Genomic DNA, 72,089 nt, shown 5'->3' with positions numbered 1-72,089 from the left:
GCATTACGTAAGGTCTGTTTGCATTCTGGCAGGTAGTATACAGATTAAGTAGGGAGAGCACTGAAAATTTTTTGTGGCCATACTAAGGCTTAAACTCAGGGCCCGATGCGTTTCTCAGCTGTTTTTCCAAGGCTGAGGCTTTAACACTGCCACAGCTCCACTTCCAGCCATCTGGTCGTTAATTGGACATAAGCGCCTCCCAGGCTTTCCTTCCTGGTCAGGCCTGTGAATCCTGCTTGGCTTTCTCTCTTACAGCTGGAGCTCTACTCTCTGGAACACTGTACCACTTCTGGTTTACTGGTGGTTTATTGGAGATAAGAGTCTCACAAAATTCCTGCTCAGGCTGAATTTGAACGGCAATCTCGCAAACAGGATTCAATCGGCTTTCCTCAGGAAGACATCAAGGAGCCCCTTCATACAAAACCTTAGTCTAAATCTCGAGAGGCACTAGAGAAAAAGAGATACATGAAGACGAGCCTAGTGTGTTCTACATACTTAAGGTTGGAGACACACAACTCTCATAATTATTAGATCATTTTATAGACAAAAGGAGCAATGAAGACAGTATAAGGATCGCTCCAGCTTTTGGTCCTCTCATCTTGAGACAGCAAATTCACTGCAGCTCAATGCTAAGTGACAGAACGTGCGTGTCCTGTGGACATTTGCTCCCAAATCCTGTGACACTCTTTTCTCACTTTTGGCTTCAAACCTGTGACCGAGAGGAGAAGATGAGGAGAGAAAATCCTTCTCAGAGATAACAGCTATAAAGAACATTGGGTAGATAATTTATAAATTCAAACCTTTGGAATGACCCTGTTAAGAAGTCAGATTGTCCAGATGAAAAAATGAAGAAGAAAAGAAAGAAGGTGCCAGTCGCTTCTCACTGTAATCCCAGCTTCTCAGGAGGCTGAGGTATAGAGAATCTGAGTTTGAACCAAGCAAGTATAGCAAAATCCATGACACTGTTATTTCTAAGAGATCACAGGAAAACCCAGAAGTGGGGCTGTGATTCAAAGTTAATGCACTACCCTTGAGCAAAAGGAGTTCAGGGACAATGCCTAGGCTCATAGTTCAACCCCAGGACCTGCCCCCTCAAAAAGAGCCTGTACCTCCATGTCTTTGGGTATGTATGGATATATTCCTAGAGGTGAAGCTCCAGAGTAGTTATGATGAATGGCATCAAGCTAGGAAATTTGTATTCAATAAAATGTTTTCATAACAGAGACTGCTTTCATGACAGTGCATAATACAGAGCTCCCCTCACTGTTCCCAGTGTAGCCTGAGGGTTTCACTGTATCCCAGGCCTGCTGGAAGAAATCTCTCTTTGTCTGGACAGGCAGGCAAAAGCCCTCACTCCTGTAGAGCTGTGTAACAAACAACTCCATCTGGGTAAGATAGTGAGGATGATTTTGGGCGGGCTCTGAACGTCAGGAGAAAAAGGTGTCTTTGTAGCCCAAACTATCTCTCTCCCCAGTGCTCTGGTTTGACAGGAAGCCTTCATATGTGCCACCTCCTGTGGCAGGCCAAGTCCTGTGCACTTATCCTGCCTTTGTGAGACTATATTCCGATGTTCAGATACAGTGCTCAATATAATTCAAGAGTCCTTCTGGCAGGCAACTAGGGCACTGAAGTTAATTGTTTCATTGCCAGTGATGATGGGCCTATGATGCCTCTCCTAGGTTTCTGGAAGCTTGGGAAATCCAAGCACATGTCTGATATCACAAAGGTTCCTGTCATCTACGGATGGTGAATCTCATCAGGTTTTGAAACATTTGACCTCTCCTAGTTGGGCCCTGGGTGGCTAGGTTTGGGGGTTGAACACAGGGCCAGGGTGCTGACTATGAGCTCAGTGCAGAAGCCCGGTGCTTTACCATTTTGTGTAACAGCATCAATTCTAGTCTGTGTGTCTGTGTGTGTGTGGTGTGTTTGTGTGTGTGTGTGTTTGTGTGTGTGTGTGTACGCAAGCGGGTGCACAGGGGCACGGGCACATGTACCATTCTTGGAGGTTGAACTCAGGACCTGAGCACTGTACCTAGTTTCTCTTGTACAATCATAGCCTTCTCCCACTTGAACCACAGAGCTACTTGAGTATTTTTTTTACTGTTGTGGTCCTGAGAAATGAAACCCAGGGTTTCATATTTGCAAAGCACTCTACCCCTAAGGCATATTCCAAGCCCTCTACTTCAGGTATGTTAGTTTGTTTCTCTATATTTTAATTATTGTAGGAGTTGATGTCTGAGCCTGGATGCTGTCCTTGAGCTCTTCAGCTCAAGTCTTGTGCTGTACCACTTGAGCCAAACACCATTTCAGCTTTTCTGGTGGCCCATTGGAGCTAAGTGTCTCAAGGACTTTCCTGCCCAGGCTGGCTTTGAACTACGATCCTCAGATCTCATCCTCCTGAGTAGGTAGGATGACAGGCATGAGTGACAAGCACCTAGCTTCCACTTCAGTTTTCTTAGTGGTGAACTGGAGATAATAGGCTAATGGGACCTTTTGTGTCTAGGATAATTTGGAACCCAGATCCTCAGATCTCAGCTACCTGGGAAGGCAGGATGAGAGACCTCAGGTATAGACCCCTAGGCTGTGGCATCTGCTGCAAGGAATCCATGGCTCCAAGCGGTGGAGTGCTAAACATGAGCCCAAGAGGTAAGGGTCAGAGCTTAGACACCTATTTCAAGGTTTATGACTGAGAAAAAACAAAACAAAACAATTGTCTGAAGTAGACAACTCACTAGTCTACAGTAATACATAACTTTGTCCCTGCCATGGATACATATATGAGCCTCAATATTCTTGTCTGCATAATCATCTCAGTGGGGAGATCTTACAAGGACCCAATGAAAGAGTGCACCTGGTGAAGGACACAGCACATGGCACTCTTTGCATGATTCAGCACACAGCATCCTGTGAAAGACTCAGCGCCCAGCACCCAATGCAGGACTCAGCACACTGCAACCTGTGAAGGACTCAGCACATAGCACCATGTGCAGCACTCAACACAGAGTACCCTATGGATGACTCACACATAGCTCTGTTCCACAAGCTGTCATTAGACTTAGGGCGCTCTAATCAATATCACCATTCTTTGAGGAACATTTCACAAACCACACAAGTTCACACCTAACAGTTTAGTAGGATTTTTTGTAGAGGGGGGGTTAGTCATGGAGCTTGAGCTTAAAGCTTGGGGATATTATTGTTCCAATAACATTTGCAAAAGGCTAGAACTCTACCACTTAGAGCCATATTTCAGAGTCTAGCAGACTTCCTGTCAAGTTTTAAAGCCCCAGAGATGCCAGTATATCGGGGGTAAGCTAGGGTAAGCAAGGATGATGGGGGTAACTCATGGAGCTAGGTTGCAGCAGTTTATATCTAACTAAGTCAGGTTAGGTGGTAGCTGTCAGTACCAGACTCCTAGCTTGCTTTTTCATGTGGTATTTGAAGTCCTGCCCTTCTATAGTTGCCGTTAGAACATTGTACCTCTTTTTGGCGGCAGTCCTGGGGCTTGAATAAAGGTTTTGACACTGTCCCTAAGCATTTATGCTCAAGGGTAGAACTCAATTGATTAAAAGATAGCAGAACTTCTGGGTTTTCTGTTTATGTGGCACTGAGGAAACGAGCCCAGGGCTTCATGCTCACTAGGTGAGCACTCAACAACCAAGCCCCAGGAGTGAACTGGTATAAATAGAGATTTATGTATATAAGCATTATATACACAGAAAGATGTCTGTATATTATTAATTTACAGATATTACTACCATTTATTACTTATTAAATTATTCTTTTTTTAAATTTAATTTTATTTTACTTGTGAACATACTGTACAGAGGAGTTACAATTATGTGGGCAGGATAATGCGTACATTTCTTACCAAGAATTGCAGCCTCCTCCTTTGTTTACCCTTCACATCTCTTCCCAGCCTCCCCCCCCCCAATCCCAATCCTTCTCCTTCCCTCCAACCCCCACACACCGACGTTGTAAAGTTAGTTTTGGACATGACAACTTGTACTTCTCATTGTTGCAACAGGTCCACCTGTATCCTTAAATAACTGGTTTTTACCCATCTCCTCCACAAGTTATACTGACATCAAATATAGTGAAAGCAGGGGTTATACTGTGGGGGAGGGATATACAAAGCAACAAAGAGATAATCTTATAAATGCGTTAGAAACACATGCATGAAAGAAAAAAAACATTAAAATACACATCTAAGGGTTCATTTTCCTGACATCACATTATCTGACCTTTTCTGCTTGACTCATACATATACTAGATATTACAAATAAGGGAAACCATGGGACCTATGTTTCTTTGGGCCTGGCTTACTTCACTTAATATAATTTTTTCCAAGTTTTTCCATTTCCTAACAAATGGGGCAATGTCATTCTTTCTGATGGAGGCATAGAATTCCATTAAATTATTAATGATGAGTCCCAGTTAACAATTAATAAAGCATTAAAATAAATTACTCAATATCCTGTTATTGTTTATCACATATGTACATACATCCATACACATAATTTCATATTTAATAGAATGAGACAGATATATATATATATATATATATATATATATTGTTAACTTATGCATCATGTGGTACTACCAATTATTAGGTATTTAGGTTTCCATGCAATTTTTATTCTGGTAATACTTAATAAAATATTAAACTTAATCCACATCCTATAATTTTAGTGTCTAATTTTATCCTAGAATGATTTACTACTAATTCAATCTGCTTTTCATTAATTGTACTAACAATTCTTCCACCAATGACATTTTTTACATTTATGACATCCTATTACATATAGATTTGCATATATTACATATAGATTTTCATCTGAATTATACATCCTACCTGTCACCAAGCACTTTCAAAGAAAAAGAAAACATGTGTCACGCTCGGCTTCTCACTTCAAGATTACATTTTTTGGCAGGGCCTAGAAGGGTCAATTCATGAATGGCTGACTGTCAGCACAGCAGCTTCTAGGCAATTCAGCTGCCAGGCACTTCCCAGGTCCTGAAATCGAACCCCGTATGCTGACCCCATATTGTGCTTAGTGTACTTATTCATTTTATTTATTTTTTATTCATTTACTTACCATTTATTTTATTGACTGTTATTACACATGAAATATTTATTACATTTATTACATAGGATATAGATTTGCCTATGTAAGAAACTTCACACGTGATATCCAGGTCTTTCACAGAAAAGGAAAACATGTGTCACCATTGGCTTCTTACTCCACGATTCAATTTTTGTGTGTGCTGGCATCTAAAGTCACAGCCTACAAGGTCCAATTCATGAATGGATGAGTGTCAGTATGCCAGCCTGAGGCATATTGAGCTGACAAGCATTTCCAGAACTTGAGATGCAGCTCCAGGAGTTGACAAAATTAGAACAGATAGACAGGCAGATGGTAGTACACAAATAAATATTGATTTTTATAGATTGCCAGAGATGTCTATACATTATTCGGTTACATAGGCTACATTCCTATCAATTCTTGGGTATTTCGTATACCTCCATGTAATCAATATTATTGTTGTCATCCTTAATTATCAATTAAATCAACCACTGCCCTGGAATTATTGTGTCCATGTAATTTATAGTATTCTTTGAATGTTTCAAAAATATTCATTAAAATCCATTGGCCTACTAAAATCACTCTATTTATATAGTAGTATTCAGAAACAACTAATTCAACCTTGCCATTCATAATCTTCCATCGGTATTCCTGTGAATAGGAAGGAGACTCTTAGGATCGCCATCCATTGGTAGGGGTCAGGACCTGGCTTCAAACACAGGGCCTATATTGCCATGTTGGCCTATGGCTTCCCTAGTAGCCCGCCAGCCTTCAGCAATACCAAGTTACCAACATTCTTCAACCGTGTCATTCAGAAGCAGGATGGTCACCTTTCAAAGAAAACAAATGTAAAACTGGTAGCCATCTGCAAGTTGCTAGGTTTTTTTTATTATTTTTTTTTCTTGTCATCCTTTGGGTCCCAGGAACCCAGGTTTGGCTGTGGGTCCAGTGGCTGCACCCTAGCCTAGAGTGATCAAAGAAGTGGCAGAATTGCCATGACCTGAGTTCAAGCCCTGTGCTTGACAAAAGAAAAATACATACATACATACATACATACATACATACATACATACATACATACATACATACATACATACATATATACATATGTACATACATTAAAAATATATTAAAAAAATTATGAGGCTCCTTGGCTTGGAATTCATGCCATTTTTTTCTGCCAGGCCTCGATTTGAACTCAGGGTCTGGATCAGGGTCTGGGTAAATCCTCAGCACTGTGGAGGATGGTGAAGATCACCATTCCGGAAGACAAGAAAGTCAGGCCTGTTTCTAGGGCCTGAATTCAAGTCTTAGCACTTGAAAAAATAATATTCGTATATATTTTAAGTACATGAGTTTTATTGACCTACACATTTTTACTGCATATTGCAGTTAGTGTATTCATTTTATTTTGTGTTTTATTTGTTTCTTATATATTTTAGTGAATATGATTACCATATAATACTTTTTGCATCTTATTACATAAGACATAGATTTGCATATGTATTCTACATCATTCCTGAGTCCCAGGAATTTCATCGATAAAGAAACCAAGTAGGACAATTGGTTTTCCACCAGGATTAAGTTTTTGGCAGTTCTGTGACTTGTACTCAGGGCCTAGCTGGCCCACTTCGTGAGTGGGTAAATGTTAGCACACCTGTCTGATGCAAGAGAAGTTGGCGGGCAAATTTGAGGACCTGAGATCAACCCCTAGGAATGGCCAATATATAAACAGATAGATGATTAGACTGCATGCTGTGATTGTGTGTGTGTGTGTGTGTGTGTGTGTGTGTGTGTGTGTGTGTGTGTGTGTGTGTGTGTGTGTGTGTGTGTTGTTAGCTGTTTTTGACCAGGGCTAGCCCTCTACCACTGGAGCTACACGGCTCTACTTCTGGCTTTGTTGGCACTGAAGTTGGACAAGGATCTCAAGGACTTTCCTGCCTAGTGTGAATTTGACCATGATCCTCCTATCACAGCCTTGTAAACATTAATGAGGACTGCTGAGAGCGACTGGTGCCTGCCTAATCATTGGTCTTGCTGTTCTTGGACAGACCATTGAGTTCCGTATACTTGAGTTAAAATGGTGGGAGCTGGAGCCCACAGTTGTAATCCTGGTCCTGCCAACTCCAAATGGAAGGAGATCCTTAGATACTCATTCCTTTCTATATGAATATCAATGGAACGTGATGTATGTTATGATTGAATGGGCAGCTCTTAAATAATTCTAATTATACACAATTATATTATAGGACACTGATCGATTTTAATCAATACCTCATGAAGCATTTAAACAATCACGTTCATTAAATGGGGCATAATGAAATACCTAAGAATTGGGCATCACATAGTATAAAGGTGCCATTATTTCTGCTACGACTGGGATTGGAACTCATGGTCTGGCTAACACTGTTGCACTGTGTGGAAAGGGGAAGCTAGGCTTCTTGAAGTCAAGAAATTCATATGTGTTCCTTAGGTATGAAATTGATCCCCAGCACTAGAATACATCTTATTTGTGTACATTTTAAATACATGATTTATATTTACATACATAGGTTGACTCCATATTGCATTCACTGTAGTTATTCATTTTATTTTTTGTTTTATTCATGTGTTTGTGGGGCACATGGGCAGCAAAGATGAGACTGAGAGGAAGTTGAGTGGGCACAGCTCAATTGTTTACCTTAAAATCTGATTGGATAAAGCTTAGGCGCATAACAGGGTGTGACCTTTACAGTGATTGGTAGGTTCCTTTCCCTCCCCTTCCATTGCTCGCAGTTTTTCCCTTTAAAAGGTACTTGCTGTCTGGTAATTAACGAGTTCTTGCTTGACTTGACTCCCCACTGTGTCTGAATGTCTCCTGGGCTAAGGGAAAGGACCAGTGGTACCCTTAACATTCCTGGGCCCCATCCATCTTTCCGGGGCAAACAAAGACCCAACATGTATTGACTGTTTATTTTATTGACTAATATGGCAAAAAGAACATTGGTTACATTGATTAAATAGGATATAGCTCTGCATATGTATTCCACTTATACCTGATACCCAGGACTTCCACAGAAAAGGAAAACATGTGTCACCATCAGTTTTTTACTCCATGATTCATTGTTTGGGCGTGATGGTATCTGAACTCAAGGCCTACAGGGCCAAATTCATGAATGTGTTTGTGTCAGCATGCCATCCTGGAACAAATTGAGCTGATAGGCAGTTCCCAGGATCTGAGGTCAAGCACCAAGGGTTGACAAAATAAGAACAGATTGAAATGCAGATCGTAGTACACTAATATATATATATATATATATATATATATATATATATATATATATATATATATATATATATATTTACAGAGTGCCAGAAATGTCTATCCATTGTTCAGTTATATAGACTACATTCCTACCAATTCTTGGGTATTTAGTATGCCTCCATGTAATTAATGTTATTATGTTTATCTTTAATAAACTATTAAGTAAATCAGTGTCCTGAAATTATTGCATCCCTGTGAGAAATAGTATTCTTTTAATGTTTCATAAGATATTAAATAAAATCAATCAGCAGACTGAAATCATGAAGTCTAATTGTGTACAATTACCATTCATGAGCATGTCATTCAACTGTGACATTGATAACATTCCATCATTATTCCTGTTGATGGGAACGAATTTTTTAGGATCTCCCAACATCTGGAAGTGGCATGACTGTATTCGAACTGTAGGCCTATGTTGCCGTGTGGGACTATGGCTTCTCCAATAGCCCTCAATTAAAAAAATATTTAGCTCCCTGGTTTGCAATTCATGACATTTTTTCCTGCCAGGACTCGGATCTGAACTGAACTCAAGGTCTGGGTATATATGCAGCACCGTGATGGAAGGGAATCTGAACATGCTTGAAGACGAGAAAGTCAGGCCTGTTCTCTAGGCCTGAATGCAAGCCTAAGAGCTGGAAAACATACTCCTTATATCCAGTTTAAAGATAGCATTTATACTTCCATACACACAGTCAGACCGTATTTGGTTGGGTGTGGTTATTCATATTATTTCTTGTTTTATTCATTTATTTACCATTTATTTCATTGACGCTGATGAACCCTCTACCATTTATTACATTGTTTACATCCTATCACAGCATCCAGATTTGTAAATATGTTCTCTATCATGCCTGACACCCAGGACTCTCACAGAAAAGAAAAACATGTGTCACACTTGGCTTCTTACTCCAACATTAAATTTTTGGCAGTGCTGGGATGTGAACTCAGGGTTTAGCAAGCCCGATTCCTGAATGGATGAGTGTGAGCATTGCAGCCTCTAGCCAATGAAGCTGTCAGGTGGTTCCCAGGTGCTGAGATCCAGCTCCAGGTTTGGCCAAAACAGTGATATAGGCAGAGAGTGGTATACAAATAAACATATATTAGTAAGGAGTGCCAGAGTCATCTATCTATGATTGAATGACACCTAAGACATTCCTACCAACTCTTAGGCATTTATTATACCGCCATTGAAGGAATATTATTCTTGTCATGCCTAATAACCTATTAATTAAGATCAATCAGTGCCCTAGGATTATTGCATACAATTTTAGACTAGACCGAAACATGAACTACTCTTTCAATTGGTATTCCTATGCATAGGAACGAGTCTCTTGTGATCTCCTGCCATTGGTAGGTGTCAGTACTGGGATTTGTACCTGGGGCTTATGTTCTCAGGTTGGCCTATGGATTCCCTGATAGCACGCCAGCCTTCAGATATGGCAGGTCAGGTCCACTTTGCAGCCATGTTATTCAGACACAGGATGGCCACTGTGCAAAGAAAAAAATAGAAAACCCTCAGCCTTCTGCAGGTTGCCACTTTTTCTGCTATGCTACTTTTTTTTTCTTCCTGAAAGCCCTTTGGGCCAAGGATCCCTAGATTGGCTATGGGTCCGAAGGTGCCCCACCCTAGGGCGATTGAAGCTGTGGCAGAGTTGCCATGACCTGAGTTGAAGCCCCATGTTGGCAAAATACAGAATAAGTAAAAATATTAATTAATTATTTAAATAAATTAAAAAAGAAATAAAGCTCCCTTGTTTTGAATTTCTACCAGTTTTCTTTCCTAGCTTGGGATTTGAACTCAGGGTCTTGGTAAATATGTACCAATGTCAGGGAAAGTGCAGATTTTCCACTACTTGAGTTCAAACCCCATGCAAATCCAAAAATAAAAATTAAGTCACTGAACTAGGGAGGGGGAGTAGTTGTGGAGATGGGAGGGAAGGAATGGTAGGGGGAAAACAAAGGAAGAGGCAGCAATGCTCAATAGGAAATGTACTCATTGCCATGCTCATTTAAAACTGTAACCCCTCTGTACAACATTTTTACAATGAAAAATGAAAAAAGTAACGCTCAGACAAGCATTTTGGGGTTAAGAGAAAGGTGTCTGATAGATGTACAAAATTCTACACTGCTTTTATTTAATGTTCAATATGTAACTGAATAAACAAAACTACTTCCATGAAAAAATTAAGTCACTGTCTTGGAACTGGGGCCAGTATTTCCATCATTGCTGAGATTTGATCTCACCATCCAGGTAACTCTTTTGCATCATGGGAGAGAAGGCAAAGCTCACTGTCCTTGAGGAAAAGAAATTCAGGATAGAGTTGCCAGCTTCTGAATGAAGGCCCTGCAATGGAAAAATATTTCTATATATGTGTAATATATGATATATATTTACATATGTCTGTTTATTACATATTATAATTTTTATTATTGATTTTGTATTTATTTTATTATAATTTTTATTATTGATTTTGTATTTAGTTTATTTCTTACATTTCATTTACTTATTGTTTATTGTATTTAGTATTATACACATAATATTTAGTACATGTTGTACATTTATTACAAATTTATACACAATAATTTAGGACATTGACTCGTTTTTCATTAATATTTTATTAAATGTTGAAACATGATACATGATTAAATGGAAGCATTTGTCACAGTCTTCACATGTTTAGGGTCTCTCCCAAGTATGAACTTTGTGTTCTTTATCTTTAGAACCTTTCTATAGGAATTTCTTTAGATAATTTTTACTCAGAAGCCTTTTCTTGGGGATAGGCAAGTTGAGGGATAAAATTGTAAGGGTGGGGCTAGAAATGTGGCTTAGTGATAGAGAGCTGGCTCAGCATGCACGAATGGCAAGGTTTGAATCCTTAGTGCCACATACTCAGAAATAGCCAGAAGCTGTGGAGTGGCTCAAGTGGTATAGCGTTAGGCTTGAGAAAAAGGAGCTCAGAGACAGTACCCAGTCCCTTAGTTCAAGCCTCAGGTCTGGCAGAAACAGCAGGCCAGATGCCTGTGTCTCACAACAGTAACTTTATATTCTCAGGAGGCTGAGATCTGAAGATAACAGTTCAAAGACAGCCTAGGCAAGGAAAACCTGTTAGACTCTTATCTCCAATGAACCACAAAAAGACCACATGTGGTGCTGTGGGTCAAGTGGTAGAGTGTTCACTTTGAGCTGAAGGGCTCAGTGACAGAAACCAGGTTTCAGTTTGAGACGCAAAACTGGAAAAAAAAGTGAAGGTTAAGCAAATTACTTTTCCTATTTGTTAATTAGGAGAACATTCTCTGGCAAAATGAATGTTCATGTACACCAGAATTGGAGTTAGAGCTCAAGGTTCAAGTGTAGTCCATCCATATACATAGCCTCTCAGACTCTAGCATTATAACCTTGTGTCTGCAAGGTCCAGTGTTGAAAGGCCTAATATGCTGCCCAAGCCCTTTGTGATAAGCAGTTGACTTGTAATGCCAATGTTATTACAGTTCTGAACCTAGCAGAACACCAGTAGCTCATGCCCATCACCTTAGCTCAGGAGGCTGAAGTCTGAAGATCACAGGATGAAGCCAGCCAGGGCTGGAACATCTATGACACTCTGACTTCTATTGCTGACAGGTCAGATATTCAAGAGCTTCCTGTGTTTCCCTTGGTAATGGGAAGTTACTTGCACTCTAAATCTTCTTAGAGTTCTTGACTTATAAAAGCAGGCAAGAAACATCATTGACCAATCCTGGGTTCACATGAAGTTCTCAGCTTCTAAGCCCTAGCCCGGTTAGCAGGAAGAACTCCAGTGTAACAATATTTGAAGGCAGAAAACAGTTTCAAAAGCCAGACTAGGCGAGGAGACCTAGGCCTACAGTATTAGGAGGCAGAATTTACAGACTCAAAAGGTAAGTGAGCTGCAAAACCACTTCATTCATTCCAGACACCGCCACCAATGAGGGTTAGCCTGAAACATTTGTCAGAGTTACAAAAGGATCAGGCTTTTCTCAGCCTCTTCAAACAATGACTAATTAAACTTCCTCCCTTAGGTGAAGGGAACCCCAGGCTATCTTTAGGTTAACAATAGAAAGCCTTGCTCTTTGGTCTTGAGGAGTGGGTTTTTTTTTTTATTGTGAAAATACTGTAAGAGGAGTTACAATTACATGGGCAAGATAGTGAGAACATTTCTTATCAAGCATTGTAGCCTCCTCCTTTGTTTACCCTTCCCATTCCTTCCCATCCTCCCTCCCCCCACCCAACTCTCCCACCCCAAGTTGTAAAAGTTCGTTTTGGACATGACAACTTGTATTTCTCATTGTTGCAACAGGTCCACCTGTACCTTATTTAAACGACTTGTTTTTCCCCTTCCCCTCCACAAATTATACCGACATCAAATACAGTGAAAGCAGGGGTTATACTGTGGGGGAGGGACATACAAAGCAACAAAAATAGTCTTATAATTGCATTAGAAACAAATGTATGAAAGAAAAATAACATTTAAAATACATATCTTAGGGTTCATTTTCCTAACATCACCTTATCTGACCTTTTCTGCTTGTCTCATACATATACTAGATATTGCAAATAAGGGAAATCATGGGACTATGTTTTTTTGGGCTTGGCTTACTTCACTTAATATATTTTTTTCCAAGTCTTTCCATTTCCTAACAAATGGGGCAATGCCATTCTTTCTGATGAAGGAATAGAATTCCATTGTGTAAAATGTACCATATTTTCTTGATCCATTCATCTACTGAGGGGCATCTGGGTTGGATCCAGATCTTAGTTATGGTAAATAATGCTGCAATATGCTGACATAAAGGAGATACAAATAGGGAAAGAATAAATATAACTCTCCTTTTTTGCAGATGACATGATCTTGTATTTAAAGAATCCCACGGACTCCCCTCCCAAATTACTCAAGCTGATTCAAAACTTTGGCAAAGTAGCAGGGTATAAAATTAACCCCCCAAAATCAATGGCTTTTCTGTTTGCCAACAATGAGAAAAGTGTGGCTGAAATTAGGAAAGTAACTCCATTTGTAATAGCCACACAAAAAATAAAATACCTAGGAATTAACTTAACCAAAGAAGTGAAGGACATCTATGATGAAAACTTTAAAAACTTGAAACAGGAAATCAAAACAGAACTTAGAAAATAGGAAAACCTCCCATGCTCCTGGAATGGAAAGATCAACATCGTGAAAATGGCAATACTTCCCAAGGCTATCTACAAATTCAATGCGATACCTATCAAAATTCCAACCTCATTCTTCAAGGAAATAGAAGAGGCAATCCAAAAATTCATATGGAACAATTAAAGACCCCGAATAGCAAAAACGCTCCTCAACGGAATGAACACTGCTGGAGGAATATCAATACCAAATTTCAAACTCAACTATAAAGCCATAGTAATCAAAACAGCTTGGTACTGGCATAAGAACAGACCTCAGGACCAATGGAATAGAATTGAAAACCCAGAAATGAACCTACAGACCTATAGCCATCTAAGCTTTGATAAGGGAGCTAAAAAAATAGAATGGAAGAAAGACAGCCTCTTCAGTAAATGGTGCTTGCAAAATTGATTCACTACTTGTAGAAAACTAAAGCTAGATCCTTATGTATCACCCTGCACCAGAATCAACTCCAAATAGATCCAAGACCTCGTGGTCAAAGCAGACACTTGGAAAACATTACAGGATGGAATAGTAGAATCCCTAGGTCTCCTTGGCGCAGGCTGAAATTTTCTTAATAGAGACCCAGAAACACAACAAATCAAAGAAAGGTTGGACAAATGGGATTGCATGAAGTTTCAGAGCTTCTGCATGACAAAGGACATAGCTAGCAAGATCAAGAGAAAGCCCACGGTTTGGGAGGAGATCTTCACTAGCCATACAATGGACAAGGGTCTCATATCTAAAATATACTTGGAACTCAAAAAATTAAATCCCCCAACAACAAATGCTCAAAGAAACAACTGCCCAATAAATAAGTGGGCTAATGACTTAAAGAGCAACTTCTCTGAAGAAGAAAAAAGGATGGCCAATAAACACATGAAGAAATGCTCAAACTCCGTAGCCATAAAAGAAATGCAAATCAAAACAATATTGAGATACCACCTCATCCCAATTAGAGTGGCAAAAATCAAGAACTCTAACAGCAACAGATGCTGGAGGAGATGTGGACAGAAGGGAACATTGCTTCATTGCTGTTTGGACTGTAAACTTGTTCAACCACTTTGGAAAGTAGTATGGAGGTTCCTCAAAATACTCCACATACAGCTCCCCTATGACCCACCAATCCCACTTTTGGTCATTTATCCAAATGTTTCCAAACCAGACCACACTAAAGCTACCAGCACAAGTACATTTATTGCAGCATTATTTACCATAGCTAAGATCTGGAGTGGGTTTTTGACTCTCCATCTGTCAGATTTGAAGGTCCTTCTTCGACCTTTGCCAGTCCATTCTCCTTCCTTCATTCTCCACATCATTAATGAAAATCCCCAGTCCAAGGAAAGGAAGAGCCCTTTCTCTTCTGGCTCCAAGCACCTGAGTTTGAACCTGGCTCTGCTCTCTTGACTCTGGGGCCCTCGGCTGCCTGAGAAGTGTGAAAGATACAGTCTTCCTGTTCTGTGGTTGTGTGAAGACCATGTTGGTGTCCTGGCACACTGCAGAAGACCTCATGACTGGGAAGTCTTCCCCTCTTTCCTCCTGAAATCCAAGTCCAATTCTGGCTTTTTCTTGAATGTGCTACTGAGGAATCAAACTCATCCTAGACAAGCACTCTCTCACTAATCCACATTCCCAGCCCCCTCATCTTTTTCCTAATGGTAGTTTTTACATAATTATTCTACCATTTTATGTCCCCAATTTTAATTTTCTGAATACTGGTTACTTCTAAGAAACCTGATTTTCTCTTCCCCTGCCTGGTTTGTGACTGTTCTTGCATTGGCCTCATAATAAAATGTAAATAAAGGCTACTGAGGGTGACCTGCTTTAGGCAGATGGCTGCACAGATCGTTGTGTATGTCTGTCTGTTTCCACTCCTGGACCTTGAACTCAGGATCTGGGCACAGTCCATGAGCTGCTTTACTTAAGGCTAGCCCTCCAACACTGGAGTCATATGCCTATACTTCTGGATTTGTTGGCCCTGAAGTTGGACAGGCCGCTCAAGGACTTTTCTGCCTAGGGTGACTTTGACCATGATCCTCCTATCACGACCTTGTAAGTATCAAGGAGGACTTCTGAGGGTCACTGGTGCCTGCCTAATCATTGTTCTTGTTATTCTTGAACACACCAGTGAGTTCCCTATCCTCGGGTGGGAGCTGGAGCCCACAGTTTGAATCCTGGTCCTGCCACCTCCAAATGGCAGGAGATTCCAAGAAACTCATTCCTATCCATATGAATACCAATGGAATGTGATGTATGTCATGTTTGAATGGGAAGTTCTTAAATGATTCTAGGATAAAATTGTAAACAATTAGGTTATAATACACTGATCAATTTTAATTATTACTTTATGAAACATTTAAACAATCACATTCATTAAATGGAGGCATAATGAAATACCTCAGATTTGGGTGTCACATAATATAGAGGTGCCATTTTTTCCGCCAGGACTTTCTTTAGTTAATTGTTATATCCCATTTTCTGAATGTAATTTGGTATGTGAAACGAGGATGTATTATAAATCAATTATTCAAACAGTTTTATCAGAAATATTTGTAGCGAAACATAGAGATAAATCCAAGTTATATATATTTTGAAGACAGTGCTTGGTTAGTTCTCTTCTCATATTCCACATTCCATTCATGAGAATAATACACATTGTAAGGTAATGCTTAGAATGTTTTGGTGAAATAGGTTGACTTTAAACCAGTGAGTTACTCTATGATGCATTTTGTTTACTTTATATCCATAAAAGCTAAATTCTCACTTTATCGTTTTCCTTAGGCTTTATACTCAGATTTAATCTCTGATGGGTGACAAATAAAGATATAAACATTTTTTAACAGTGGCTAAATTTAGACTGAGGAATCTGGGTACAATGTAACTCATGCAGATAGACCTTATAAGTCATGAGACCCTGGTATTAAAATGTTAACCAATGCTTACTGGTGTCATGCTTATGAGATTTTGTGTTTTATAAACAGTGGTTATAAGAATGTTTTTGGAATCAAAATCATTTAATGGGTTAGGAACAGAAGAGAGACATTATACACAGAATAAAATTTAAGGAGGCATTCAAAATTAGTTACCAAGATATACATCACGTAACACAATATTTTGAAAATGCAAACTAAAGGAAATAATTTATGAAAAACATCAACATTTACAATAAATACAGAATCACTATGACTGATTTTTCTCTTATCCCAGTTGCAATATGGATTACATAATGACTTTTCTCGTGATATGTTTAGTTAAGTCTTGATATTTTGTTGGAGAAGATATGTTCTTTCATATATTCATTTGTCAGATCAAAAAGGAAATGAATTCCATGCCAGAGTCAACATCCATTATAATCTTACAGATGTATCCTGCTACTTTGCCAAAGTTTCAAATCAGCTTGAGTAACTGGGGTCTTTTTTTGCGTCTAAATAAATACGTATGCAATTTTGTCAGTACTAGAAAGCCATTTGTTAAGCTATTATTTTCCAGAAACTACTTCTCTCTTTTCATGAGATTTTAAATTTCATTTATATCATGTGTTGATGTTCTCCTTTAGATAACCCACATTCAATCTTCTACAAAGTGTAATTTGGAATAGTTTAAAGTATATACACTCTTGTACACTGCTCAGATTCTATTAGTTCCATATTTTTTCTTGTTAAATCAGTAGGAATTAGTTCTCAACATGGATAATATTAGACTTATTCATTGCTTGTCTGAATTTTTTAAGTATGTCTTGATTTTGTTATTTTATTCTTTTAAATATGTGCAGATCTCACTACACATAAAGTCACATTAGTTTTAAACAATTTGATCCATTCAAGGTGTTTGCTACATTAGGTTCATCTAGATGAATTTAATTACAAATTAACACAACCTTACTTCTGAGATACAATTTTCTTTATGGCTCTACTCCAAGTTAACATGTATTTGAGGTTTTTGTGCTTAAAAAATCTGGGCAAAACATGTTTTTGTTCCTGGGGGAGTTCTACTTTGTTGGTTGTTTTTCCAGTTGTGGTGACTTCAACATATGTGTGTGTGTTATTTAAATTGTTTTGTGTCAATATTTTGTTTCACATAACAGAAATTACAAAAATAGTCAGTGATTTAGAACTTTTCCAAATAGATTCTAAGAGAAACACTTGAAATTTTGTGACAACTGGGAATGGGCAGGTCTTCATAGTGGAGGGGATAGCAGAATAACAGACATTGTTTGACATGATTTTAATTCTTCCTCCTCTTGTCTCATTATTTACAATGGTATTACTTCAAATACTTTAGTGGAAAGAAAATGTTTTGTCTGTATGAACTCAGAATTTTTGATTCAGTTCGGACACATTACATATTTACATTTCATTATAATGCTAAAATAGCATCTACTAATTTATACGAACTGTCCAAACTATATTCACTTCACACTATATGTAATATAGAGTGTAATAATAATGATGAGTAATATAGTATGTAATAATTGCCTTTGGGGAAAGTCAATTACATTGGTTTTGTCAGATAGTGAGTAATATTAACAGTTATATTTGATTCTGTTAAAAAAATACAAGTTACACCTAAAAATTACTTACAGTTATAAATTAATGCTGAAAAATAACATTGTTTATTAGAAAAAGACAGAAGGTTCAATTAGCTTGCTTTTTTTAAACTTGTCTTGAATCTGGGCTTCGGTGGCTCATGCTGAAATAATAGCTAACCAAAAGTCTGAGATCTGAGGATAGTGGTTCAAAGCCAGCCTGGGTAGAAAAGTTTTAGCACCAAAGACTCTTAGCACCAATATATCTCTTGCAAACTAGAAACGGCACTGTGTCTCAAGTGGTACAGTGTTATTCTTGAGCTAAAGGGCACAGGGAGAGTGCCCAGGCCCAATGTTAAAGCCCCACGATATGCAAAAAAAATTGGCATGGATTTTTATTTATTATTTCATGAATTTTAATGTGAAAATACGTACTGAGGGTTTACAATTGCATGAATAAAGTAATGAGTACATTTCTTATCAAGCATTGTTGCCTCCTCCCTTGTTTCCCCATCCCTTCCCATCTCCCTTTCTGCCCCCCCCCCGTCCCCCTGGGCCTAAGTTGTAAAGTTCGATTTTCAACATAACGTCTTGTATATGTCATTGTTGCAATGGGTTCACATGAATCCCAATTTGTTTTTTCCTTCCCCTCCCCAAATTATATCAACATCAAATACAGTGAAAATAGAGGTTATTTCGTGGGGGAGAGACATAAAAAGCAACAAAGAAATCATCTTGTAATATGGTAGAAACAACAGCAAGAAAGAAAAAGCATTTGAGTCCTTATCTTGGTGTTCATTTCACCTAACATCAACTTGTCTGACAGTTTGTGTTTATCTCCGACATATACTAGCTATTGCAAATAAGGGAAACCATGGAAGCTATGTTTCTTTTGGGCTTGATCACTTTACTTAATATAATTTTTTCCAAGTATTTCCATTTCCTAACAAATGGGGCAATGCCATTTTTTCTGATGGAGGAATAGAATTCAATTATGTATATATAACAGATTTTTTTTACTGTAAGAGTACCGTACAGAGGAGTTACAATTACATGGACAAGATAACAAGTACATTTCTTATCAAGCATTGTTGCCATATTTTATTCATCTACTGAGGGGCATCTGGTTTGGTTCCATATCTTAGGTATGGTAAATAATACTGCAATAACATAGTGGTGCTGGTAGCTATAGTGTGGGTTTGTTTTTGATCATTTGGGTAAATGTCCAAAAGTGGTTTTGCTGTGTCATAGGGGAGCTCTATATGGAGTCTTTTGAGGAACCTCCATACTACGTTCCAGCATGGTTGAACAAGATTACAGTCCCACCGACATCCTGTCCAGCTTTTCTTGTTATTATAGCTCTGCATTATAGCCATTCTAACTGGGGTAAGGTGGTATCTCAGTGTAATTTAGATTTGCATTTCTTTTATACCTAGAAAGGTTGAGCATTTCTTCATGTATCTATTGGCTATCCTTCTTTCCTCCAGAGAAGATTCTCTTTAGTCTTTACCACTTATTTATTGGGCAGTTGCTTCTTTGAGGATTTGTTGTTGGGGGATTCAATTTTTCGTGTTCCAGGTATATTTTAGATATGAGACCCTTGTCCGTTGTATGGCTAGTGAAGATCTTCTCCCAATCCATAGGCTTTCTATTGATCTTGCTAGCTATGTGCTTTGCCATGCAGAAGCTCTGCAATTTCATGCAATTCCATTTGTCCAACCTTTCTTTGATCTGTTGTGTTTCTGGGTCTCTATTAAGAAAATTTCAGCCTGTGCCAAGGACACATAGGTTATCACCTAGTTTGTCCTACAATGTTTTCAGCGTGTCTGCTTTGACTCTGAGGTCTTTCATTAATTTGGAGTTGATTCTTTTTTTAATTTTTATTGATTTTATTGTGAAAATACTGTACAGAGTGGTTTCAATTACATGGGCAAAATAATGAGTACATTTCTTATCAAGCATTGTAGCCTCCTCCTTTGTTTCCCCCTCAGGGTTATATATATGGATCTAGCTTTAGTTTTCTACAAGTGATTATCCAGTTTTGTCAGCACCATTTAGAGAAGAAGCTTTTTTTCCATTCTATTTCTTAGTTCCCTTATCGAAGATTAGGTGGCTATAGGTCTGTGGGTTCATTTCTTGGTTTTCGATTCTATTCCATTGGTCCTGAAATCTGTTCTTGTGCCAGTACCAAGCTGTTTTGATTACTATGGCTTTATAGTAGAGTTTGAAATTTGGTATTGATATTCCTCTAGCACTATTCTTTCTGTTGAACATTTTTGCTCTTCAGAGTCTTTTATTGTACCTTATGAATTTTTGGAATTCCTCTTCTATTTTCTTGAGGAATGAGTTTGTAATATTGATAAGCATCACATTGAATTTTTAGATAGCCTAGGGAAGTATTGCCATTTTCACTATTTGATTCTTCAAATCCAGGAGCAAGGGAGTTTTTTCCATTTTCTACGTTCCGTTTTTATTTCCTTTTTCAGGTTTTTAAAGTTTGCATCGTAAAGATCCCTCACTTCTTTGATTAAGTTAATACCTAGGTATTTTATTTTTTATGGGCTATTATGAATGGAGTTGCTTTCCTGATTTCAGCCATGCTTTCTCATTGTTGGCACACAAAAAATCCATTGATTTTTGAGAGTTACTTTTTCCCTTGTTACTTTGCCAACGTTTTGAATCAGCATGAATAATTTCGGAGTGGAGTCGGTGGGATTATTTAAATACAACATCATGTCATCTGCATATAGGGAGAGTTTTATATCATCTTTCCCTATTTGGATCCCTTTTATGTTTGCATCTTGTCTTTTGCTGTAGCTAGCCATTCTAATACTAAACTGAAGAGAAGTGGAGAGAGTGAAAATCCTTGTCTCGTTCCTGAGTTAAGAAGAAATGGCTTTCGTTTTTCACCATTAAGTGCAATGCTGGCTGTAGGTTTGTCATATACAGCCTTTATTGTATTGAGGAATTTTGCCTAGATTCATAGTTTTTACAGAGCTTTTATCACAAATGGTGTTGAGTTCTAATTTTATTCCCTTGGATACTGTTTCTTGGCTCTTATTGTGGTCTTGTTGGTTTTCTATGTGTAGGATATTTTTGTCTTTTGTAGGGCTGATTTGGTGGAGATACATTGTTTCAATGTTTCTTTGCTATGGAAAGTTTTTATTCGACCTTCGGTTATGAAGGATAGTTTAGCTGGGTACAGTATTCTTGGTTGATAGTTGTTTGTCTTTAGTGCATGGCATACACCATTCCAGGATCTCCTTGCTTTAATCGGCCCTGCTGAGAAATCGGATGATTCTAATTGGTTTCTGTTTATAGGTGATTATTCTTTTCTCCTTGAGATCTTTAAGGCTCCATTCCTTCGTCTGAATTGATCCTGTGCAGATTATAATTTGACAGTGGGATATCTTGTTCTGGTCTGGTCTCTTTGGGGTTCTATAAGCTTCTTATGTCTGAATAGGCCTATCTTTTTGTATGTTTGGGAAATTCTCTGCTAGGTTTCTGTTAAATAAATTTTCTGGACCATTAACTTCTTTTTCTAGGTGCTCCTCTACACCCATTATCCTCAGATTAGGCCTTCGGATGGTGTCTTCCAAGTGTTGAATAGATCTATCATATTTTTTGGATTTGTCTTGCATAGTTTTATGTTTTTTTCTCTATAATATATAGGCTGTCTTCAATCCCCGAGATTCGATCTTCAGCATGGTCTAACCTACTGTCAAGACTTTCTACTTTGTTTTATTTCTTTTTCTTCTAATTGGTCTGCTTTATGGCTTCAAAATCTTTGTTAGAGCTTTGTTTTAGATCTTGTATGAAATCTTTACTTCCTTAATTTTGTGTTCAGTTTCTCAAATCACTTAGTTGATTGGTTATGGTTTCCCTGGACACCCATTCTTTCTGTAGGGCTCCATTCAGCATTCCATTTGTGGTGTCCCTGACTTCCTTCAGCATTCTGACTATGGATTCCATGAATGCCTCTATTGATCTTTGTCTAGTCTCATACTGTTCTCATAATTCCTGTATTACTCTTTGATTAGTTTCATCACGTTCACACAATTCCAGTAATTCTCTATGTCTCTGCTCCCCCTGCTCATGCATTTCCTGTATTTATCTTTGACTCTTCTCAACCTGCTTATGCAATTATGCATTAACCTTTAAGTAGCTTCATAATGCTTACAAGATTCCTGAATTAATCTTTGGTTTGCCTTCTCTCGCTACCTAGTTAGCACTAATTGACACTTAGTAAGTCTTATCCTTAATAGTCCATCTTGCAGCCTTCTCTGTATATTTGTCCACTACCTATTCCACTTGAGACTGATGGATCCAATGCTGTTTTCCTGCTAATTCAATGGGCGACCGTGAAGTTAGCACCACCAATTAAGGTACTTGCCACTTCGGTTCCAATTTAGGAGCATGATGAATTTTTACCCACACCAGCTGTCAAGGCAAGAAAAAGTGGGTGGAGTTTCTTATTTTCTTTTTTCAACTCCATATCTTAGTTTATTTCACTTACCTGGGGTCTAGTTTTTAATTTATTTCTGAAGTGAGATTTGCTATAGAATAAACTAAACTACTCTCCTCAAAGAAATTTTCCTTCCAACTGGATTTAATTTCTTATTTTATAATTGAATTTTTTATTTTCATCCTAATGTTTATTTTTAAACACTTATTATTATTATCTTTAAATAGTTGTACAAAGAAGTTCCCAATCTACAAAACAGTACACAAATACAAGGTGTCTTACAACATTGTCACCCATTCCTCTTAACCCTTCCATTCTCACACTTTTTTGTAAACATTGAGATAGGTGATTACATATATTTCACATATTTCACAGTATTTTGGAATTGTGATACTTAGTTAAAGTCACAAACACATTTTAACCTTGACAAGGAAATTATTGTTATCATATTCCAAAGTTTGTTAATTCTATGAGCTTTAACAATCCAAATTATTTTTCCTACCTCAGGTGATATTTACATTTTTTTTCCTTTTGCTTAATGTAGGCTATTCCCTCTTGCCCTCTTTCCCTCTCATTCATCTCTTCTCATCACTGTGTTTGGGTTGCTTAGTTATTTTTCTTCTATGTCCAGCGCAGCTGATGGACCCCTTTGTTGTATGTTGTTCCATTTTCCACTTATTGTGTTCCTCCTCCTGGCTTCCCTGCATTGCGTGCATATTTCTGAAGTCTACATAGTCAAGAATATGGAGTCATTAATGATGATACAACAAAATGAGTGGCTGTCCATTGTTTCTCGAGTCCTGTTTATTTTGTCATACCTTCCTGCATTTTGGCTTTAGCATCCACATATCAGGTAGACCCTTTGCCGTTTGTCCCATTGTTCTTGGCTTACCTCACTCAAATAATTTGGTCTAGTTCCATCCATTTCCCTGCAAATACCTTCATTTTGTCCTTTCTAATGTCTACATGGTATTCCATTGTACATAGGTTCCACACTTTTAGGATCCACTTATCAGTTGTGGCTTATCTGAGTTGTTTCCAAATCTTGGCTATTGTAAACAGTGCTGCAATAATCATAGAGGTGTGTATGTCTCTGTAGACTGGTTCCTGTTGTTCAGAGTAGATGCCTAGGAGTGGTATGGCCAGTTCATAGGATAGGTCGATATTTAGCTTTCGTAAGTACCTCCAGACTGCTTTCCAAAGTGGTGGGATTAGTATACATTCCCACTTGCACTGCAGTAATGTTTCTTTCTTTGTATTCCTTCCAGCATTTGTCATTGGCTTAATTTAGGATGTGGGTCATTCTGATTGGGGTAAGGTGGTATCTCAGAGTTGTGTTTATTTGCATTTCCCTTACAGCCAGGGTGATGAACATTTCTTCATGTATTTCTTTGCCGTTTTTATCTCTTCTTCTAATAAGTCTGTCTTTAGCTTCCTTGACCATTTCAAGATTGGTTTGTTAGGTTTGTGAAAGGTTAGTTTCTTGACTTCACCATATATAATATATTGGATATTATAATATAATGGATATTAGATGCTTGTCTGTTTTATTGCTGGTAAATATTTTTTCCCATTATATACCAATTCCTGGTTATCTCTATGATTCTTCTTTTTTAGGCTTTTATAGTTTTCATGAAACAGACCTTCTATATCTTTAGTTAGGTTAATTCCTAGACTCTTTTTATTTTGAGGTTATTGTGAATGGTGTTGTTTCTTTGATTTCCCTTTCTATTTGTACATTGTTACTATACAGAAAGGCGATTGATTTCTGTGGGTTAATTTTGTATCCTGCTACTTTGCCAAATTGGTTTATAAGTTCTAAGAGTTTGGGGATGGATCTTTAGGGAACGGTTATTTATAAAATAATGCCATCTGCAAAAAGAGATAATTTATCTTCTTTTCCTATGTGGATCCGTTTAATGTCTTTCTCTTGCTTTATTGCTCTGTCTAAGAATTTCAGAACTATAATGAAGAAGCGTAGATAGAGTGGGCATCCTTGCCTTGTTCCTGTTTTAGGGGAATTAGTTGTAGTTTTTTCCCTATTAAAGTATAATATTGGCCTTTGATGTGCCATGTAAGGCTTTTTATTATGTTATGAAATGTTCATTCTATTCCTATGTTTTCCATCGAGTTTAACATAAATGAGTGCTGAATTTTATCAAAAGCCTTTTCTGCATCAATGGAAATAATCATGTGGTTCTTGACCTTGGATCTGTTGATGTGATGGATTAGATTTATTGACTTACATATGTTAAACCATCCCTGCATCTCTGGAATGAAACCCAGTTGGTCATAATGTATGATTTTTTTGAAATGTTTCTGGATTCTGTTGGCCGCAATTTTATTGAGGAGCTTTGTATCTGTCTTAATCAAACAGATTGGTGTGTAGTTCTTTTTTTGTTGGGTCTTTGCCTTGTTTGGAGATGAATGTGATATTGGCTTCATAGAATGAGTTTGGGATTACACCCTCTGTTTCTATTTCCCTGAAGAGCTTGAGGTCTTATAGAATTCTGTAGTGAATCCATCAGTTCCTGGGCTTTTCATTTTGGAAGATTTTGTAGGTAATTAACATGTTGAATTGATTTCTTTCTTCTTGCTTCTGTTTGGGCAATTTGTATGTCTTATTTTTCAGTCAGAAAAAAAGTTTATTTACTGAACTGCTGCCCACACCATGTATGGTGGAGAAGCATGGCTTAAAACGAAGGGGGCGACCCACCTCTGGGCCAGAACTTATCTAGGCTAGGGAAAGGAAGAAGTTGGCCAGTTGGGGAAAAGTGTGGCCACACTGGATCTCAATGTGACCTCAGGGTCTGGGACCCTCCTAAGGTGAGATGGGAGGCTTGTGACCAGAGGTGGCCCAGGTTGTGATCTAGCAGGAGGAGAAGTTGACTGCTTCCCGGTCTGGTAGTTACCTATGTAACAGATATTGGGGGGAAACTTAGCCAAGAAGGAGGGAGGTGTTCCTGTTCAGACCTTACATTCCAGCCTTTTGATAATTATGAAAAAAATTCTTTCTGGCTATTTCGTGTTTGCAAGGGGTATCAACAGTAGGGGTAAAAGGTTGAAATGATATGCCCTCTGAGAGAAGGCAGCAGGCAACAACTGTCACTTGGGCAATGAGTCCTTTGATGAAGTCTGGAGGAGGCAAGTCTCTTGGACGAAGTATGGAGAAGTCTCACGAGGCATTAAGGGACTGAAAAAATACTAGAGAACAAATAAATGGCAAGAGGAAGGACTTGGGGCTGAAAATGTTGGTAGAAATATCCCTAGCTACTTCTGACATCTGGCTACTAGGTAGAGAAGAAGTCAAGTGACAAAGGCAAGAATATAAATTCCTGTCCAATTGAAAGGTAGACAGGTATGGACATTAGATGGGCAGTCTTCTTACTTCTATTGACTTCCCTGCTCTGGTTAATTTTGAAAGGGCAGGCACAAAGTGGCTGATGTGGTATCATTTCCTCTTACTCTTTTCCATGTTCCTTTGTTCTGCAGAATGGCTGATTCTATGTGTCATTGGTGGGATGGTTTGTCCCAGGTGGTATTCAAGGAGGTTTGAACTCAATTCTTGGGCACTATCCCTGAGCACTTCTGCTCAAGGATAGCACTCTACCACTTTGAGTTATAGAAACTCTTGCCGTGTTTTCTGGTTGAAGGTAAGAGGCTCAGTCCAAGCTTCCAGCCTGGCTCTTTGCAGGTTAGTTGGGAGATGAAGTCTTAGGGATTTTTCAGCCCGTACTGGATTTTAATTGCAATTTTGTCACGAAAATCCTTTGTTATTTCCAATTAAAGCAACAAGGAGATCAAATAGAATAAGTAGAGCTTACCTGGTCCTTATCAAGAATTGACCAAATATTTTTGCAATGACAAAACTTGTTAGATGGGAGAATCTGAACACAGATATGCCCAATATTTTAGAATCACAAAGTCAGTACTAGCCTAAACAACACAAAACAAAACAGGCAAAACTCAAATCCTAAAATTTTAGACAAGTTTCAGACATCTTTGCTAACAAAGCACATCAGATGGTTGGGCCTCCGTTACCAGAGTCTGTGAAAAGAGCAACTTTTTAGCAAGGCACATTTGAATAGATGGATGGAGGAGAAGAAAACTTGGTGGAAGTGTAAGGATTGGAGGGGGCAAATCCTTCAACCACCATTTGGCCAAAATGGCGAACTCAAGATGCCAAATTTCTAAAAAAAAAATGCAAAGAAAGCCTGAACAAAAATCAAGCCTAGTTTGGCTAGCCTTTTAGAGAGAACCTAGAATGGGTCTCCTGGATCCATCCCATGTCACGAGCTTCATGGCACAATACAAATAGTTGTAGAAAAGAAAGGGAGAGATAGAGTATGTTGGACATGATTAGCAGAGAGCAAAGAGATCCTGAAAGTGAACAGAGATCGGACCATTTACTATTGCAGAGGCAAGAATTGTCTAAATCTGAGAAAAGCATAAAAAATTACATGGTCTGGCTATCCAGGGAGTGCAAGAGTCATTTCAGAGGGGTTTCATGGCTCAGGCATGACTCGTAGCACCCCGTTAAATGTGTAGGAGAATCAGTCTTGTGAGTGAAGGAGAGTGACCAGGCTGAAGCAATGTCCCTACTTCCCCTAGAGCAGTCTACAGACAAATGGCCAAGATCCCATAACCAATCAATCTCGGGTTCGGAGGAGACCAGTCTTTCTGATAAAGGCTATAGGAACTCTCTAGCATGGTGTCACATCTGAACAGAGATTGAGCAACAGAGAGCCGTAGAAAGTAGTTTCACTCACCAGAGAAGAGAAGTGGTGTGGACGTGGATGTGAAGGCCAGCAATGGTATTGGTGAAAAGTCTTGTGTGGTGTCTCAAGGCAGTTTAGTTCACAGAAAAGGAGTGGTTAGGAATTTCTAACATTTCCAGCTCTATAACCCCATCTGAGTTATAGCATCATATGTAAGGAATATTAAATAGGTAGGTTTCATTCAGTAGCCTATGAATACGACACACTATTAAGGCAGGAAAAAGAAGTTTATTTACCGAACTGCTGCTCCAACCATATATGGTGGAGAAGCAGGGCCAAAAAGGAAAGGGGAGATAGCAATTTGTATTTCTGTAGAAATTCATCCATGTCTACTAGGTTTTCCTTCCTTTGTAAGTAGAGTCTGGAATTATTTGTTTATGATTGTTTGGATGTCTTGGATGTTTGTTGTAATTTTTCCTGTGGAATCTCTGATAATATTGATTTGGGTCTCCTCTCTTATTTTGTTAGTTTCTCTTGCCAGTGGTCTGTCACTCTTATTGATTTTTTTTATTAAAAACAGTTTTTTGTTTTATTAATTTTATTTATAATTTTCTCAGTCTCTATCTCATTAAATTTCAGCTCTTATTTCGGTTATCTCTTTCTGTCTAGCAACTTTAAGTTCAATTTTTTTCTTGTTTCTCTAGCAGTTTTAGTTGTGTCATAAGATTGTTTACTTGGTCTCAGTTTTCTTGATATGTGCACTGAGAGCAATACATTTGCCCCACAGGACTGCTTTTGCTGGGTCCCATAGGTTTCTTTGTGATGTTTCTTTATTTTCACTAAATTGTAGGAACTTTTTAATTTCTTCTTTAACTTCTTCTGTGACCCATGTATTGATCAACTTAGTGCAGTTTAATTTCCATGTGTTTAAGTTTTTTCTACTTTATGCCTTGTTATTGAGAACCAGTTTGATTCCACTATGGTCAGATATAATACAGGGTATAATGTCGATCCTCTTCTATTTGCTTAAGTTCCTTGTATGAACTATGAAATGATCTATTGTAGAAAAAGTGAAGGGGTCGGCAAGAGTTAGACCCTGCTGGTGTAAATGCCTGTAATTGTAGCTACTCAGGAGGCTCAGATCTGTGTATTCAGGTTCAAAGCCTGAAGAGGCAGGAAAATTCATGAGGCTTTTTCTGGGGTTTTTCAGCACCACACCCTGCGTCATGTCCGGGGTTGTTCACCACCTTTGCCAACATGGGCTGGGCTGGGATGCTTATGCAAGCCAGTATGGAGAGGCCCTCTACCCCACCAGGAGTGAGGTGTTAACCAGTGCTGTTGCCTCAAGCTGGGCTGGGCTGCTTATGTGGACCGGTATGGAGAGTCACAAACCGCCATGGGTCTGGAGTTGTTTACTGCAGCTGTCCCCATCCCAGTTATCACTGCCAACCCAGGCTGGTGTAGGCTGGTCCTGTGGGCTAGTGCCAAGATGCATTGTGCCCAGAGTCTGGGTGGTTTGCCACTACTGCCAGCTGCTGCTGCTGTTCCAGGTTAGGCTAGGCTGTTTACACCAGCAGAACAGAGGTGCCACACTGCGAGTCTAGGGTCATTTGCCACTGCTGACAGCTGCTGCTGCTACTGACTGGGTTGGAGTGCTTGCACCAGCCAGGCAGAGGCGCCCTGCCAGGGAGGGTGAGGGGAATCTTCATGCCGGCTCTTCTGAGATGTCAGTTTGTATTCTCTGGGTTGGCACTGGACCTGCGGCATCTTCTATGAGCCTTGGGATGTTTGTGGGTGTGTGGTCCTCGGAGGGTCCAGAGCCAGGCCACTTAAGCAACCGGGTACAAAGCTCCACCACTTAAGCTGCTCAGCGAGGAGCCCCATCACCAAAAAGGGTTGGGGAAAGGGTTTTCCCACTTTACTGTCTGTGTAGGGTTTTCCCTTTTCTTTTTTCACTTCCTGTATCTCTCTGAGTAATCGCCTTTTTTTTGTGGGTCACTTGCAGAAATGGAGCTTTGAAAACAAAACTCTGTATTTCGTTGGGGAGAGCTGTGGTGTTTCCCTGCTGTTCAATCGCCGTCTTGGCCCCTCCCATTCAGGTGGAGTTTTTCTTAGGTGGCCGGTGGGCCTTGGTTAACAAAGGATAGGTCCATAAAAGAATATGTTGTAAAGCCTGCAGATTGTAACTAGACATTTCTGTTAATATAGCCTTCCCAAATTTAGGAACCAAAGAGGGTGGTCCACCCTAAAGTATTTCAAAGGGATTAAATATTTTAACATAAGGGCTACATCTTGGTCAAAGGAGAGCAATGTGGAGGAGGCTCACCTGGCCATAGACAGACTCTGTATTTAATGTAGTTAGTTTCCTTTGAGGGCATATTCATTCTTTCTAATGCCTTGAACTCTGAGTTCTATAAATGGATTGTAACTTCCAATTTATTCCTAGAGTGTTAGTTAATAATTGAGAACTTGGGCCATGAATGCAGGGCCATTTTTGGACCCCACAGCTAAGGGTAAGCCAAATCAAGGGATTATTACATGCCTCAGCTCAGCCTGAAAATGTGTCCGCTATTACTAATAGATACCAATACCCATACTTTCCAGGCTTTACCTCTGTTAAGTCCACTTTCCCAAATTCATCATCTGAGGTTACTCACATATGAGTTCTTTCCATAGGTTCCAGCTTTTCAGCATTTGCCCATTGGAAATTACCTACATACCTTACAAAGTCAGGCTAAGGCCCCAATGGTTTTCAGAACATTTTTAGGTAGTGGCCTCGGGAAATTTACCAAGGTGCAAATATCTACACGTAAACTGTCTGAAAGCTTAATCACGTATGCATTTTTCACAAGTTCAGTGTCAACATTTGCACACTTATTACAACTGTTTTTGCTTCTTCCTTTAATTTTAACGACTAGTAGCTCTAGAGATCCCACTGGTTTTATAGAGTGATCTCAAAAGCTACCTGATCAGCTCAAATGTTTCCCTGTATCTTAGGGTCTCTAGTTTCTTTAACTCTTATACAGTACTCTGAACCTTGGAGACTTCTTCCATTTTATTCTCCTCCTCTTCTCTCAAACTTGTTTTCAAGATCCCACTCTCCTTCTCAATGTGCTCCTTAACCTGTAACTGTTTTGGCAGGGTCACAGGAGAGTTCCTTTGACTGGACAACTGTTGCTCCTTCTCACAACAACTTTGCTTCCTCTTCAGTTCCTCCCTTAAGTTCACAAAGGTGCTATTGCGAGGTAATTTTTCCCACCTCCACCTGTTCCATTGGGACACGATGCTTATGTATTACTTTTATGGTGAAGATCTCAGCAGTCTTCTGAGGCTTTTACTGTAGTAATTTCTCTTTCTGATTTTCCACTTCAGTGTATTTTTGTGACAGATCTTTCAACTGTTTGTTTAGCTCTTCTATTTTTCTTCTTAATGCTCTTTCCCTTTCCCCAGCATTCCCTATCAGAGCATGTAGTCCTTTAACTCTTTCTGAAGAGTAATAATCTCTTTCTTGAGCCTGATATTTTCCTGTTTACTTTACTTTGCCTCATCTTCTATGACACAGCACTTCCCTGTCTTCTCTGCTAACTACTTGTTCCTTCTTCCTCTAATGGTTTGAATTTCTGGTGACACTCTTCAAAGCTTATAATCGACATGTACTTCAGCCTAATACTTTCTTATATCAGGTCCAGCTCATTTTTCATGGTCATGATTTCTTAATGCTGCGTCAGAATCTCTTCTTGACCTCATTTGTGTTTAGCAAGGATGGCAGCATTGCTGACCTGTGCTTCTGTCAGCCTCTGATCTGTGATTCCCTAATTTGCCTCATGCTCACCGAGGCTACTGTACTTGAATTTCATTTGATTCTGAGTGTTTTCTAGGTTCCTTTTGAGGATTTTCTTATCATTTTTGACTCTCACAAGTTCCTAATTTATATCTTCAAATCTTTTCTTCACATCAAATAATTCTCTCTGTTTTCTCCAGTGTGCTCTTCTATGTGCTTTTAATCTCTTGATGGGTTTTGACTGGCACATATTGGTGATTCAGTCTTTTATAAGCCTGTCTTTTGAGATAGAAGTGTGTGAATATTTTCTTTGTCACATTTCTTCTTAAGTTCAGAGGCTGCTTTTAAATTGAACACAGTTGGAATTCAGAGCCCCATGCTCCTTTGCATATTTCTCAGAGATATGAACACATTTTCCAGATGGTTAATGTGATTACTTAACCTGTTATTTTCTGTCTTTCTCCTCCTTGGACATTCCTTTTCCCAATGGTCATTTTGCTTGCAATAAGCACACTGATCTAGTCCTAGAGGTTCCCTACTGCCAGTTGCAACTGAATTGTACTGTCTTTGCCAAGGATTTCTTCATCCTTATTCTGGTACTCCTACCAAAACTCAAACCCCGTTCTTAAACTCTTTTTTTCCAGGGTATCTCTGTTGTCAGACACCCAATGGGCAACCACTTCCAACTTAAAATACACCTTTTCCTCAAATCCTTCTAACTTTTGAAGGTTTCTTCTAATATCTGCGGCTGACTGGGTAACAAAGGTCATATTTAGGGCTCTTTGATTCTCCAGGGCTTCAAGATCTATAGGCTTATAGATCCTATAAGCTCTGGGAAAAGTTCCAGAAAAGCATTAAGGTGCTCACTCACTTTAGATTGATGACTTGGCTTTCTAGCTACTGCGGTATTCCTGCTAATCTAACCTGGCAATAATTGGTAAGCATTTCTATGCCTCGATCACTGTTAGTCTCAGCTTGGGTAAGTCTGGGGAACGACTTGCTCCAGTTGGTCTGCTTTAATAGTGGGCCTACTGTCTGGTCCTAGGACCAACTTCAAGTCACCGAGCAGGATTCAGTCACTTTTCTACCAGGTGAAAAGCACCTGTAAAATTTGCTGACACTTATTCCAGATGTGCTTGTTTATGAGAATTGTTGTCTCTAATGAGGTAATGAGCCCCTGGTTTTTTTTTTTTTTTTTCTGAAAAGGATGGATTTTTCGGTTTCCAGTTATACAGGTCACTAGTGGTAAAGGGACCATATATTAGAAAGGGAGCCTGCTCACCATGTCCTCCATATTCCTGTCTCAAGGGTAATAAGGCTAACATACCACATTGTACCACCTCAGGCTGGTACAAGTAACCACTTTTGGTATGGAATGACTTAATATTAGAGGTGCTGATGGCAAAGAATAGTTGAGAGAGTACATCAGTGCATCTTCCTCTGAGGGACTCTATAACACTGGGGGAGAATTTTTTGGATATGACAACTTTAGGCTTTGATCTCCCATCCTGAGAAAAGGACTAAACAGAAGTGCATACAGGACACTGAGAGAAGTATCAGCACACACACAGAGACCAATAGCCACGAAAACTTAACCCACATGTCCCACACTTTTCAATGTTGAACGCTACAGAAAGTCCCAGATGACAGACAGAACATCCCAGATTGCCTCTTGAGGAGGTCACAGATGACCTGGAGGGCGTCACATATGTCCTTCCTAGGAGGCCTTAGATGACCTCTCATGGAGGTTCCAAATGGCTTCCCAAAAAGTGTCAGATGACCTCCAAAGGAGGTCCCAGATGTCCTCTCAATGAGGCTGAGATTACCTCTCAAGTATCTCAGATGGCCACTCAAGTAGTCCACATATGAACTCCACAGGAGGTTCCAGATAACCCTGTTGAGAAAGCCACAGATGACTGCCAGAGAAGGTCATATATGGTTTCTCAAGGAAGTCCCAGATGATGTCCAAGATGCTCATATTTTTCTCATCAGAGTAACCCGAGATGACCTCCCAAAGAAGCTCCAGATGACCTCATAAGCGGTCCTAGATTACCTTTTAAGGAAGCCCCAATGACTACTTTTGAAGAGTTCTCAGGTGGCCTCCTGAATAAGCCCCAGATGACCTCTGGAGAAAGTCTACGATGGCCCCTGAAGGCCCCACATGACCTCCAGGGTAGGTCTCAGATGGCTTCTCAAGGAAGTCGCAGATGTACTCAAGATGAGGTTCCAGATAGCTTCCCAAGGAAGACCTACAATACCTCTCAAGAAGGTTCCAGGTGGCTTCACAAGGAAGCCCTACATGACCTATCAAGGAGTTCCCAGATGGCTTTACAAGGAAGCCACAGATGACCTCCAGATTGAGTCCCCGAAACAGGCTGGCAAGCTTGCCCAGACATACCCCTAGAGGTACCTAAATGACTTTTTTCCATGTTGGTCCTCCGGAGACAAACACTTGAGGTAGACTCTCAACCCTGAAGGCTGACACTCTCACCTATGGGGATTTTTCCCTGGGGCCAAGGCCTGATGCCATCCAAATGTATTATATCGATGAGGGTCTCCAAATATTAGGACCTCTATTGTTCAGGAGAATCCATCGAGACACAAAGGGCAAGCATTTTATCCCCCTTCCCTTAGTCTATTCTTCCCTGCAGACCTATAATTCCTTCAAGGTCTTTCCCTTTTTCCCTTCTACCAGTTCTTTCTTCTCTTCAGGCCTCTCCACTCTCCACAGGCCTGAACTACTTTGCCTGGGTCCGTTGCCATCCTTTACCTCCTGTTCTCCCTCAACTTCCTCTCCTCTCAGGTCTTTCCCCTTCTGCTTTCATGCAACTTCCTTCCTTACAAGACGTTTCCCTTTTTCTCTTCTCTTCTATTGCTCTAAATAAGCAGCCTATATAAAGTCTGTAACCCTTCTCCACACCAACTGCTTGACAGTTTTCAACTGTCACATCCCAAACTGCCCACAGCCCAATCACTTCTTTACAGCTCAAAACTTCGTGATTACTGCCCCAGGCCCTCCCACAGAATGCCCCATCTTCTTTGGTGGCATATTTTGTCCTCTCCAGCTGGCCAAGAGATGGGGCCACGCTGATTATCAGATCCTATAAATTATCAGGGTCATGCTGATTATTACAGTATTATCCTTGTGAACTAATAGCAATTGAAATTGGAAATTTGATTGTGATATTACAAACTCATTGTGACATCACAAACCCATTTTGACATCACCACCACCATGACATCACACACCCAATCTGATAAGATTGTCATTGTGACATCATGATTCCATTGTGACATCTCAAATCTATTATGATCTCTTAGCTCCTTTGGAAAATCACATGCCCTTTTCAACATCACAGTCCCTTTGTGTACCCATATCCTTGTTGTTAACTAATGACAATTGAGATCAGACATGCCATTATAAAATCAAAAAGTTTTTGTGACATCCTCAATAGTGTGACATCACTTTTTATAAGATCATCAGCTCATTGTGACATCACCAAAGTTAATGACCTAATCGCATTATGACAATTCTCATTGTGACATCATAGACAAATTGTGAATGCTTATTCTGTATTTCATTGATTCCAAATATGGCATGAGAATTGCTATCAGAAATGAATTTTTGTGCCTACATAACAATTTTGAGCTGGGCGCTTTTGGCTCATGCCTAGCTACTCAGGAGGCTGAGCTCTGAGGATCACGGTTTAAAGCCAGCCTGGGCAAGAAAGTCAGAGAAACTCTTATCTCCAGTAAACCACTCGAAAAACGGAAGTGGCTTTGTAGCTCAAGTGGTAGAGTGCTACCCTTGAGCTGAAGAACTGAGGGACAGTGCCCAAGCCCAGAGTTCAAGCCCCACAACCGACAAAAAAATTGACATCATAATCACTTTGTGCCATCACAGTGCCATTGTGATATCACTAACACAATGAGACATCACAAACCTCTCATGTCCTCATAACTTTTGTGACATGCTTACATTTTGATATCTTAGTGATTTTTCGCCTCATAATTTGTTTTCAACCTCATATTTCATGTATGACATCAGATACCAGGAATCCACTGTGACATCATGACCATTGTGACATCACACTGACAGATGCCATGATCATCATGTCACATTGTGACATCACAAAAGGTTTTGATCTCACAATTAGTTGGTGATGCCATACAGGTAAGAGATCACAGTAGGTCTATGATTTCACAATTGGTTGGTGGTATTAAAATGGCATAAAGTATTTCATTCATTATGAAATCACAGAGAATATGAGTTCACAAATGAACTGTGGTTTCTCCAAAGGCATGTGTTGTCACAAATGTGATGAAGTCCTAGGAGGATTATGATGTCACAGTGTGACACAATGTTCATGATGACAGGATGGGTTTGTAATGTCATGGTGGGTTGGTGATATCACAATGGCAATGTTTTGTACAAAGGGATTGTAATGTCACAAAAGTTATGATTCACAGTTTGTTTATGATATCAAACTACAAGCCACATTTGAAATAGAATGAAATCACAATAAAAGTTTTTCATGTCTATGATGTCACGATGACAATGTGAAATTCTAATTCATATCATTTTAGTTTTGTGATTTCACAATTATCAGATGGTGTCACAATGACAATGTGATGTCACAATTGTGATGATCTCAAAAATGTTTCTGATGTTAAAATGTCATGTCTGATTCTCAATTGTCAATAATACACAGTGGAAATTTGGGTACACAAAGGGATTGTAATGTCACAAATCTATGTATTTTTTCAAAGGTTATAAGAGGTCATAATAGATTTGGGATGTCACAAAGTGATCCTGGTGTCAAAACAGTAATGTCACAATGGGTTTGTGATGTCACAGTGGTGATGAGGTCACAATGGGTTAGTTATGTCATGAGTTCATAATATCACAATTATTTGTCCAATTTCAATTGCTCCTAGTTCAACATGAGGACACTGTAATAACCAGCAGTGCCCCTATAATCCACGGGAACAGATAGTCATCATAACCTCCTTGTCTGGACCAACAGAGAAGGGGGTGCATGCCACTGGAGAGGGGAGGACATGCTGCTGAAAGAGATAAAGTGTCAAGTCCCACATGGTGATCTGCCAAGAAGTAATTGGCCATGGACATTAGGGAAGTGATGATTGAAAATTGTTATGCAGGAAAGATATTGCAGTGGGGGAAGGGTACAGCCTATATATAGGCTGCATGTTCAGAGCAACAGAAGGATAGAGAAAAAGGGGAAAGGCCTGGAAGGAAATACGTGATGAGACTGCAGGAGTGTAAGACCTTGGAGGAGAGGAAATTGAGGGAGAGAAAGAGGTGAAGGACAGCAACTGGCCACCTGGTCAGGGCAGAACAAGCCTTTCAAGAGTAGAGCAGCCTGAAGAGAAGAAGGGAATGGTGGAAGGAAAAAATGAAAAAAAAACCCTGAAAGGTAGGACAGGTCTTTAGAGAAGGAGGATGAAGAGAAAGGAAAAAGCCTTGTACTTTGAAATGTGGAGCTTCGGAGATCATTATTTTGGAGATTGGTTGTTTGCAGACCAGTTAACAAATGGCTGTGCTGCTCTTTGAAGTTCTGAGGGCCCATGGTTGAGGCAGAATTTAGCTCTGGGCATCCAGCCCAGGTCAAGTTAGTCGCCTGTTATAAAATGTAAGACAAGACAGGTTTGTGATGTTACATTCCATTAATGATTTCACAATGTCATAGGGATTGTAATGTCATAATGGTGATGTGGTCACAATGGGTTTCTAAAATCAACCTATATGCCACATTTGAGATAGAATGAAATCACAGAATAGGCAATCACATTGTCTCTATGACCTCACAATGAAAATGTGATGTCATAATGCTATGATGTCATTGTCATTTTGGGATGTCACAAGGGGCCCTTGGTATCATAACAATGTGATCTCACTCTGGAGATGATGTCACAAAGCGTTTGTAATGGTAAAATGGCATGCATATGGTTACCCAAAGGGACTGTTATGTCATAAACACCATGTGCTTTTTCAAAGATGCTAAGAGGTCACAACAGGTTTGGGATGTCACAAGGTGATTGTGATATCACTGTGGCAATGTGATGTCACAATGGGTTTGTGATGTCACAGTAGTGACAAGGTCACACTTGGATAGTGATATCAAAATGAATTTGTAATATCACCATTATATGTCCAATTTCATTCTATTTGATCACAATGAAGATACGAGTTCACATAAGGAGCTAGAAGTCAGAAAGGCCATGAATTTTCTAAAATATTATGAGAACATAATAGGTTGGTGAAAATGCAATGCGACAGAGATATCTCATTGGCAATGTAATGTTACCATTACATGAGATAGTATTGTTTTGAAGTCACAAATAGTTTCTGATGCCATACAGGTGATGAGGTCACATAGGTTTGTGATTTCACAATGGTATGGTGATGTTACAATCTCATGCCAGATCTCTAATTGACAATTATATAAGTTCACAGGGATAATTATGTATCCTAAGGCATATTTTGACACAAGTGTAATGAGTCTTAACAGGTTTGTGATGCCACAATGTGTCTCAGTGGTCATGACATTTGGCAGTGTGATGTCACAGTGGTCGTGATGTCCCAGTGGATTTATGAAATCACGTTATACCTTAAGTATTCTGATTTAAACAATGTATGAACTCAGAGAGGCCAAAGAGATGACACTGGCAGCATGTCAAAAAATTATGAGGATAGGACAGTTTTGTGATGTCACAGTGGGTTAGTGATATCATAATGGCAATAGGTGTCATCAAGGTATTGTGATGTCATAATATTTATGTGGTCAGAATGTATTTCTGATAACAACCCACCTGCCACATTCAAAATAGAAAAAAAAATCAAAGAATAGGCATTCCAATGTATCTGTGACATCACAATGACAATGTGATGTCATAATACTATGATGTCATTTCTGTTTTATGATGTCACTGTGGGCTGATGTTGTCATAATGACAATGCGAAGTTACCCTGGTTTTGCGATGTTAAAATGGTATGTCTGATCTCAATTGTGATTAGCTCAAAATGAGGATATGGGTACACAAAGGGCCTGTGATGTCACAAAGGCCATGCTTTCTTTCAAAGCTTTTGAAGTCATAATAGGTTTGGGATGTCACAATGTGATCATGGTGGCCCAATGGCAATGTGATATCACAATGGATTTGTGATGTCAACACACTGATGAAGTCACAATGGGTTAGTGATGTCTCATCAAGTTTGTAATATAACAATGATGTATACAATTTCAATTTCTTCTAATTAATGATGAGGATACTGTAATAACCAGTGGGGCCAGAATTATCTGTGGGAGCTGATAATCATTGTAAATTATTGGCCTGGCCCACCAGAAAGAGTTGGGAATGCCGCCAAAGGTGGAGGTGCCAAGCCTCACATAGTGAGCTGTCAAGAAGTGATTGAGCATTGGAAAGATTGGGAAGTGATGATTGAAAACTGTTAGGCAGGAGACCCGTTGGAGTGAGGAGGTGTACACCGTATATATAGGTTGCATTTTCAGAACATTGGAAGGGGAAATAAAAAGGGAACTACCCGGATGGAAGAAAGTGGTGAGCCAGGGAAAAACCTGACAAGAGAGGAAGATGAGGGAGACCAGAAGGTTGGCATGTGGTCACTGGGGCAGAGTAGGGCAGGCCTGTGGAGAGTGGAGAGGACTAAAAAAAGAAGGAAAGGGTGGAAGGGAAAAAGGGAAAGACAAGAAAAGAAGGACATGTCTGTAGCGAAGGAGGGAGGAATGGAAAAGTAAAAAGCCTTGCCCATGGAGGTTTGGAGCTTTGGAGATTATAATTTTTTGGTTGTTTCTTTGCAGACCGGTGGGGCTGCCCATTGGAGGTCTGAGGTTTGGTGGTCAAGGCTACTCTTGGACCTGGGTATCCAGTCCAGGATAAGGTAATCACAGTCCCCTTTCTAGTGTAAATTAGTTTATTATATTAAATGTGACTCTATGATTTGTCTCCTTGGTGATGAAGTCATAAGAACAGGAGTTCACAGAAAACGCCTGAAGTCTCAAAGGCCATAGATTTTCTAACACGTGATGTGGCCATAAGAGGTTTGTAAAAACACAATGGGACAGTGATATCACAATGGCAATACCACAATATCATGTTAAAATAATGCTTTGATACCACAATTAGTTGTTGATGCCATTCTCGTGATGAGGTCACAATAAGTTTGTGATGTCACAATGGGTTCATGTCAGTGTGGCATGGCAGATCTCAATTGTCATTAATTGGCAATGAATATATGAGTTCGAAAAGGGACTGGAATGTCTCCAAAGGCATATGTAGTCACAAATGTGATGCCATTCAAACAGTTTTGTCATGTCACAATGTGACATAATGATCATGATATCTGGCAGAATAATGTCACAGGGGATTTATGATATCACCTGTCATGCCAGAAATATGAGATTGAAAACAGATTATGGGCTCACAAAGGACCTAATATATGAAAATGGCAGCATGTCACAAAACTGATAAGGACAGGACTGGTTTGTGTTGGCACAGCAGGTTAATGATATAAGATGGCAATGTGATGTCAGAAAGGATTGTGATATCACAATGGTTATATGGTCAAAATGGGTTTCTGAAATAGAATGAATTTACAGAATAGGCCATAACACTCTTACGTGTATGAAGTAACAATGTCACTGTGATTAATAATGATATGATGCCATTGTCGTTTGGTGATATCACAATGAGCTGATGGTGTCATAAGACAATTTGATGTCACTGCTGATTTATGGTTTGGCAATGGTTATGAGGTCACATTATGTTTCTGATATCAACATACAGGTCAAAATGAAATAGAATGAAAAAGCCGGGCATGGGTGACTCATGCCTGTAATCCTAGATAATCAGGGCCCTGAGATCTGATGATAACAGTTCAAATCCATCTCAGGCAGGAAAGTCCATGTGATTTATCTCCAATAAAACCACTAGAAAACCAGATGTGGCACTGTGGCTCAAGTGATAGAGAGTTCATCTAGAGCTGAAGAGCAAGGACAGCACCCAAGCCCAGAGTTTAAGCCCCATGATAGACAAAAAAAAGAGATTTAAACAGGCATTCACAATCTGTCTATAACATCACAATGACAACGTGATCTCATAATGTTATCTTGTCATTGTAGTTTTGTGATGTCAAAAGTAGTTGATGCTGTCATAATGACAATGTTAGGTCACACTGGTGATGTCACAAATGGCATGTTTGAAATCAATTGCCAGTTCATAATGAGGGTATAGTTACACAAAGGGGCTGTGGTGTCACAAAGGCCATGTGTTTTTTCAAAGGTGCTGAGGTCCCAATAGGTTTGGGATGTCGCAATGTGATAGTGATGTCAAATGGCAATGAAAGCTCACAATGGGTTTGTGATGTCACATTGGTGATGAAATCAAATAGTTTTGTGAAGTCACATCTCCTAATCACATGACCAATTTTAGTTGCTACTATATCACGATGAGGATATGAGTTCACAGAAGACAAGTAAAAAAGGTCATGAATTTTCTAAAATGCTATGTAGACATCCTAGGTTTTTGAAAACACAATGGAACAGTGATATAACAATGGCAATGTAATGTTGCAATATGACGACTTAATAATGTTTTGATATCACAATTGGTGATGCCACACTAGTGACAAGTTTACAAGAGGTGTATGATGTTACAATGGGTTGGTGATATCAAGATGTGACATGTGATCTCAATCGTCATTAACTCACAATGAGTATATGAGGTCACAAAGGGACTGTGATGTCTCCAAAAGCATGCGTTGTCACAATAGTGAAGTCCTAACAGGTGTGTGTTGTCAGAATGTGACAAAATACTCATAATATCTATCAGTGTGATGTCACCATGATGTAGATGTCACACTGGATTCGGGTATCACATTTCATACCTGAATTGAGTATGAGAGGATTATCATTTCACAGTGGTTTAGTGATATCACTATGGAAATGTGGAGTCACAAAGGGATTGTGCTGACCTTTTCTGCTTGACTCATACATGTACTAGATGTTGCAAATAATGGAAACCATGGGACCTATGTTTCTTTGGGCTTGGCTTTCTTCATTTAATATAATTTTAGGTCAGATAAGTGTGATGTTAGGAAAATGAACCCTTAGATATGTATTTAAATGTTTATTTCTTTCATGCATTTGTTTCTAATGCATATATAAGATTATTTCTTTGTTGCTTTGTATGTCCCTCCCCCACTGTATAACCCCTGCTTTCGCTGTATTTGATGTCGGTATAATACGTGGAGGAGATGGGGAAAAACAAGTCGTTTAAGGATACAGGTGGACCCGTTGCAACTATGAGAAGTACAAGTTGTCTTGTCGAAAACGAATTTTACAACTTTGGTGTGTGGGGGGGGATTGGGGTGGGTGGAGGGCAGGCTGGGAAGGGATGTGAAGGGTTAACAAAGGAGGAGGCTGCAATGCTTGATAAGAAATGTACTCATTATCTTGCCCATGTAATTGTAACCCCTCTGTACAGTATGTTCACAAAAAATAAAAATTAAAATAAAAAAAGGAAAATGTTGATGGAGTGTTTATATGCAGAAAACCTGAGAAGATAGCTCAGTGGTAGAGCACTTACATTGCTTGCCTGAGGCCCTGGGTTCGATTCCTCAGCACTACATAAGCAAAAGAAGAAAGCTGGAAGTGACGCTTTGGCTCAAGTGGTAGAGCGCTAGCCTTGAGCTGAAGAGCTGAGGGACAGCGCCCAGACGCAGAGTTCAGGCCCCACGACCGGACCCCCCCCAAAAAAAGAAATGTACTCATTATCTTGCCCATGTAATTGTGACCCCTCTGTACAGTATGTTCACAAAAAATAAAAATTTAAATAAAATAAAATAAATAAATAGGGATAAAAAAAAAACAAAGGGATTGTGCTACCACAATGGCTATTAGATCACAATGTGTTCTCACTATAGTAGGTTTGTGATGTCACAATTCGCTGGAAATGTCACAATGGCATGCTGAATCTCAATTGTAATTAATTCACAATGAAGATATTAGTTCACAAAGGGACTGTGTTGTCGCCAAAGACCTGTGTTGGCACAAATGTGATGAAGTCCTAACTGATTTGTGAGTTCACAATGTGACACCATCCATGGTCTTGATGTTTATCATAGTGATATCACAATGGTCATCATGTCAGAGTCAATTTCTGATATGATATATTATACCTGAATTATTATGTTTGAAAAGAGATTATAAGCTTACTAAAGGCATAAAATATCCTGATGGCAGCATATCACACAAATTATGACTAAAACCTCATGCTCTTTGGAGCTTTCTTTCTTTGAAATTGTATCCTTATTGTGAACTAGTAGAAATTGAAATTGGACATGTCATTGTAATATTACAAACTCATAGTGACAATAGTGACATCACAAACTCATTGTGACCTCATCATTACTGTGACATCACAAACCCATTGTGACATCACATTGCTGTTGTCCCTTCACAATCACATTGTGACATCACAAAACTACTGTTAACTCAGCATCATTTAAAAGACACATGACCTCTGTGGCATCATAGACCTATTGGTTACCCATATCTTCATAGCGAATTAATGAAAATTGTGATCATACATAGCATTGTATCATCACAAATACTTTGAGTAAAAATTATGACTGTGAAATCACATTGTCATCATGACACCATCATCTCATTGTTACATCACCAAATCTCAATGACACCATACCATGTTTTTCTTTTTTTTTTTCTTCTGTGCATTTTTTATTGTAAGTATAGTATACAGAGGGATTACAGTTACATGAGCAAGGTAATGTTGTGAATGCCTATTCTTGGATTTATTTCTATTTCAAATGTGCCATGTGGGTTGATATCAGGAAACCATTGTGAACTCATAACCTTTGTCACATCAAAATCTCTTTGTCACAGCACATTGCCTTTGTTACATCACTAACCCACTGTGACATCAAATACCTCTCCTGTCCTCATAACTTTTATGACATGCCATTGTGATATATTAGGCCTTTTGTGAGTTTAAAATCTGCATTCGATCTCATATTTCAGATATGACATGAGATAGCTAAAATCCAGTGTAACATCATGATATCACACTGCTGGACATCATAACCATTGTGTCAACTTTGTGACATCTTAGACCTGTTAGTTCTTCACCTTTTTGACTACATATACTTTGGTGATATCAGAATCCCTGCCCAAACTCATATATACTCATGCTGAGTTAATGACAATTGAGATCCCACATGCCATTGTGACATCACCAACCCCTTGGGACATCTCAAATCCTCATCAGTATGGCGTCACCAATTGTGACATCAAAATATTATTATAACATGATGTTGAGACATCACATTGTCATTGTGAAATCACTGTTGCATTGGGTTTCACATAGTATGCGCTCATACTGTGAAGCTTCTTTTATCACCTAGTATCCTCATATTGAATTATGAGTAATTGAAATTAGATATATCATTCTGAAATTACAAAATGTGACATCAGAAAACCATTGTGACCTCATCACCACTGTGACAGTAAAAACCCAATGGGACATTTCATTTCCATTTTGACATTACGGATCACATTGTGCCATCCCAAGCCTATTATGACCTCTTACCACCTTTGAAAACACACATGACCTCTGTGACATCACAGAAATTTTTTGTATTCATATCCTCATGGGAAACTAATTACGACTGACATCAGACATACTGTTGAAACATAACAAATCCTTTCTGACATCATCATAATTGTAACATCATGTTGCCATTACAACATCAGCTCATTTTGACCTGTAAACTACAATGCCATCATAGCATTGTAACATCACATTGTCATTCTGATGTTATAGACACGTTGTGTTTGCCTATTATGTTATTTGATGCTTCTACTAATGTGGAATGTCAGTCGATATCTGAAACCCATTGTGAGTTTGTGACCATTGTGATATCACGATGCCTTATTAGCATCACATTGCCATTGTGATGTCACATTGCCAAATTGATGTCACAAAGGGATTTTGATGTGACAATGGTCATGATATCAAAATGAGTCTCTGATATCAACCCACATGCCACATTTCAAATACAATGAAATCACAGATTAGGCATTCATAATGTGTCTATGTTATCACAATGACATAATGGCAAATGCTATAATGTCATTGTCATTTTGTGATGTCACCATAAGCTAAAAATGTCATGACAAGAATGTGATGTCACACTGGTTATGACGTCACACAGGGTTCATAATGTTACAATGAATATGAGGACACAATGTGTTTCTGATAGCAAGTGATATGCCACATTTGAAATAGAATGGAATCACAGGATATACAATCACAATGTGTCTGTGACAGCTTTCTTTTTTTTGGGGGGAGGGGTCCGGTCATAGGGCCTGAACTCTTGTCCTGGGCACTGTCCTCAGCCCTTCAGCTCAAATCTAGCACTCTACCACTTGAGCCACAGTGCCACTTCTGTCTTTTTTTCTTTTTGCTTATGTTGCTGAGGAATCGAACCCAGGGCCTCATGCATGCAAGGCAAGTGCTCTACCACTGAACTACCTTCCCAGCCCCTATGACAGCAAAATGGCAATGCGATGTCACAATGCTATGATGTCACTGTAATTTGGTGATGTCACAATGAGCTGATGGTATCATAATGACAGTCTGATGTCACACTGATGATGATGTCACAAAGGGTTTGTGATGTCACAATGTCATGTCAGATCTTAATTGCCATTAGATTATAGTGCAGATAAGAGAATGATGTCACGACATACACAAATGAACTGTGATGACACAAAGGCCATGATTTTTTATCAAAAGTGCTAAAATTCCTAACATGTTTTGGTTGTAAAGTGTTAATTGAAGAGCTAAAGTAACTCATTTTAAATCAAGCCCCCTGAGCTGTGCTGCCCTCAGAGTAGCATCCTGAGCTGTGTTGCCCTCAGAGTAACCCCCAAAGAGAGCTGTGCTGCCAAAGAAAAAAATAGCTCTCAGGAAAACCGCAGGTTGCCACCAACCCTGCCCACCCTTAAGGAACAGAATAGTTGCCAAGGTGTTCCATCAGAAAAAGGGAAGTGCAGTCAAGGTGGACTTAAACCCCCTGAACTTATGAACTTGCTTGTGTGGAAAACCCCTAAACTTGCTTGTGTGGAAACCCCCTGAACTTGTAAACTTGTTTGATAGTATAAAAGCTGTGCTAATTTTGTGCTCTGGACCTCTTAGCGTCACCAGTTACCGAGTGCACAGAAGATCAAGTTCGAGCTTGCAATAAACAACTCTTTGTTGTTTGCATTGATCGTGGTCTCTGGTGGTCTACGAGGGGGATATCCGAAAATTGGGTACTTCATTAATGATATAAAAATGGGTTAGTGATGTCAAAACCAGTTCATAATATCACATCTTATTTCAAATTTCAATTGCTACAAGTTCACAATGATACAGGTTAACAGAACGAGTTTGATGTCCCAAAGGCCATGAATTTTCTAAGATGTGAGGAGATCATAATAGGTTTGTGAAAGCATGATGTTACAGTAATATCACAATTGCAATATGATGTCATATTATAATGTCATAAGAGTGTTGTTATGTCACAATTAGTTGCTGATGCCATAATAGTGATGAGTTCAAAATAATTTTGTGATGTCACAGTAGATTGGTGATATGACAATGTCATTCCAGACCTCAATTGTCATTAACTCACAATGAGTATATGAGTTTAGAATGGTATTGTGAGGATTCCAAAGGTATTTGTTGGCACAAATGTGATGAAGTCAGAACAGATTTGTGATGTAACAACAGAACAGATTTGTGATGTGACAATGTGACAGTGTGATGTCTAGCAGTGTGATGTCACAATATTCATGATGTCACAGTATATTTCTAATATTTCATGTTATACCTGAAATAATGTTAGAAAAGAGGTTGAGCTCTCAATGGACCTGACATTACACCGTGGCAACATGTCATAAAAATTATGAGGACAGGACATATTTGAGTTGTCACAGTTGTTTAGAGATATCACAATGGCAATAATATGTCACAAAGGGATTGTGATGTCACAATGGTTATGAAGTCAAAATATGTTTTTGATATGCAACCACATGCAACATTTGAAATATAATGAAATCACATAATAGGCATTCACAATGTATATATGATGTCACAATGACAATGTCATGTAATAGTGGTAAGATGTCATTACAAATTTGTGATGTCACAATGAGCTGATGTTGTCATAATGACAATGTGCTTTCACACCGATGATTATATTATAAATGCTCTGTGATATTACAATGGCATATCTGATCTCAATTGACATTTCACAACGAAGATATGGATACACAAAGGGAATGTGAAGTCACAAAGGCATGATTCTCATAGGAAATGATAGGCAAGATGTATGGCACAAAGATTATTTTCAATTAAGAGTTCATGAAGTCTGACAATAAGAATCACATTCAAGAATTGGAGGCATTGGGAAAGATCCAAGAATCTGTAATCACATGGTACATAGGATTCCAACACAGCTCACCACATCTCCTACTCTATCCAAATAGGTATTTATTAGCATACTAGCTTCAGCTTATGAATGGATGAATATTGTGCCCCACTCCCACCCAGGGGCTCTATCTCAGGTTCTGGGTATGGCCTAGCTGCTTAGTGGCTCACAAGATGGTAGGCTCATGTGGACCCATTGGGCTGTTGGGCCTGCTAGGTCCTGAGTTTAAATCCCAGAACTACTAAAAGGTCATCCTGATGTGAGAAGTCAATCCTTGCACCTGTTTTCCTGTACTGTGTAAGTGCTTGGTCTCAGCAAAAATAAAGAATCAAGAAAGCATAGGCAACTCCACACCCATGGGAATAGGGTGTCATCCATGTCAGCACAGTTACATATGTCATCCTATAATCAACAAAATACACAATACCTCCTTGAAAAAGAAACAAAATAAAAAGAATAACTACACTGAATGCAAGATGCATACTACACCTGTATGTAAATAGAGATCTTATGTTTCAAAGAGGTGGGCTTCTTATTTTGTCCACAGTTGGGGCTTCAAATCTGGCCCTGGACCAGGCCTGATATTCTAGTCTTCAAAGATGGTGAGCCTCCCCACCCTCCACAGTGCAACAGTTACCCATACCTGAGTTCAAATCCCAGTACTGACAAAAGATTCATCCTGATGTCAGAAGCCAGTCGTTGTACCTGTTTTCCTCTCCTGTTAAAGTCCTGGGTCTCAGCTAGGATGGAGAATGAATGCATAAGCAACCCTATAACCATGGGAACAGGTTGTCATCCATGTCAGCACAGTTATGCCTGTCACCATACTCAGTAAAACACACAATATCTCCATGAATTAGACACAAATTAAGGAGAAGTGAACCTAATGCAAGAGGCTGCCTGCACATGTATGTCAATATAGATCTTATGTTTCAAGCATGAATCTCTTCCTATCCTAGCCCTTCCTGGGGTTTGATGTCAGGTCCTGGGAATGGCCTAGCTTCTTAGTTGCTCACAGGCCTGTATCCTCACCTAGACCCTTTCCCCAACTGGACCTGTCAGCCTCTGTGTTCAAATCCCAATACTGCCAAAATATGAATCCTGATGTGAGAAGCCCATCGATCCACCTGTTTCCCGGCCTTTGAAAGTCCTAGGACTCAGGGAGGATAAAGAATGCTATATAGGCAACTCTATAGCCATGCAAATAGGTTGTCATCCGTGTCAGAACAGTTATGTGTGTCATCATACTCAATAAAATGCAAAATGCATTAATGACTAAGACACACAATAAAAAGAATAACTACACTGAACATAAGACACACTCCACACATGTATGTAAATAGAGATCCTATGTGTAAAATAGGTGGGTATATTATTTTTGCCCGTGCTAGGGCTTCAATTCAGGCCCTGCAACATAGACTGATATTGCAGTCTTCAAGGATGTTGAGCTTCCTTTTCTCCCCCAGTGCTATAGATTTACCACGAACTGAGTTAACTCTACATCAGCTTCAATCATCTCAGGGTGGTGGGCTGCCATGGGTACATAGCCGACCCTGGGATCCTAGGCCCTGAAGTCTTGCCGGAAAAAAAAAACAACAAAACAAAACAACAGAGAGAGAGAGAGAGAGAGAGAGAGAGAGAGAGAGAGAGAGAGAGAGAGAGAGAGAGAGAGAGAGAGAGAGAGACAGAGAGAGAGACAGAGACAGAGACAGAGACAGAGAGAGACAGAGAGAGACAGAGAGAGACAGAGAGAGACAGAGACAGAGACAGAGACAGAGAAAGCCGTGGGATGGATAGTTTATATTTTGTTCCTTTTCCTGGTAACCATCTTGGGTCTCAATGACACACCTACAAAAGGGTACTTCACTTTGCATTGGGGAAGGCTAGTGGGCTATGACATAGGACCATTCATCCATGTAGGCCCTAAATTCTTGTCCTGATCCTGACACCTACCAGTGGGGTGATTTCCCAAGAGACTCTTCCTATGTATGGGAGTAGCAATAGAATGTGAGCAAACTCATGATTGAATGAAAAGTTTCTGCGTGCATTAGTCTAGTCTAAAATTAGACGCAATGATACTAGGATGCTGATTGATCTTAATGAATATCTTACTAAGCATGAAAAGAATCCTATTCCTTCAATGGTGGTGTAATAACTAACTAAGAGTTGGTAGGAACATAGTTGATGTCATTGAATCCTAGGTAGATGTCTCTGGCACTCCATACAAATACATATTTCTTGGTATACTACCACCTGCCTATCCATGTATGGCTATTTTGTCCACCCCTGCGGCTTGATCTCAGGGTCTGGGAACTTCCTAGCAGCGTCCTGGGATAGAGGTTGCCATGTTGACACACCCATTCATGAATTGGGTTTGCTAGGCTCTGAGTTCATATCCCAGCATTTCTAACAATTGGATCATGTAGTAAGAAGCATAGTGTGACACCTGTTTTCCCTTTCTCTGAGATTCCTGGGTGTCAGACAGGATAGAGAACACGTCAACAAATCTAGATACTATGTGATAGGATGCCATCAATATAATAAATGGAATGTGTGTTATCACAGTCAATAAAATAAATGGTAAATAAATGAATAAAACAAATACAATAAACAACCACTACAAACAAGATATGGACTGAACCTCTATAGGTAATTACAAATCCTATCAGGCCTAGGGCCCAGGCCTGACTTTCTTGTCTTCAAGCATGGTGAGCTTCCCCTTGGTCCACAGTGCTGCAGAGTTACACAGACGCTGAGTTCAAATCGAAAGCCTGACAGATAAAACGGCACTAATTGCAAGCCAGGGAGATAATTTTTTTTTTGCCAAGCAAGATCTTGAACTCAGGTCAGTGCAACTCTGCCTCAGCTTCCATCACCCTAGGCTGGGGTGCAGCCACTGGAACCACAGCCAATCCTGGAATCCTAGACCTCCAGGCCTTGGGGGGTATGCCCAGAAAAGAAGAGGGGGGATGGTGCTTTTACATTTTGCACCATGACCATCTGTGTCTGAATGACAGGGCTCCAAAAGGTACTTCACCTTGCATTGCTGAATGCTGGTGGGCTATTGGGTAAGCCATAGTCCTGCAGGGCGAATCCCAGTCATGTCACTTACAGCTGGTGGGAGATCCTAGGAGACTTGTTCCCATCCATAGGAATAACGATGGAATGTAACAAATGTCACGGTTGAATGAGTTGCTCGTGAATGATTCGCCTATAAAATTCGACATCATGATTTCAGTAGGCTGATTATTTTTATTTAATATGAAGCATTAAAAGAATATTATTTCCTACAGGGATGCAATAATTTCAGGACACTGATTTACTTAATAGTTTATTAAGGATGAAAACAATGACATTAATCATATGGAGGCATAATAAATACCCAAGAATTGGTAGGAATGTAGGCTATATAACGGAATAATGGATAGACCTCTCTGGCACTCTATAACGATATATATATATCATATTAAATATTATATATAATATTCCTAATATACGATATATATAATATATAATATACCATATATTTATATATATTAACGTACTACTATCTGCATGTCAATCTGTTCTTATTTTGTCAACCTCTGGGGCTCAATCTCGGGTCCTGGGAACTGCCTGTCAGTCAATTTGCCCCAGATGGTGTGCTGACATTCACCCATTCATGAATTGGGCCTTGTATGCTATCAGTTCAGATGCCAGCACTCCCAAAAAATGAATTGTGGCATAAGAAGCTGATGGTGACACAAGTTTTTCTTTTCTGTGAAAGTTCTGGTTGTCAAGTATGAAATGGAATACATATTCAAACATGCGTCCTATGTAATCAATGTAATTACTGTTGTACGTGTCATAATAGTCAATAAAATGAACAGTCAACACATGAGTAAAACAAAAAATAAAATGAGTAACTACACTGAACACAATATGGCGTCAACATATGAATATAAATCATATATTTAAAATTTCCACAAATAGGATGATTTCTAGTAGTGGGGATCAACTTCAGGCCTAAGGAATGGACTTGAATTTTTTTACTTCAAGGAGGCAAGCTTCCCCTTCCCTCACAGAGCAACAGTTTTACCCAGACCATGCAGTCAAATCCCAGTCCTGGCAGAATAAATGGCACCTTTATAGTATGTGAGGCCCAATTCTTAGGTATTTCATTCTGCCTCCATTTAATGAATGTGATTGTTTAAATGCTTCATAAAGTGTTAGTTAAAATCTATCAGTGTCCCGTAATATTATTGTGTATAATTTTATGCTAGAATCATTCAAGAACTTCTCATTCAATCATGAAATACATCACATTTCATTGGTAATCATATGAATAGGAATGAGTTTCTTAAGATCTCCTGCCATTTGGAGGTGGCAGGACCAGGATTCAAACTGTGGGCTCCAGCTCCCAGCACTTAGACCTTAGGGTAGGGAACTCACCGATCTGTTCGAGTACATCAGCAAGACCAATGATTATGCAGGAACCAGTGGCTCTCAACAGTCCTCTTTGATACTTTCAAGGCTGTGATAGGAGGATCATGGTCAAAGTCAACCTAGGCAGGAAAGTCCTTGAGACCCCTGTCCAACTTCAGTGCCAACAAAGCCAGAAGTAGAGCTCTGTGGCTCCAGTGGTTAGCCTTAGGCAAAAGCATTTCACAGATTGTGCCTAGATCCTGAGTTTAAGGTCTGGGACTGGCAACAAACAGACATACACAACAATCTGTGCAGCCATCTGGCTAAAGCAGGTCACCCTCTTGTCCCCAACTGGATTGGATAGAGTTTCCTGGGAAAGGGGCTGCTGTCATCTTGACTCCGCCCATTCTGCCTGCATCACAGTATTCGAGACACAACCCCATTCCTTCATGGTTCTTTCTGACCAATGGTATACAAGAATGGTGGCCATGCCCATATTCTGTTCTGCCCTGAAGCACTGGCATTACCTCTGTGGTTGACACAACTACCAGTAGTTGAGGAAGGTAGAGGTGGGTGAGTGGTGAGCAAGAGACTTGAGGCCTAGGAAGAGAGGCCTTCCTCAGCCCCACCATGTGCTAGCCCGTGCCCTGGCTCCCTCCTCCCCTTCCCAGCTGTGCAACATTTCAAACCTGGTGTTGCTAGCTCAGACATGTGGTGCCTCTTGGAGTCTTCAGGCAATGGTGCAATGGTGTGCCACTGGCCGGCTTGTAGCCCTGACCTAGGACTGGACCCCTGTCATCTGCTCCGGGCCTGAGTGTCTGCCATGCCTCTGTCATCGCTGCTGGCCTCACCTGGAGCGGCTGCCAACAGCTTCTCTCAGCAGCACATGTGAGTGGCTGCCCACGCAGGACCACACCCCACAAGCCCATATCCCCCACTCCTCCCCCCTCGTGACCAGGACCTGCACCTCCCCCATGCCCCACAGTCTGGCCCAGGCCCTGCCACAAATGCCCCAGGCATGGGGGTGGGTATTGACCTGAGGATCCCACCCCCATCCCTAGCCTCCAGTGTCCCAGGAAACGGGGAGGTGCAGGGTTGGGTGAGGAGTGGGTGCTACAGAGCCGCTGGCCTGGAGCAGTGGGAGAGACACAGCCGCGCATCTGCACCCTTCCTCTCCATGGTGGGAACCTGGTGGCTTTAGTTCAGAGGTGGGGAGCAGCATGTCCACACTTGCCTTCTGGGTACTTTTCCTTTTTTCTGGGGTGGAGGGTGTTGGATGCAGAAAATAAACCCCCTTGCTGTGTGAGCCCTTGTCTTCTGTGCTCGTCACCCTTTCACTTGAAGAGGTTCCCAGAAAAGCCCAATAAGGAGGTGAGTGTGTTGGGGGTAAGAACAGAAGGTGAATATCTGGGAGGAACACCCCACTCACTCACATGCACCCCGGCTGTCCCCCCGCAACAGCTGTCCACAGTTCTCTCAGGGTGATAACATTTCCCAGCTCTGCCAACTTCTGCTGGTGCTCCTGGTCCATCTGGTCTCCAACAAACTCAGTAGAGGCACTGTTCTGAGTCTCTCTGTGTGTGTGCATGTGTGCAAGAGAGAGAGAGAGAGAGAGAGAGAGAGAGAGAGAGAGAGAGAGAGAGACAGAGACAGAGACAGAGACAGAGACAGAGACAGAGACAGAGACAGAGACAGAGACAGAGACTGAGAGATAGAGAGAGACAGAGACAGAGATGGAGAGAGACAGATGGATTGGAGAGAGAGATACAGAGAGAGACAGAGAGAGACAGAGAACACACAGAGACAGATAATCTTTCTCCTTGTACAGCCTGACTGTACTTTGGTAAATTGCAGGTGCTGCATTGAGAAGTCTTCTGTCACCGGTCTGGATGTGTGTGTGTGTGTGTGTGTGTGTGTGTGTGTGTGTGTGTGTGTGTGTGTGTGTGTAGATGTGGGTTGTAACAAGGAGACTGGCTATGGTAACTTCTACCTGCTATCTTTTGGGGGGTGCATGGGATTCACAGCTGAGCTCTGGGGACCTGGAAGGGAGGGACGCTTGAAGGAGACTCAGCATTTAAAAGAACAAGAGATCTGTGTGCCCTGGAGCTGTGTACTCCCTTGGGCCTGGTTAGTGGCAGTGGGAGTTTGGGAGAACCTGGGAGTGTGGCTCACATTGGGTGGCTTCCCAGGGGGACAGAGAGCTTGGCCAACACTTAGTAAGTCTATGAGCCCTGATAGTATGGAGCAGAACAACATAGGTCAGACTCCAGGTCTTCTCATCCTGACGTCTGATAGACAGACCAACCCTATTTTAAATCTTGAGCTGTGATCTTTAGATCTAAGGCTCCTGAATAGCTAGGATTATAGACATGAGCTTGTGGCACTGGGCCTCTGATTCTTTTTGGTATATTATGGTTTGACCTCAAGGCCTTAGGCTTGCCAGTCAGGTCTTCTACCATGTGAGCTAAGCTTTTCTGTCTTGGGCATTTCCAAGATTGAGGCTTAATATATGCTCAGGCTGGGCTGAATTGTGGTCCTCCTATCTGTGACAGGCATGCACCACCAGGCCAAGTCCTCTGTAGTTGTGATTTTAGACACTTAGTGTCACACTCAGTAATTTATTTAGATGGATTTTTCCAAACAGTCCACGGCAGCCAATTCTTGACCACAGGTGAAGTTCTGGGTTGGGCCTCGACCATCAGACCTCAGTCTCCTCAAGGGACAGTTGTGAGGAAACAAGGGATTAATACAGAGGGATCTCTGGGGCAGGGCCAGACACAGAGGGAGAGGCAGTCAGATACAGTTCTCAGCAATTCTGTGAGAATATAACATGAAGATACCCGGAAGGAGCTCAGATTGTGTGTGTTATTAATGGTGCGACAGGTATAGGATTATGAAACAAAACATGGTGCTCTTTCATTATTACCCTATCCCCATGAGGACGGGATTTCTTCACTTTGTTCAGTTTTGCAGTGGGGAAATTGAGGAACAGAGAAGCTGGATGACCTACTCATAACTCCTCTGCCATGCTCCCTAGGACAAGGGGTGCTATTCAGTCCACTTCTTGTGGTGGGAAGCCCAGTGCTTGTCAGTCGTGGGGCTTGAATTCTGGGCCTGGGCACTGTCCCCAAGCTCCTCAGCTCAAGGCTAGTGCTCTACCACTTGAGTCACAGCGCCACTTATGATTTTCTGGTGGTTCTTTGGAGATAAGGGTCCCATAGATGTTCCTGCCCAGGCAGACTATGATCCATGATCGTCAAATTTAGCCTCCTGTGTAGTTAGGATTAGGGACCTGAGCCACTGGCAACTGGCTTAAGTGTAATTCTGACCGTCTTTCTTTCACTCTCTCTCTTTCAGGAACTGATTGAATGGGTGCTGGAGTGGTGGCCCAGCATCCCCATGTGGCTGGAACCAAGGGGGCCCTCTCATTCTGGAGGTGAGCTGTGGTTCAGGAGCTGTCTCGCTCAGTCTGTTGTAACAGCTACATGAGGTAAACCCCTCTGTGCCCTGACTAGACTGTGACAGTTATTCGTTGTCCATCTAGCATTATTGGACTCAGTACTGAGTTCAACGTCCTTTCCTAGCAAAAATTTCTGGCCAAAATTATGATAGATTGTTATAGAATGAAAATGTAAAACCATCTTAAGAAAGTCTTTTAGGGCTCTGGGAATATGGCTTCATGGTACGGTGATTGCCTAGCATGCACGAAACCCTGTGTTCAATTCCTCAGTACACATAAACAGAAAAAGAAACACTGGAAATGGTGCTGTGCCTCAAATGGTAGAGGGTTAACTTGACCAAAAAAAAAAAAAACAAGACACAAAAAAAGCTGAGGAATAATTCTTTAGCCCTGAGTTTAAGCCCCAGGACTGGCAAAACAACAACAACAACAACAACAAATATTTAGTTAGTAAATGGAAAATAAAGAAACTATACTTGGAATATATAATTGCTCCATCCATACTGATACCTGAGGATAGTACCTAATTAAAGTACTTTACCTATATTTGGATACTGTGTTGAAAAAAAAAAGGTTTTGTTCATTAGGTCACAGCAATTAATGCCAGGAATGTGCTTAGATGTCAGGTGAAGATTAATTCTGGAAATTCAAAAATTCCAGGTTTGTGAGTGGTCACTGCTAATCACAATGAGAAGGGTAGTCTAAGTGAGATTTAAAAACCTTTTGGCCAGTCCTGGCACCAAAAAGACAGAGGCTAATTTACAGTTGTGACTGAAGAGAAGGAATAACTCCAGATGAAAGGAATAAGTGATAGTCAATAAGGTATAGCATTAAACATTCTAAGGAACCATTTTTGGTTATTGAAGAACAAGTTATCAACTAAGCTTATTCCTCATTGCCTTTAACATTCTAAATCTCTTAGGATAGTTCTTAATCTCTGTGTGATAACTATATCTCTTTCTAGAGTGTTCTTTCATACTTGATCTCCTTTGATTACTTTTTTTTAATTTTATTTTATTTGTGAACATACTGTACAGAGGAGTTACAATTACATGGGCAGGATAATGCGTACATTTCTTACCAAGCATTGAAGCCTCTCCTTTGTTTACCCTTCACATCCCTTCCCAGCCTACCCCCTCCCCCCCAATCCCAATCCTTCTCCTTACCCCCCTTCACTCCCCCACCGACGTTGTAAAGCTCGTTTTGGACATGACAACTTGTACTTCTCATTGCTGCAACAGGTCCACCTGTATCCTTAAACAACTGGTTTTTCCCCATCTCTTCCACAAGTTATACTGACATCAAATATAGTGAAAGCAGGGGTTATACTCTGGGGGAGGGACATACAAAGCAAAAAGAGATAATCTTATAAATGCGTTAGAAACACATGCATGAAAGAAAAAAACATTAAAATACACATCTAAGGGTTCATTTTCCTGACATCACGTTATCTGACCTTTTCCCCTTGACTCATACATATACTAGATATTACAAATAAGGGTAACCATAGGACCTATGTTTCTTTGGGCCTGGCTTACTTTACTTAATATAATTTTTTCCAAGTTTTTCCATTTCCTAACAAATGGGGCAATGTCATTCTTTCTGATGGAGGCATAGAACGGCAAAAATCAAGAACTCTAACAACAACAGATGCTGGAGGGGATGTGGACAGAAAGGAACCTTACTTCATTGTTGGTGGGAATGTAAACTTGTTCAACCACTTTGGAAAGCACTATGGAGTTTCCTCAAAAGACTTCACATAGAACTCCCTTATGACTCAGCAATCCCACTTTTGGGCATTTACCCAAATGTTTACAAACAAGACCACACTAAAGCTACCAGCACAACTATGTTTATTGCAGTATTATTTACCATAGGTAAGATATGGAACCAACCCAGATGCCCCTCAGTAGATGAATGGATCAAGAAAATGTGGTATATATACGCAATGGAATTCTATGCCTCCTTTGATTTCTAAAAACCTGTCTTTCTTTATTTCTCTATGAACATTTCCTAATATTAAATACACCTACACAGAGGGAAGAGATGGTAATCTGAGGGTCCCATAGCTCATGAGGCATTAATGTAACAAAATGGAAAAGGAGGACATATTTATTGTTACCTCAATTGTTCTGAAAAGCTGCAATGTCATATCATTTGATTCAGATTTCCATTCTTTGTATACTTAGTGTCATTAAGTGCACTAAATGCAAATTTGAGCCAAGTGCTGGTGTATTATGCCTGTAATCCTGGCTATTCAGGAGGTTGAGACTAGAGGATTGTGTTTCAAAGCAAGCCTGGTCAGGAAAGTCCATGAAAAATTTATCTTCAATTAACCACAATAAACCTGGAAGTGGTGCTGTGGCTAATGGGGTAGAGCACTCAACTTGAGCTGAAGAGCTGAGGGACAGTGCCCAGGATCAGAGTTCAAGCCCCACGACCATGAAAAAAATGCAAATATGACTTTAAGTTTCCCCAAAAGGAATGACGAAGTCAATAGTAATCTTGACAAGCAAAGAAAAAATTCCAAAATGATTCAGTGCACCTATATTTACTGAGTTATTTAAGTTATGGATCCTTTGCTGAACATATTTTCTTCTTTTACAAATTGTCAAATATTAGCATAATAAAAAGCTTCATTTAGTATTTCTTGGTTCAAAATAGAAGTCCATAAAGTTGATGTCAATTAGCTTTCTTACTGTCTTAGTTCAAAGCCAAACCAGACAGAAGAGTGTGTCAAATTCTTATCTGTAAATAAAAACCAAAAAAGCCAGAAGTGCACTTTTGGCTCAAACAGTAGAGTACTAGCTTTGGGGGCAGGTGGGCAGGGACACTGTACAGGGACAGGGTCCAGCCTCTGAGTTCAAGCCCCAGAACAAGCACAAACTAAACAAACAAAACAAACAGCAGGTATTTCTTTGGGAGCCTCCTTAAAGGAGTACTGGTCTGAGAGAAGGCGGCTTTTGCTGATAATACTCACTGGATCCTGCTTTTTAGGAATCCTTATTGCAATGGAAAACTCCGGACCAGATTAAGAAATTGATAACTGAGTACTGCAACAAGAAAATCATCTCAGTAGTGAAACATCCATGCATAAGACACTTTAAAACATACATGTCTTTGTTTCTTTGCAGCAGAACACTTTTAAAACAAATATTTCCTTTTGTTCTATGCTGGCCTTCAAATGGCATATTGTTTCCTTTTGTTATACTCTCAATCAGAAGTTTACAGACAAGTTTAATATGAGTAAAGAACACACTTCAAAAGTCTTTAGCCCACTTATTAATTGGGCAGTTTTTTCTTTGAAGATTTGTTGTTGGGGAATTTAATTTTTTAAGTTCCAGGTATATTTTAGATATGAGACCCTTGTCCGTTGTATGGCTGGTGAAAATCTTCGATCTTCTCGCAATCCATGGGCTTTCTATTGATGTTGCTAGCTATGTCCTTTGCCATGCAGATGCCCTGCAATTTCATGCAATCCCATTTATCCAAAAGTTCACTGATTTGTTGTGTTTCTGGGTCTCTATTAAGAAAATTTTGGCTTGTGCCAAGGAGACCTAGAGTTTCTCCCATTCCATCCTGTAATGTTTTCAGAGTGACTACTTTGACTCTGAGATCTTTGATGCATTTGGAGTTGATTCTGGTGCAGGGTAATATATAAGGTTCTAGCTATAGTTTTCTACAAGTAGTTAACCAATTTTGCCAGCACCATTTACTGAGGAGGCTGTCTTTCTTCCATTCTATTTTTTTAGCTCCCTTACCAAAAATTAGATGGTTATAGGTCTTTAGGTTCATTTCTGGGTTTTCAATTCTATTCCATTGGCCCTGGAGTCTGTTCTTGTGCTAGGACCAAGCTGTTTGTTTATTGTGAAAATACTGTACAGAGGGGTTAAATTAAATGTGCAAGATAATGAGTACATGTCTTACCAAACATTTTAGCCTCCTATTTGTTTCCCCTTCCCATCCCTTCCCATCCTCCCCAGGTCCCCTCAGTGAATCCTCCTTATCCAACTGCTTCCCCCACACCAAAGTTGTAAAGTTGTTTTTCGACATAACGTCTTGTATATCTCATTGTTGCAATGGGTCCACCTGTATCCCTGATTTAACGATTTGTTTTTTTCCCTTCCCCTTCTCAAATTACTCAAACATCATATACAGTGAAAGCAGGGGTTATATCATGGGGGAGGGACATAAAAAGGAACCAATAAATAATCTTCTAAATATTTTAGAAACAATCTCATGAAAGAAAAAAAAACATTTGAATACAAATCTTAGAGTGCATTTCCCTAATATCAACTTATCCGACCTTTTCTGCTTGACTCAGATATATACTAGTTGTTGCAAATAAGGAAAGCCATGGGACCTATGTTTCTTTAAGCCTGCCTTACTTCACTTAATAGAATTTTTCCAAGTCTTTTCATTTCCTAACAAATGGGGCAATATCATTCTTTCTGATGGAGGCACAAAATTCCATTGTGTACCTAAACGACATTTTCTTGATCATTCATCTACTGTGGGGCATCTGGGTTGGTTCCATATCTAAGCTACGGTAAATAATGCTGCAATAAACATAGTTGTACTGGTTGCTTTAGCGTGGTCTTGTTTGTGATCATTTGGGTAAATGCCCAAAAGTGGGATTGCTGGGTCATAGGGGAGGTCTATGTGGAGTCTTTGGAGGAACCTCCATAGTGCTTTCCAAAGTGTTTGAACAAGCTTACGCACCCACCAACGATGTCCACATCCCCTCCAACATCTGTTGTTATTAGAGTTCTTGATTATATCCATTTTAACTGGGATGAGGTGGTATCTCAATGTTGTTTTGATTTGCATTTCTTTTATGGCAAGAGAGGTTGGGAATTTCTTCATTTGTCTATTGGCCATGCTTCTTTCCTCTTCAGAGGAGTTTCTCTTTAAGTTTTTAGCCTACTTATTAATTGGGCAGTTGTTTCTTTTAAGATTTGTTGTTGGGGAATTTAATTTTTTGATTTCCAGGTATATTTTAGATATGAGACCCTTGTCCATTCTTTGGCTAGTGAAGACCTTCTCCCAATCTGTGGGCTTTCTATTGCTCTTGCTAGCTATGTCCTTTGCCATGCAGAAGCTCTGCAATTTCACGCAATATCATTTGTCCAACCTTTCTTTGATTTTTTCGTGTTTCTGGGTCTCTATTAACAAAATGTCATCCTATGCCAAGGTGACCTAGGGTTTCTTCTATTCCTTCTTGTAATGTCTTCAGGGTGTATGGTTTGTCTCCGAGGTCTTTGATCCTTTTGGAGTTTATTCTGGTTCAGGGTGATATATAAGGATTTAGATTTAGTTTTCTACAAGTAGTTAACTACTTTTGCAAGAACCATTTACTGCAGAGGCTGTCTTTCTTCCATTCTATTATTTTTAGCTCCTGTATCGAAGATTAGATGGCTATAGGTCTCTAGGTTCATTTCGGGGTTTTCAATTCTATTCCATTGGTCCTGAGGTCTGTTCTTGTGCCGGTTCCAAGTTGTTTTGATTACTATGGCTTTGTAGTGGAGCTTGCAATTTGGTATTTATATGCCTCCAGCACTATTATTTCTGTTAAGGATCGTTTTTGCTATTCGGGGTTTTTTATGTTCCATATGAATTTTTGGATTGCCTCTTCTATTTCCTTCAAGAAGGAGGTAGGAATATTGATAGGTATCGCATTGAATTTGTAGATAGCCTTGGGAAATATTCCATTTTCTTGATGTTGATATTTCCAATCCAAGAGCATGAGAATTTTTACCACCTTCTAATTTCTGTTTTGATTTCCTTTTTCAGGTTTTTAAAGTTTCATCATAAATACCCTTCACTTCTTTGGTTAAGTTAACCTTGGTATTTCATTTTTGTGTGTGTGTGGGACTATTACAAATGGAATTGCTTTCCTAATTTCAGCCACACTATTCTCATTGTTGACATACAAAAAAGCCAGTGATTTTTGAGGGTTAATTTTATACCCTGCTACTTTGCCAAAAGTTTTGGATCACCTTGAGTAATTTGGGAGTGGAGTCTGTGGGATTCTTTAAATACAATATCATGTCATCTGAAAAGAGGGATAGTTTTACTGCTTCTTTCCCTATTTGAATCCCCTTTATGTTTGCATTTTGTCTTATTGCTCTAGCTAGGCATTCTAATACTAGATTGAAGAGCAGTGGGGAGCGTAGACATCATTGTCTCGTTCCTGATTTTAGGGGATTTTAGAGTATAATACTGGCTGTAGGTTTCTCATATATAGCCTTTTTTGTATTTAGGAAGGTTCCATAGATCACTAATTTTTCCAGAACATTAATCATAAAGGGGTGTTAGATCTTGTCAATTTTTTTCTGCATCTATTGATTTAACCATGTGGTTCTTATCCTTGCTCGTGTTGATGTGATGAAATATGTTAATTTATTTGCATATATTGAACCAGCTTTGCATCCCTGAAATGAACCCTTTTTGATCGTGGTGTATGAGTTTTTGGATGAATTGTTGAGGTCGATTGGCCAAAATTTTGTTGAGAAATTTTGCTTCAATGTTCATCAAAGTAATGGGTCTATAGTTCTCTTTCTTTGATGAATCCAAGCCTGGTTTGGGGATGAGGGTTATTATAGTTTCATAGAATGAATTCAGTAGTGAATTTTCTCTTTCAATTTTAATGAAGAGTTGAAGCAATATTGGTGTGAGTTTTGATTTGAAGGCCTTGTAGAATTCTGCTATAAAACCATCTGATCCTTTTCTTAGATGGGAGGCTGCTTATTGCTGTTTCTATTTAAATGCTTGATATGGGCCTGTTAATATGGTTTAATTCATCTTGGTTTAGTTTCCCCATATTGATATTTGCTAGAAAAAGGTCCATTTCTGCCAAGTTCTCAAACTTATGAGCATAAAGGTTTTTTGAAATATTCCCATATAATGTTCTGAATATTGGTTGTTTTTGTGGTAATGTTTCCATTCTCATCTCTGAGTTTATTTATTTGGGTGTGTTCTCATCTTTTTCTGATAAGATTTGCTAAGGTTCTATTTATTTTGTTAATTTTTTCCAAGAACCAAGTCTTTGTTTTGTTGATTCTGTTAATTTAAATTCTGATTTAATTTATTTATTTTAATTAATTTAATTATAATTAATTTATTTTATTTTATTTCTTTCCATTTACTAGATTGGGGTTTATCTTGCTGCTCACTTGCAAGGAGGCTCAGATGTCTCATTAAATTGTTGGTTTCACATCTCTCCAATTCGTTGATGTAGGCACTCAGACCTATACCTTGCCTTTGCTATGTCGGAGAGGAGCTGGTAATTTGTGTGTACATTTTTGTTGAATATCATGAATACTTGAATTTCATGTTTAATCACTTCCATGACCCACTGGTGGTCCAACAGTGTTGTTCAGCCTCCATGTGTTACAGGACTTTCTTTGGTGGATTTTGGTGTTGAGTTCTAATTTTCTTCCGCAGTTGTATGAGAGAATGCAAGGTATAATTTCAGTGTTTCTGAATTTGGACAAGTTAGCTTTGTGACCTAAAATGTGGTCTATTTTGGGAAATGTTCCATATGCTGCTGAGAAAAACCTGTATTCTGATGCTGCTAGGTGATATATTCGGTAGATGTCTGTTAAATCTAGTTGATCTATGCAGTTTTTTAGGTCTGTGGTTTCTCTGTTGAGTTTTTGCCGAGGTGATCTATCTAGTGGGGAGAGTGGTGTGTTAAAGTCCCCAACAATTAATGTCTTTGGATCTATGTGGGATTTGAGGGAAAATAGTTTTTCTTGGATAAACTTGGGTGCTCCGTTGTTCGGAAAATTGATATTTAGAATTGTAATATCCTCCTGAAGGAGGGATCCATGAATTAGTATATACCGAGCTTCCTTATCTCTTCTCATTGATTTTAATTTTAAGTCTATTTTATCTGAAATGAGGCTTGCAACACTTGCCTGTTTATGGGGGCCATTTGCTTGGTAGATTTTGTTCCAGCTTTTCACATTCAAAATATGTTTGTTTTTAGTCGGGCGCTGGTGGCTCACGCCTGTAATCCTGAGATTTGAGGATCGCGGTTCAAAGCCAGCCCGGGCAAGAGAGACCACGAGACTCCTATCTCCAATAAACCACCAGAAAAACGGAAGTGGCGCTGTAGCTCAAGTGGTAGAGCGCTCGCCTTGAGCTGAAGAGCTGAGGGACAGCGCCCAGGCCTGGAGTTCAAGCCCCATGACCGACAAAAAAAAAAAAAAAAGTGTTTGTTTTTATGGGCAAGATGTGACTCCTGAAGGCAGCAGATAGAAGGATCTTGTTTTTTAATCCAACTGGACAGTCTATGTTGCTTAATTAGAGAGCTCATTCCGTTAATGTTGAGAGATAGGACTAAAAGGTGTTTGGGAGTTCCTGCCATTTTATCCACCTTCATGGGAGCTGTGCCAACTGGGTTCTTCCTATGGTTCTTGGATTCTCAGTTTGGGTGCAGTTTCTTGGCCTTTATTGTGGTCTTGTTGGTTTTCTATGTGTAGGATATCTTTAAGTATCTTTTGTAGGCCTGACTTCGGAGAGATATATTGTTTCAATTTTTCTTTGCTATGGAAGGTTTTTATTTGACCTTCAGTTATGAAGTAGAGTTTAGCTGGTTACAGTATTCTTGGTTGATAGTTGTTTACCTTTACGGCATGGCATACACCATCGCAAGCTCTTCTTGCTTTAGTTGTCTGTGCTGAGAAATCTGAGGTGATTCTAGCTGGTTTCCCTTCATAGGTGATTAATCTTTTCTCCTTGACAGCTTTAAGGATCTTTTCCTTGGTCTGAATTGATCCTTTGCAGATTATATTGTTTTGGTGAGATGTCCTGTTCTGGTCTGGCCTACTTGGACATCTAAAAGCTTCTTGTATCTGAATAGGCCTATCTTTTTGCATGTTTGGGAAGTTCTCTGCTGTTAATCAAATTTCCTAGACCATTAACTTCTATCTCTATGTGTTCCTCTATAACCATTACCCTCAGATTAGGCCTTCTGATGATGTCTTCCAAATTTTGAATAGATCTGTCATCTTTCTTGGATTTGTCTTGGATGGTTGTATGTTCTTTCTCTATAATACCTGGGCTGTGTTCAATCCCTGAGATTTGATCTTCTGCATGGTCTAACCTATTGTCAAGACTTTCTACTTTGTTTTTTAATTTTTTTCCTTCTAATTGGTCGGTTTTGATGGCTTCAAATTCTGTGTTGGAGCTTCTATAGATCTTCTATGAACTTCTTTACTTCCTTAATTTGGTGTTTAGTGTATATTCTCAAATCACTTAGTTGATAGGTTATGCTTTCCTTGGACTCCCATTCCTTCTGTTGGGTTCCATTCAGCATTCCCTTTGTGGTCTCCCTGATTTCTTTCAGCTCTCTCTTTATGGATTCCATGAATGCCTCTATTGATCTTAGTCTAAACTCATCAGGATCTCTCAGTTCCTATATTTGTCTTCGATTAGCTACCCCATGTTCACACAATTCTTGTAGTTCCCTTTGAGTGTTCTCAGCCTGCTTATGTCGTTCCTTACTTTCTCTTCATCTGTTCTCAGAATTCCTATCTATCTCTTTGTCCAATCTCAACCTTCTCACGCAATTCCTATCTATCTCTTTGATATCAACCTGCTCAGGCAATTCCTATTTTTCTCTTTAAGTGTTCTCAATCTGCTCATGAAATTCCTGTATCAATCTTTGAGTGGCTTCCTCAAGCTCATGACACAAATGTATTGATCTTTTTTTGCCTTCTGTCTATCCTTATCATGCTCACACTGAGACCTTTGCATGTTTTCACTCTATTCATTTACCCTGTTTACCTGAAGTGTTTGTAGAGCTTTCTGGGAACTCACCTCTGGATTATTTATTATTTGTTCTGTCCCCTAATTGTCATGAATGGGAGTTGACATCCCCAGACTTGCCATTTTTCGTGTGTTTTTCTGGTTTGTTCTGCCTATTTGGCATGAGGGTAACACCAGTTTTGTGCTAGAACACTATTGTTAGGTATGCATCAACCAAAATCCGTAGTTGCACAGTCAAAAGTCTGCAGATAAAATCTAGTTCAAGAGATACAATCTATTCAACATAAAGCAACTATGTCTTATTTGCCTAAGAACAGCAAAGAAGCATTTTGCAACCAGAAAGGATTAGGCTTAGGGAGAATGTGGGGGAAAAAGGATTAGAGGGATGTGAGAAGGTGAGGGAAAGTGGACTTAACCAAGTCCTGATCTCAAAGAGGGAAATGGATTGGACAGAATGATAGCAGAGAAAGAAAAAAAGAAAAAAAGAAAAAGAAAAGAATTAATAAATAATCAGAAGAGAGGAAAAATATTATATTAATCTCCAATTCCTCCCTTTGGCCTTCAATATTCCAATTAATTTTCAAAACAATCATGTACAATGTTAGTTTATTTTTTCCTTTTTAATTAGATATTAAGCAAGTGTTTTTGCAGTAAAAAGAGATGACAGTGGTATGAGAACTCTGGTATGAGCACCTTCTCCCTAACAAGTAATGCTCTATGGACTGTAAATATGGAAGCCACATTAAAATTCTCTACACACTCCTCTCCTTCTCTCTCTTTCTCTCTCTCTCTCTCTCTTTCTCTCTATCTCTTACACACACACACACACACACACACACTCACACACACACACACACACACATACACACAGACACACACAGCTGCCACCCAGACACATCAGAGATCAGTTGCATTCATCTGTAATGATTATTGATTGATGTTTGCTCCATTGCTTTATTTTGGCTTAAGATCTTGCCTGGACCTTTATCTTTCCCAGAGATCAAGTCCCTAGTTCTTAGTTTACTGTGGGTCTGAGTATTCATAATATGTTTCTGGCTGCTTCAGGCCAATTAACAATACCCTAAATACTGTATCCTCAAACTTGATATTCAAGTCAAACTCCATGAATTTATACTACTGTTCCAAAATACTAAAGTTTATTGGATCTAGGAACCAAGAAAGTGCCCACCTTGATACTTTAGTAGCAATTGACATCATGAAAGTAGAAGAATAAAATGTAGAATACTGGATGTGTATTACAGATAGAAAATCATCATCTATAGGCTCATTTATTGGAAAATTGTCATCCTATATTGAAAGCAAAATTTACATATTCAGTTTTCCACTTACTTTGCTTACCTATCACTTCTGATCACAAATACTTTCATGAATTTTTTTGAATTTAATTTAATTTTATTTTTTTGTGAACATACTGTACAGAGGGGTTACAATTACATGGGCAGTATAATGCGTACATTTCTTATCAAGTGTTGCAGCCTCCTCCTTTGTTTACCCTTCACATCCCTTCCCAGCCTCCTCCCCACCTCCCCCAACCAAACCTTCCTCCCTCCCCCCCAACCGCACCACCTTTCATGAATTTTTATAGTATCTGAATAAATCGCATGATATGCATGTACTTATCCTCTAAAGGAAAGACAGTCTGCTTTTGCATCTTTCATTCTATATGACAAACCCTTATTTTTTGTTTCACTGTTTGCTGAATAAATCTATTCCTGGAAACAGGATATTCACATCATTTCCATTTTTAAAATTTGAAATATAATATAAACTTTGTTGTGACTAGTCATTTTCTAAAAATGAGTGATATTCATGAACACCAATATTTTGGTGCCAGAAAGTAAATTGAGACTTTATGTGGTATGATAGTACTTGTGTCTAATTGACTTAACCATTAGATTATTCATGTATAGACAGGTGAATTGTGCTTTTAATGCAAATCCCCAAGGATTTACATTAAAGTCATAAGTGGGGTTTTGTTTTCATGTTCCATAAGTTACATTTATTTCAATAAAAGTACTAGAAATACATGTTTGCTGGAGCAATATAAAAGATGAGAAAAATTCTAAAGAGAATCGATTTATTGATTAAAACAGAAAAGAGTAAAATAGTCTGGTTTCTTGCTTGAGACTGCATAAATTTTATATGAATACAGCTCAAGATGAGAGTTAGAGATAAATTCATATTAATATTATGGAGATTTCTATCACAATATAAGCAATATAGGTATTTTAAGGAATTGGTCATTCAAAGCCCTGGACACCTAATGGATGAAGAATGGTATTGAAAATAGCAGAGGAAAACAATTCAACATGCAGATATTATGATTTTATAATACTAATATGAAAGACATGGAGCTTTTGCCTTTCTGAAGAAGAAAGTTTAGCCAGTAATTTCAATGTTAAGCATCAGTTGCAATGAGTCTAAAGTCTTTTCCTCCAAGATATCCAAGAGTACTATACTCATCCTCTGAACAGTAAGTAATTATTTTAATTAGCTTTGTTTAATTTTAATTTACTTGTAGCAAATAGGTTATAATGTCTGCTCTCTTACTTTCAGTGTACTAATATACACTTGTTGTACCTGGACTCGAGACCCCCTGAAGACCACCAGAGATCACGACCAATGCAAATAACAAAGAAGTCGTTTATTTGCAAATTCGATGTTGGTCCTCCACACACTCAGTAACCAGTGACACTAAGAGGCCCTGAGCATAGAATCAGCACCGTTTTTATACTATTGAATAAACAACTTTAAGGAAGTTTTACATGAGAAATTACATGATTGGTTAATATTTTAAGCAAACTAAGCTATACATATGTGATTGGCTAATATCATTATTGACGGGTTATTGACGGGAATTCTCTGGCCACTGGGTCACCATGTCCTGCATGGCCACCTAGTGATTGGTCAATGCATCTGGAGAAAATTTTTGTGGCTTTCCCAAAGATTATTTATATCTCAATTGTCCGGAAATTGTTTTTCTTTTTGTGTCATTTCTTGGTCAAACCCATGGTTCTTTTAATAATTCATACCTCACAAGATGGTTGCTAGCTTGTACTGTGCGGCGCGCGCCTTCTCGACCAGCAAGGAAGAACGAACACCACACCAGGAGTCTTCTCAGATCAAGCTTTATTGGAGAGCCTTTTAGTTGATGGGAGAGCTTGAGCGCGAGAGACCGTGCACCCAAAACATGGCCACTTATATAGGGAATAGGAACACGGGTCTTTCTATCATTGGTCATCTGCCTTTCACCGTCACCAGGTGCCACGGGATTGGCTGGGGACCCTACGTGGCTCGCGCATGCGCAAAGCCCAGGACCCACCGTCCCGCCAAGCACCGCCTGAAATGGAGTGGTTACCTCAAAGCTGCAAGGGAGTGGGCGCCATCTTGTAATGGCGTTTACCCTGGCTCCCTACAGTACTGGAGTTACTTAGGCCTTCTTTGTGCCTCTTTAAGCTTTAGGCTCTTCATTTCTCCCTTTCTAATAGGCACCTTAATGGCCAATCATGGTCCTTATGGACCTGCACTATGTCTTTGTCAGGAATTAGTTGATATTGTGTTCTTAATACCATCATCTGCATGGTGTTACACGTTGCTTAACAAACATCACTAGTCGATTTACAATGCAAGGCCCTACTGTGAACACAAGTACCAGAATGATAATGGGGCCCAACAGAGTGGATATTAAGGTGGTTATCCAAGGGGAATAATTAACCATGATTCAAACCATCCTTCTTGTCATTCTCTTTCTCTTTTTCGTTTTGCTAGTGCCTCTCTTACTTTAGCTAAAGATTCTTTTACAACTCCGGAATGATTAGTGTAGAAGCAGCATTCTTCCCCGAGGGCAGGACATAGACCTTCTTGTTGTAAGAAAATTAAGTGCAGCCCCTATCTGTTTTGCAACACTACCTCAGCTAAGGAGTCCTGTGATTTTTGAAGGTAGCCTATAGAGCTTTCCAGGTTTTTGTTTTCCTCATCTATAACAGCATGAAGACTAGTGTAAGATGTTCTCTGAGTAATTAGGGATGCCACCCCAGTTCCTAGTCCAGCTAAGCTTACTAGGGCCCCGTTGTTACTGCTGTTATTATTTCTCTTTTAGGTTTTCTGGGCCAATAGCTTGCTTCAGACATCTTTATCATCATGTCTACATGAGAATGGTAGAGCAGTCGAAGGATATGTTGTACCATGACACAAACACTGTTAGTCCTAAAATACTTCTAAGTGGACACAGGAAGTTAGGCCAGTTGAACATGCACACCAAGCATCTTGGGGAGGTAATAGATATCCGTCCTCTGGAATCCATTCTTGGGTCTGATTACATAAGTGAGTAAAGTTAGTTTGTACTTGTCCCACACATAACCCTTGTCCTATAACTGTCTGTAGAGTAAGTTTTGCTTCCTTTTGTTCCCACTTACATGATTTAGTTGTTTTGAGCATTTGTTAAATTCTGTACCACTGCAATACCCACATAAAATGGAGGTCTCATATCATAACACATCCAAGAAGAACTTGTAATATCAGGACGGATCTGATTGATCACATTGTAAGTTTGAACCAACAGCTGCCATAGGGAATCCTCTGGCAAGGAGATGTTCTCCCTAAGGGGGTCTCCCTTTTTCGGAGGAGATGGGGTCACTACAACCCAGGGCTCTTTCTTGTTGTCTACTTTGGGTTTTACAGCAGAGACTGGTTTTAAAACTGTGTTGGTCCCATCGCTGAAGGGGAATAACTGGCTGTGGTAAATGCCATCATGTGTCTCTCCCCTGTACAATCTTTGTCCCCAATTCTTTCCTAATTCCCATCATAGGGCTTGTTTGCCCTTGTCTATGAAACAAAATTCCAATCTGGCATCAGAATCCTGGAAGACCCTAATTTGTTTTGTACAGGCAGTCCATTAAAGTGGATGGCTGCACATTCTGGTTTGGTAAACATAACAAGGTCTCCTCCCATTCCTTTCCATTTTTCTGAGGTACTTGTTTTACAGTCCCAGCTCTTATAGTAAAAGTCCTCTTGTCCTCCAAATTTCCTAGTGCTTTTTTTCCCTGGGCATATATATTAGTGTCTCCATCTACATTTCATAAGCCTAGGTCCTTCCCATACTCCATCAGCAAACTGACACAAGTTAAATGTGAGCTTGTCTGGGAACCATAATGATGATCCCTCTTTCATGGCCAAAGGGACAAATTTACCCGTTACCTGATTACTAACAATCCAAGTCCAATTTATGTGTGGGGGGATTGCCTGCACTTACTACTATGCTAATACAATTTCCAAGTAAGTTATACATCAATAACCAATTCGTGACTAAGTCTTTTTACAACTGAATTTGAGCTTTAAAGGATTGTTTTGGAGTGTGAGACTTGTTAATCTGATTCCACAACGAGATCCACTATGGGATTTTCAGGCTTCGCATGTGAATGGTGGATCCAGGTAGCAATGCCGTCGACTTTGAGGGCTGCTGTCGGTGTCGTGAAGATGACCACATAAGGTCCTTTCTACCTCGGCTCCAGGTTTTCCGCTCAGTGTCTTTTCACCAGGACCCCGTCACCGGGGCAGAAGTGATATTGGGATTGGTGGAGGGCCCGACTTGTATAGCACCCTCAGTCTGGGCCAGACATCAAGGTGGGCCCTCTGTAGGGCCCTGAGGGAGAACAAAAGTTCAGAGTCATCATCTTTTCTAAGCAACTGTGTGACAAGTTAGGAATTGTGGAAGAGGCACTCCAAATACAATTTCATAAGGGGAAAGACCAATTTTAAAAGGGGAGTTGCATACCCTGTATAAGGCAAAGGGAAGGAGAGTTACTCAGTCTCCATGGTCAATTTGGTCAGGGACTCTTTTAGAGTTGTATGCAACATTTCCATCTTTCCTGAACTTTGGGGTCTATAAGCGCAATACAATTTCCATTCTGTCCGAAGAGCACTTGCAATTCCCTAACTTACCTTGGACATGAAAGCTGGTCCATTATCTGATCCTATCATAATAAGGTAGCCAAAACTGGGAAAGATCATTTCTAGTAACTTCTTAGCCACTACATGTGCAGTTTCGTGCTTTGTAGTAAAGGATTCTACCCATCTATGCAAACTAACAGATATTTATATCCATACTTGCCAAGTTAGAAGTCCACTTCCCAGTAAGTTCCTGGTCTATCTCCTCTGATTTGACTGCCTGTTTCTGTTTGGTTCTTCCTTGCATTTGTCAGTTGACATGCCTTACAGTCCCTGACAATCTGTTCTATTTTAGCATGGTTATTTTTGATCCAAAGTCCAGTATTTCTCACAAGAGCTTGCAGCTTCCTTGCACCCATGTGGGTGCTTCAATGCAACTTAAGCAGTACTTTACTTCCTAACTGCTCTGGTAAGATAATGTTGCTCCTAAAATCTCTCCACCAACCATTTAGGCATTGTGCCATCTGCAGTTGATCAAACCATTTCAAGTCCTCTGTGGTGTATATTGGAGTATCCTGAAGAGTTCTTGTACCAGGGTCTGGGTTTTAATCATAATTATAGAGTGGCTTTGTAATGCCACCTCCTGGGCTATTCTGCAGGCCAAGGTATTGCCTTTACTCACAGCATCTTTAGGTTTTTGATGTCTAGGGCAATGAACAATGGCTAACTTAGGCAGCCAAAGAGCAGTAATTAAAGCCAAGATTCCATCTTTATTTTTGATGGTTTTTCCTTCAGATGTCAGTAATCATCTTTCTTTGTAAATAGCTCTGTGTACATGAGCCATTGCAAATGCATACGGACTGTCAGTGTACACAGTTAGCATTTTGTCCTTTCCCAGTGTTAGAGCTTGGGTCAGGGCTATTAACTTGACTCTCTGGGTTGATATGGCTACTGGTAGAGTTTCAGCCCAGACCACATCAGTCTCAGTCACTACTGCCACTCCCACATAATTCTCCCTGATGAATAAAGCTGCTTTCATCTGTAAACCACACGAGTTCAGCATGCAGCAATGGCTGGACCCTTAAGTCCTCTTGGATGTTATGGACTTGTGCCAGGATTTCTGAGCAGTTATGTAGTGGCATGTTTAGATCCTGATCTGGTAGGATGGAGAGCCGAGAGAGCCTGGAAATTGATTCTGAGAGGGTTGAGTAGCATTCCTTGGTAATGGGTTAGTTGGGTATTGCTGAGTCACTGATCTGGTGGTTGCTTTAACACACCCTCAATAGTGTGCGGGGTGGTCACATACAGTTCTTGTCCCATGGTTAATTTATCTGTGTATTTTACCATCAAAGCAGTAGCCGCTATAATTCTCAGACATGGTGTCCATCCTACTGTTATTGAATCTAATTTCTTTAACAAGTAGGCTACTGGTTTTCTTCATGGGCGCAAATATTGGGTTAGGACTCTTTTTGCTATTCCATTATGTTCATCCACATATAAATAAAAGGGTTTACTGGCATTAGGGAGTTCCAACACTGGGGCTTATAATAAGGCAGTATTTATCTGTTCAAAGGCTCATTCAGCTTCCTCTGTCCATTGAAACAGTTGCTTCTCCTCGTAAAGTGGTTTAGCCAGCTCTGCAATCCCTTGGATTCACAGATGGCAAAAGGTGGCAGAACCCAAAAACACACTTACTTGGTGCTGTGACTGTAGTGTTGGAATTTTGAAGGACAGTTTATTTTCTGTCTTTGGTGAAACATCGCTGCCCCCATTTCAATAAATAGCCCAGGTAAGTTACCTCTGATTTGCAGGTTTACGCTTTCGTGACCCATGCTCATTAACCAAGGTTTCCCAATATCTGGGGTAAATCTTCTGTTCCGTGGATGAATTCTCTTTCAGTTGCACCAGCAGTTAATAAGTCACCCACATATTCCAACAAAGTCAGACCAGGGTGGCTTCTCCTAAACTCA

This window comes from Dipodomys merriami, unplaced genomic scaffold, assembly GCF_024711535.1.
Source record: "Dipodomys merriami isolate MVZ:Mamm:240054 unplaced genomic scaffold, mDipMer1.0.p SCAF_190, whole genome shotgun sequence".
NCBI lineage: Eukaryota > Metazoa > Chordata > Mammalia > Rodentia > Heteromyidae > Dipodomys > Dipodomys merriami.
This window is presented reverse-complemented; position numbering follows the sequence as displayed.